The sequence below is a fragment of the Ctenopharyngodon idella genome, chromosome 23 (assembly GCF_019924925.1).
Source record: "Ctenopharyngodon idella isolate HZGC_01 chromosome 23, HZGC01, whole genome shotgun sequence".
NCBI classification, from domain to species: Eukaryota; Metazoa; Chordata; class Actinopteri; order Cypriniformes; family Xenocyprididae; genus Ctenopharyngodon; species Ctenopharyngodon idella.
Genome location: NC_067242.1, coordinates 15,216,781 through 15,288,869, shown reverse-complemented (window position 1 = coordinate 15,288,869; position 72,089 = coordinate 15,216,781). Strand labels below are relative to the sequence as shown.

The 72,089-nt window shown below is 36.5% G+C and overlaps 1 long non-coding RNA gene across 2 annotated transcripts; it reads right to left on the bottom strand.

Moving 5' to 3' along the window:
• Positions 1-22,382: 22,382 nt before the first annotated feature.
• LOC127506457 (uncharacterized) lies at positions 22,383-68,821 on the bottom strand. 2 transcript variants are annotated; one of them, XR_007928001.1, is made up of 7 exons: positions 68,690-68,821; positions 56,656-56,762; positions 54,627-54,678; positions 39,331-39,424; positions 31,217-31,391; positions 24,096-24,159; positions 22,383-23,391 (listed from the first exon to the last, which is right to left on the bottom strand). It is a non-coding gene; the product is annotated as an uncharacterized LOC127506457 (long non-coding RNA). The 2 variants fall into 2 exon arrangements; XR_007928000.1 differs by lacking the exons at positions 22,383-23,391; positions 24,096-24,159 and having other exon boundaries at positions 30,581-31,391.
• Between the last annotated feature and the right edge of the window lie 3,268 nt (positions 68,822-72,089).

Here is a 72,089-nt window from a genome sequence, read left to right as displayed (position 1 = left end):
GGCAGTTGCTGTTGTCTGGCAGTGACTTTGCTGTGAGTGTGTATAATGACTGTGCTGATAATGTCAATGGCCATTACGGTGAGGGACTGTAGTTTTATGATGGCCATAAGCCTGCTGCATTCGGCTCAGTAATAGAAGCCTGAAGGACGCGGAAACACGGCACTGCGACCTGTGACACCGCCGCACCAACCGGGAACATGCCAATCATGTTTGCATTTAGCCGGTGCCTCTCTATCCCCCCCTGCGCCCGCTTTCACCCATCATCTCTCAGCCGACTGTGCGTTTCCAAAGGATTTTTAATCGGTACCATTCCAGCGAGTGGGACCAATCAGGGTAAATGAAGATCAATAATGAGCCAATGGGTACGCTTTATTTGGTAGATGAGGTGAATCATTAAAACGCAGCGTGCTAATTTGACAGCTGATGCGGCAGGGTGGGCACTTAGGAGTAATGATGCCATCAGAGCAACAGACAGAGAGAGAGACAGAGAGAGAGACGGCTACACAAACTGCTTCATTTCACACAGGAGCGAAAGAGGGCGAGAAATGGACTCTTTAAAATTCTTTTGACATTTTAATGTTATGAATCCATACACACATCTCATCAAGCTATTACATGTAATGAGGCGACTCACGTGAACCGCAACACGAATGGAGATGATTGTATTTAAAATGATGTGCATTATCCCAGCGGCCGCTTGCATGACGGATGAACGGGACAAAAAAAAAGAAAAAATGCACACGTACTCGCACAATGAGAGTGAGAGAGGGCACTCGACACTGTCTGGTGAACCACCTGCCCATCTCGCCCTTCTGTGTGTTTAAAGTATTCCCACCAAACGTGTGTGTGTTGAAGAATGAGAGCTGGAGAGCGTTCCGGGTCTGTATTGATCCTGCTAGCGGATCAGTATCCTTTTCCCACTGTGGTCACTGAATAGGACAAAAGTTCAATACAAAAAAATCGGCTGCTCATCCAGTTCTCACAAAAGCAATTTGTAATATAGATTTATCCGGGCTGCCGACAAAGCCAGCTGCTGTTTTTACTATTTAAAAGCTTTGATCGGATAACTGGAGATGCTTCATCTTTTTTAAGGGTTGGTTGACGTGATTCATTTGCAATGTAGGTGGCAATTTTACCTAAAATAAACACAGCTATGGATTGCTTGAAATAAAAGAGGAAGCAAATGGATTGAATAAATTCAACGAGCCTGTCTGCGGTGGGCATCACTAGTGCTGCTAAATCTACAAGCACTTAATCCAGAGCTGCTTTAGCATTAATGATGAATATTTAAAACCGTACTTTTGACAGCAATTGGGCCTGTTTCACACCACACACACAAGAAGCGTGTAAGCATCAATGCCATGTAACCACAACATCATAAGTATTTGCTTAAAATCAGCCATGAATTAAAAAGTGGCAGTGCGCCTTTGAGAATTATTACTTGATTGTGAAATCAAATTTGCATCACATTTTCATCAAAGTGGTAATTAATCTACATGGAACTGAACCAAAAAGCACAATATGAACCTATAAACACACTCATTTCATATGTTTGTACAATCTCATATATATGTTTCTATGCAATCTGCTTATGCTCCACTGATAGTTAGGTTATTACTTTACACTTCCTTTAAAAAATAAAATAAAATAGTTTCCATACAAATCACATTGTACATATTCATATGATATCGCCACCTCATTACATTCATGAGATCGGGTTGTATAAATTAGTTAAATCAGATCAGATTAACTGAATAGAAAGTGTTTGTGTGCCTGTTGCAGCAAGTGGAATTAGAGTGTTTTAAATAATGTGTGTTCATTCATTTAGTTACTTCATTATAGCCTATTTTGTGAAAGATCATGTTGATAAATAGATTTACAGAGCACTTTCTCTCACTTTCTCTATATTCTTCTCAAAAAGAAGTTTAGCGCTGAAACTAGGGCTGAAACTAGCACTGAAACTTAGCTGTTGAATCCAGGCTAATGCTACATCCCTGCTATAAATCCTGTTAATATGGTTAAGTAATTGGCTCCATTTTTAACATTATTTCAAATATGGTTAAAGATCATGTTGATAAATAGACTACCAGTGCATTTTCTCTGTATTTTACTCAAAAATAGGGTCAATGCTGCAATTGTAGCTAGGCTAATGCTACATGCATGCTATGAATCCTGTTAAAGTGACAGTTCACCCAAAAAATGAAGGGGAAAAAAAAGAAGCTGTTTTTGTTCATATAACGACAGTCATTGGAGTCCAAAAAAACATTGGAACTCTTTCGACTTTCATGGACCAAAAGAAAGAAAAAAAAAACTTTTTAGAAAAATCTTGTTCCACTGAAGAAAGAAATACAAGTTTTGGAATGACATAACTATCCCTTTTATATTGGCAAATAGTTTGCTACAGGTTTTTTTATATGATTCCATGTCATTTCTAGAACTATTTCTTTTTCTTTTCTTTTTTTCTGTTCTTTTCAAAATATCTTTTCACTGAAGAACATTTTTGGAATCAAGAAAATGACAGTCATTTTATGGGTGAACTAACTCTATATGGGCAAGTAGTTTGCCCTATTATTTAATTTACTCCTACTGTATTGTGAGAGATGATACTACGTAGCATTGTGAATTGTTACCTGTTAATATGGGTGCCAAAATAAAAGTGCATTGCTTATGTTGCTTATACATATGGTGTGAAACAGGCTTTAGTGTGCTTGAGTATAGAGGCACAGAATGGTTTCAAACAAAGGCAATGAGGTAAATAAATATCAGTTTTTTTTCCCAAACGAGAGAGTGTTGCTGTGTGAGATGTGTGAAGTGAAGGTGTGAGGTAGCTGATTATAACTCTATCTCTCTCTCTTGGTTCTCGCTCACTCTCTGTCTCTCTTACAGAGGTGATGAGAGCGCTGGGTGGTCGATATGACACTGTCTCAGCCCGCCGTAATTAGCGAGCGTATGCAGGGTCCATCACAGATCAAACGACACATAAAAATGATCCCGATCTCTCCCAGTCATGGTTAAGCTACCACAAGCTTTACCTTTGTGAACTCACTGGTGTATTTAGCTTACCTCACACCTCAAAGAAAAGAAAGAGAGGGAGAAAAAGAAAGAGAGGAGCATTAATTATTTATCACTGGAAGTTTCTAACCACGAAAAAGACAGAAGGAGTTGAAGGGAATTTAAATGATTTCAAAGGAACTTGCAGAGACCTGGATTAATGAAGTCTCAGGCTTTGTGAAGCGCCTACCTGACAACAGTTATCCAATCTGAGACCCACATGTACGACATTATGAAATATTACATGTTGGAATTAAGGCTCTAAAGTACCTTTCCACATTTAGTCCTCTCATACCAGAACAAGATAATCCTTGTGCTGTCACATGACATTCCCTGCTAATCAGAGCCGAGAACATTGCAAATCCTCTAGTTCACCTCCTGCCGAGGAGAACCGGCCTGCTGACAGGGCCTTCAAGTGCATGAATAAATAAACAAACAAGCCACGGTCACGGCCCCATGGCGAACGTGCTTGTGTGTGTATGTTGGTAGGTGTGTGTGTCTGATTCATAAATGCTGGGACTTGGACATAGCTGACCTTTAAGGCTGTGAGTGAGAAGTGTAGGAACAGACTCCGCTGGCCTTTATGGATGTTTGGGGTGTCACACTTGGAGAGTGTAAGAGGACAGAAGCTGTGTGTGTGTGTCGTTCTCACCTGCTCTTTGGCTTCATCTCTTTCTGCTAGAGTTTTCTAGAAGCGGGGAGTTGGATGGTTTTACCTGGAGCATCTGCATTTTTCTTGTTCCATCGGCATCATAGCACATTATCAGCCCCTGCAAATGCAATACCAACACATGTTAAACAGTTTTAATGAACTATTTACAACAGAATGATAAAAGATGAAAGGGGACCTTTATGGTGGCTTGAAATGATTTAAAATAAGACAAAACAAGCAAGTTAAAACATTTTTAAAAATCAAGATATTTTAACACCCTTTGCCCTCCTTTTTTTCTTTGAAGAATCAGGGTTTCCATTGTCTTACTGTAGAAACAATTTTTACTCAGAAATTGCTTGTAAATTTCATAATTACAAAGAAACAGCAAGTAACACATTGAATTAAATATGAAATGGTGAAGTAGAAAGACTGAAATAGTACTCCAATAATCTTTGTTTTATTTAAAACTAAACAAAAAAAAATATTTTTACAGTGTGTATGAAAGAGGTAGGCTAATTAAAAAGTGTTATTTCAAGACCTGGAAAAGCCATGCAATTGAATAAAATTGTAAAACTCCATGGGCATTTTAATAAATAATATACCTTTCCTTTAGAGGAAGTACCTTTCCTCTTAAATATCGGGTGGAAGTTGTAAGTTAAAAAAAATCCTTAACCTTATTTCTTATCCAGTAAATTACAAACAACTGGAAAAGTTGGCACTTTGTTTGTTGTGGACAGTGTGGAGTCAAAAAATGTCCTACTAGGATAAGGTGAAGAAATGTTAAAGGCAACCAAAAAACAACAATAATAATTAGGTATTTGTATATATGATGCCTTTAAGGCATAGTGCAGTGGAAATGATTTACATCTGGGAAATGGGATAAGGAAATGGCACAAGCCAGATTCAAACATCCATCCCCATGAGAGCACCAAGGCTCAACATGAACCACTGCTCCACATCTCCTACACATTATATCTTCTTTTTTAAGTTTTGAAACCTTATACCAACACATGGTCAAAGCATCAGCACATCCGAATGCGCAGAATGACTCATAAATCTTTTCCCAGAAAGTTCTTGTGCTCTAAGGTCTGTTATTCTGATCCAGATCAAATCTCCATTCTCACAGTAACACATAATGACTCTCATTCAACAACATTAGCATGAAACTTGAGAGCGGTTTCAAATACTGTCATTCGCACAAAGCTTTCTGACATCCATCTTCGGTCCCACTGTAACCGTGGCATCTTAAATCAGCTGTAATGACACCCCTTGCAAGCCCACCAGGTAGCGGGCACTAATCTTAAATCAGAGAACGCGGCAGCGGCCTGGCGTGGCTGAGAAGTTGGATTAAGGCAGAGCTTTCCTTCGCACCGAGGGGGCTGGTGTAAAGATAGTTTTATCAGAGGTCATTCAAATTTCTCTGCATGGGAGACAATGGGACCCTCGGCAGCAGGGAGCCTCGTTCCCAAGCCTGGAAGTCTGGCTATAAAGAGGGAATCGATGAAGTGTCTATTTCTGCTCGGCCACAATGGGAACTGGCTGCCGTGGCAAAAAGGGATCAATACAACAAATTATTACAATTTCCACAACCTCCACTGGACATTCCGTGGGGCGAGAATGCGCGTGCTGTCACCCCTTTTCTGCATTAGTGCAGTCAAATGGCAGGGGGTAAGAGATAAAATAGACTTAAACACACACCTCACAAATGCCTATTCAGCCACAATCAGTCAGCTTATATGATGGAGCTCAAATGATTGCTGGCGGTTTGAATGATGGTTTATGAATAATTGCAGTGCATGTAGGTTGTTGTGCAGAAATGGCTTTAATAAAGGGTTTGGACCGCGAGTCCACTCGCTCTGGAGACCACGGAGAGGAAAGTAGTGATTCAAAACAATATGTCAGGATGGATTTGAGTTTGGTCGAGGGAGAGAGTGACACGCAGGTTCAAACATGACTACAGCACGCTGCATGAGAGTATGCGGTGCATTTCAACACAGAACTTTTAGTAATGTTATAGATTGGGCCATGTTAAACCACTTTCACACTTAGACCTGTGATTGTGGTAAAAGGGAAATGGGAGGGTGAAGAATTGGAAAAAGAGGGGCTGCTTTGCTGCGCTCAACATAACAAGGCAGCACCTTTGTGTTAAGGTATTTCAAGGAAACTGGTGTCATATAGGCTTCCAATGCACCAAAACATCATGTCAAGTGATCTAAAGCAAATTAAAGTGAGCTAGTATATACACACACTTACATTCAACAGTTTGGGGTCAGTAAGATTTATCTTTTTTGAAAGAAATTAATACTTTTATTCAGCAAGAATGTTTCAAATTGATCAAAAACGACAGTAAAGACATTTATAAATTCACTACTATTTCTGGTTTGAAACAATATGTATTGTGAAAAGCGCTATACAAATAAATGTGAATGTGACTTTTTAATCAAAAAATATTAAGAAAATGTAGTATGGTTTCCACAAATATACTAAGCAGCAGCACAACTGTTTTCAACTCTGATAATAAACAGAAATGTTTCTTAAGCACCAAATCAGCATATTAGAATGATTTCTGAAGGATCATGTGACACTGAAGACTGGAGCAATGACGCTGAAAATTCAGCCATTCCAGATTTGTTATTATAATATATGAAAACAGTTATTTTACATTGTTATATTATTTCCCACTATTACTCTTTTACTGTATTTTAGAGCAAATAAAACATTAAAACATTCTCAAAAACATTTAAAAATTGTACTGACCCCAAACTATTGCACAGTTGTGTATATGTGTGTAAATTTATTTACTGATATTCAAGTGAGCTTGGCAAATATTTAATGATTACAATGCTTATTTCTGGAGTAAAACAATTTCAAGAGCTCAATCACAGCTCAATTTATTTTCCTTCCACTAACCACCAAATTGCAAACACAGAAACTTCATAGACAGTAAAGGATGCGTTTGCTGCTTTCAAAATCTGACCAGATGAAGGTATCTTAGTGGACAGGATGTGCACTGTATACTGTCTGCGAAGGCAGCATTTTTCATTTTTCGGGACCAAGCCAAAGAGAGCATGAGAATGAGTAGGAGGAACCAGGGAGTTCCCAGAAACAGCTGAAACACATTTGGCATCATTCTTTTGGCTTGATAATTAACATTTCGAGATCCAGTCTGCGAGCAGTGAGCGCGCATGTTAACAACTTGCAAAAAAAGGGGCTATGAAACCCTAAATTAGACTGATTAAGTCACCCTGCAAACATAGATCAAACTAAATACTGCAAAGGGCAAAGCATTTGTTACAGGAGCACATGCTGATCTGAAACTGACGTATGTGCAGATTACACCCAGATGCTTTAAACTTACACCGACTCAAGTTCAATACGCACACAACAGCAGAAAGCAAAAGTAGGGCTGCAACAGGAAAAGGGGCGGCTCAGCTGGAGGCAGGGGTGCGGTAAGATGGGATGTAACTGTAGGTAGTTCTGGTAAGATGAGATGGCTGGAATCACACAGGAAGAGTGAAGCGTGACCTTTAAAGAAATTGGTTCAAAGTTAGGCTTATTCTTTGTTGCATAATGTCTATTATCACAATAACTTGTTTCTAAAATAAATAAAAATTCAGTTACAGTAAATGGTGCCAATGTGTATTTGGCATATGGCACGAAAATATATATTTGTATATATATATTATTTATAAACACATACACTAACTTTTTTTTTAAAGATATTAATACTTCAAGAATGCATTAAATTGATCAAAAGTGACAGTAAAGTCATTGATAGTGTTACAAAAGGTGTCAACTTCAAATAAATGCTGTTTTGAACTTTCTATTCATCAAAGAATCCTGAAAAAAAAGGATCATGTGACACATTTAAATTGTAATATTTTACAATATTACTGTTTTTACTGTATTTCTGATCAAACAAATGCAGCCTTAAGCATTTGAAATTTCTTCGAAAAACATCACAAAATCTTACCGACCCCAAACTTTTGAAAGGTGGCATAATATGTCTGATTCACAACTTTTGTGGTTGTAATATTTGGACATTAATATGCATCTGCAGAGATCCAGTTTCTTGGTATCCTTGCATGGACATCATGCAAAAGTTACTGGGTTAGCAACACGTTATGTACATAATGCTGCATTAACAAAGACAAATTATTATGCAAACAAGATTATTACGTGATTGTACATAAAATATTTAAGTTCTGTGGCAATAAACAATGTGAATTGGCCCCATTTACTGTCACGATCATGTCTTGTTTAGTTTTAGTTTCCTTGTCATATTCTGGTTAGTTTAGTTTGCATGGTTTTCTCTGTCACTCTTTGGCCTGAGTTCGCGTTCATCATTTGTTCCCATGGTTTCTGATTGAGTTATGCACCTGTTTCTTGTTCCGTTAATCATTACCTCTGTGTATTTAATGCTGCCTTTTCACATGCTCTCACAATTATCATAAATATATGTGTAAAAATTTCACATGAACGCCCTCCCATTTCGAAAGTTGAATGAAATAAGCTCGTAATCACGACTTCAGAAGTGGGAATTATCAAATTTCCGATAGCACGTGAAGGCAGTATAAGCCCTTCAGTTCTTTCTGTTCATTGTTCTGTGTCATTAATGTTATTGTGTAGAGTGTTTCTTGTTCTTGGTATTTATAAATAAGACTCTTTCTTGATTCTGCGTCATGCATCTCTCTTTGTGGATATAAACTACACACAGCCCTGTGACATTTACTTCTACTGTAAATCCCTTACTCTTAGTGATTTTTTTTTTTAAAGGAATGAGTCAAAATTTCTTTCTGTGGAACTGAACATTGTCACAAAAGCTATTGATTGCTGAACCAGGAACATTCCTTTAAATGTACAGTAATTATAATAGTGAGCCGTATATTAACTGTGGTGGTGTGAGCATACACTTTAAAAAATTCTATGCAATTAGTGAACAGCAAGAAACTTTAAAGCTAAAGTGAACAAATGTTTCAATGTTAAAATACTTACTTATATTGCATTTAACATACCAGCTTAATGATTATCTATAAATAAGCCATTTTTAGGTTGACTCCACCTGAAAATTAGAAACACTGTGGATTTGTGGAGGTTTCAGAACCTCACAACTGAAGCAGCAACATTGATTCGACCATTGGTGTGAGTTTGGGGCAGCACTTATCCATTTGTCTGATCAAGGTGTGTTCGGGAAATCTGTGTGAAAACATTAATTACTTTTTCAGCTCCATTTTGTTATACTAGTGAGGCAAAAAATGCACTCTTTAGCTAATAAAAGCATCAGTTAAATGACAAGTATCTAATATATCTTACTGTAAAATGTGAGCTGGAGCTGGGTGGTGCAGAACTGCCTGAGGCTCTGGTTTGGTCTTCATAATGCTTTTATACACTGCCCAGTCCTCTGACACCACTACAAACACACACACTCTCTCTCTCTCATACACACACACACACACACACACACACAGAAGCACACACACCCACAGAGAGAGAGAGAGAGAGGGAACGGAAGAGAGGGAGAAAGAGAGGCTCACTTACTCGGTTTCATTTGATTACTGACAAATCAATATTCAAAATGTGTTACAAAAAAAAAAAACCTTGATCAAATTATATATTTTTAAGAGTATATGATATTTGACACAAAGATTTCAGATTTTTTTCTCAATTTGATTGTTTCATATCAATAATTTCCCTACAAAACACAGCAGACAGTGCAGAGAGCCAATCTTTTGTTCACCAAAAAAAATTCCTCTCTTCATCAATAGATGGCACTCTTTGCTTTATGCCTGACACAGATGCCCAGCAAGACAAGAAACAAAACACTGCTCTGCACTTAGTACATTTAATGTATTAATATCAAGTATGCATATAAAACATATCAATCTAGATGTATATTATAAAACAGTGTTAAATTTCCACATCTGTTTTAATGCTGGATACAATCTACATTATATCTTAGCACTATTGTGGTCAAATAAAAATACCGCATGCTCACATATACAGGTGCATTTATTTCAAGGGGGATGATTTTTGTCTGAGGCTTTCTGAGAGGCAATGAATATATAGTGTATCAGGGTTTTTTTGGATGTCTGCGGCATCATAAAGGACATCAGATGTGATGGTCTGGGGGAGGTTTCAAAGAGGGGCAGCTAAAAACTGAATACTAAAATCCATGGCCACAAATGATTCATTTATAGCTTTGCAGGGTCCAAACTGTTTAAACAAGAGCCATAGGAAATTGAAGAGCCAAATAAAACCACTAAATATTTACACAAAGCTTTGGCAACTAGATTTAAAAATCCTCAAGGTAAAATCTTGTTAAAAATCTGTGTAATCAATAAATGTACTTTAGGTAGAGGGAGATGTGGTGAAAAAGAAAAGATTGATTAAAAATTCAGATTTTGGTTTAAAAAAAAAAAAAAAAAAAAAAAACTGTAACGCTTCAAGCCTTCAGTACATCCTACAAGCGAACTAGGAAGAGCAAATGAATTGTGTATAGCCTGTTCTGCTCCTCTTACCAGCCAACACAGGTAGAGGTCAAGAGTGCTGGAAGTACATAAACGGGATACCGCTTTTCACCGAGCCCCACCTCTGAAATTTGTCTGTTAAGAGCGCTAGGGTTCTCCGACGGCACACTGAGGAGGAAAAATGTTTTTAATTCTGACTTGCTTAGCGAAGAAGAGGCCTTATAAATGAATATGAGCACTTTCGCTTTCGCCGTTTCCATGTTTTAATATCGGACACTTGCTTCCATTTCACATCTGTGCAGCTTTGAGCTGGAGGGGTCCAGGAGGGGTACTATAGGAAACGGCCCCTATAGGTGTCATCATCCTAACCTCCAAGGCAGCTTCAGTCATCTTGGGGGCTTTCAAATTCAATCTCGGATATGCGCCTGGACACAAACGGGTGAAGGTTAAAAAAACTGCATCAAATAAAGGTTTACCTTTGCTTTTGGTTTGGACTAGCGTTGATTCCAAGCCAGAGGTACTTAAAGCTTTTGCCTTATTTACAGTCCCTTTGGCAGACGTACAACGGCCCCGGGCTATAACACAGTGTACCTAATGTTCAAACTGGCAGGTAATCTTATGTCAAACATTCCCCTTTGATATAAAGTGATCAATAGATTCTTGTGAAGAAGTAATTTCTCTGATGTTTCAACTCAAGATATTCTTTTATTACAATACTTATATTATTCGTTTTTTTTTTTTTTTTTCCTGATCTCTGAGAGGTGCCTCTCAGAATACAGGGGCCATTGTAGGACAGAGCGCAATAAAGAGAGCAGAGAAATTGTGTGTTTAGATGTTTCCGGAGTACAACAATTTTTCAATCAATACTCTATGTAACACAATTATCTGCAGTAATCTGGTTGTATTGGAAAAGAGTTTTGCACCAGCCTACTCCGGGGATTCAGTCTGAACAGCTAACTGATAATTCCATCATATTTAAAATTTATAACTTGCAGTGAAATGGACAGATTCTCACTTCTTGCAATCCATGCAACATTAGAGGCTAAAGCAATGAAAATGTATATTACAGGAATAAGTAACATTACAAGTGTGCAAATTCTCTAATTTTTGCATATATATATATATATATATATATATATATATATATATATATGTGTGTGTGTGTGTAGTTTTATATATGTAATTTTTGCATATAGTGCCGTCAAACAATCCATCCAAAATCGCATATTTGGATCGCATCCAAAATAAAAGTTTGTGTTTACATAATATATGTGTGTAATGTGTGTATTTATTATGCATATATAAATACAGACAGAAACATGCATGTATATATTTAACAAAAATATATTTATATATAAAATATTTCTACTTATATATATATATATATATATATATATATATATATATATTTATATTATATATTAAATATGTAATATAAATATTTAAATATACATGTATACATGTAAATATTTCTTAAATAAATGTGTGTGTCTGTCTGTGTGTGTGTCTGTGTGTGTGTGTGTGTGTGTGTGTGTGTGTGTGTGTGTGTGTGTGTGTGTGTGTGTGTGTGTGTGTGTGTATGTGTGTGTGTGTGTAAAAAAATATTAAATAAATATTATACAACTTTACATTTTTGAAAAGTAGATTTCATTAAGTTATATATTTAAATTATAATACATTTATAATATATAATGAATAATAATATTATTAATACATATTCAAATATTATATTTTGAAAAATTGAAAAGATGGTTAATATGGCATATGGTCAACAGTAAAAGGCCAATGGTTTGAAAATGTTCTTAATGAAAGTAATTTACAGGAATTTAAAATGTAGTACTTGACAATTTTTTCACCTTATTTTTTCATGCTTCAAACCTAATGCAGCTTTCTAAATCTTGCAATTCAAAGAGAGGTCTGCCATGCATTGATACAGCTCAGAGAGGAAGTCCTGCTCTCCTTTAGTCATTTTTGTATATGCATCATGAACGCTGCCTACAGCAGGCTGCTCAACCTCCATCATTCACCCCATTAAGCGGCGATTTTTCACCTTTCCTGAATTAACAGCGTTCGCATTTAAACATTCCTACTGTAGAAAGGATGCGCTGAGGATTCTTCAATTAGAATGCCATGTATCATTTCCAGCAGGCCCTCGCCACGGCAACCCCTGTGCCGCTGATGCGCAAAACAGGATCATAAATCATGTCACTGCCAGCCAATCAGCAGCTGCCTTTTCTGCTGGATAGGCGCAGGCTGCGGCATAAAGTTATATTCCTGCATGTAATGTATTATTCCTCAGCTTATTTTAACGCCTAGGCGGCCTTAATGCTACAGAATAAACACCTCAAACCACCGAGGTCAGAAAACTCATGTAAAGCAGCGGCGAGCAAACGGCAATGACATATCTTCAGTGGTGCAAATCTCGAAATTCGAAATTTGTTAGCGCAACATACTGTATTTGTCTTGAAAAAAAAAACCTAAAAATGCAAGAACTATGTATTGTTAAAAAAATGCATTTAACAAGAATGTCCTCGATTGATCATCGGTACAATGGTGCACTCCTGAGTTGGAGTGCATGTACGGGTCACACAAAGCCGAAGAGCAGCCCATATTAGCCGGAGAATGCGATTCATCCATGCCAAGGGCTCATGGCATTCTTGTGAAGTGGGAAGGGGGCAGGGCCATTCTCTTCACCTATGCTGTTGAAGTCTGGAAGGGTTCCTCGATGGCGCTCTCTTCTTCTGGTTTGATTTGGTCCAGCTGCCTTCAAACAGTTCAATCACCCACTTGAACTCTCACGGTCATTGCCACTTCCTCCTTTCCCTCTGATTTTTCCCCTCGTTCAGCCACGAGAAGGAGATTTTCAAATGCAATCCATCACTTATGGCCGGTCAACACCGATTCCAGTCAAACCGCACCGATATCTTTACGTTTTACATTTTAAACACTAGGGAAATCGATACGGCGTGCCGCTCTCCGGGAGGCTTTGAAGTTATGGAGCATCTACGCTCATCTCATCAACTGAAACTGTTGCCTTGACACCCGGGAATGAACACAGACAAGGGGATAAAACGATGAACTGATCTTATGCATGGACTAGACACTGCCGTCCCCAGCAACCTGAGCAGGCTCAAAAGCACTCAAATAAGACATTACTGTCTGACACGAAATTATAGACTCCACTGTAGATCTAAGGAGAAAAGGACAAATCCAGACAGAATACATAACAATTATTTTACATGCCTCAAGGAGCCATCTGCATCAAAACGGCAGCATGGACACATTCGTTTGTGGTGGTGCAAAAATAAGCAACGGGGTGTTTATCGGTAGCGGCGGTGTAATGAGCGAGTGAGGACGATTTGGTGATGTTCTACTGAGAGAGATAGTCTGCCCTGCATGCTTCAGAATGAGATCATAACCAGCATGCTGTGGACAAATGGGGAGGTTTCAAATGACTCCTGATAATCAAGGAGCTCGGGCTGGAGGACCGGCTGGCTTTGGGGTGGGGATTGATCTATCTCTCGCTCTCTTCTGTCGCTACTGAGGATGCCCACGTTAATTCTTAATGAGACATTCCTGCATGCGTAACAACACTGTCTGCACAAAACAACAAAGGCCTCCCAGACTGCAAATGAGGAGTTCTCTACAGACAGCCCAGCCAGCATCGCATCATTACCACACACACACACACACACACACACACACACACACACACACAAACACACAGGCTGCCACCATCACATAGCCCATCATTAAGGTGAGTTGTACTTCCTGCTTGTGTGTATTGTATACGTATAGAAGGTTTGTCTGTCTGGCCAGTTTATAGCTAATTCTGTCTTTCTTTCTTTCTTTCTTTCTAAAATAAAATGTTTATTTTTATTTTATTTTTTTTATTATTAATTTAGCTTGAGATTAGCAATCAAAAACATTCTTTGTCTGATAGTATTAATAAAATCACCTTTTCAATGGACAAAGAACCCATTTTATTACATGGACTATAGAGAAAAGCCAAATCTTATGGGAAAAAGTTATAAGGTATGGTTCTATTCACAAAGAGCAAAGACTTCACATTAATTCTTAGAAAGTGACAAGGTTTTTTTAAAGGATTTAGACTAGGAAAGCATCAAGGCCGCTGCATTCAGAACAAGCAAACGTGAGTCATACCAGTGTCCGTGATAAGAGGGCTGATGTCCAGCATCTGTCTGGCTCAGGTGGGCTCCTCAAGGTCTATCTTTCTTAAACCATGTTTGAGGACTCTTTCTGCCTTTTGATAATTCTCACGCAAGTCATCCACAGACACCTCTTCCCTTCTGAGGGTCAACTTCATGTACACCTGCTCAACTTCAGTGTGGAGCCTCAGCTCCTCTTTCCTCTGCAGATAAAAAGACAAGAACATAGAGGAACCAAGTGAGATACACCAGGCTGATTCCAGAACTGAAGTTAAAACCAATGCTAATTCAGGTCTATAAGACAAAATGAGACATATTTTCCCCTCAGAACTGAATATATTTCCCTTAGGAATATGTATAATGACCATTTTCTGTCTTTAAATAGTATTTTATTTTATTTTTTAATTCTGCTGCGTCTTTAACAAATGCCTCTTTTCATGTTTTATCCAATATAGTTTTTAACTCTTTTAGCATTAACATTCTCTTCGCAAAACCTGGAACCAATTGTGACGAGATCATAAAACCGATCATGTGCAGAGACTAAGGGTACGTTTACATGACAAAGATGTGCTAAAAATGGAGGTTTTTCGATTGCGTTTTTCACATACAGATGACAACATTGTCAAAACGATCCCTGTTCACAAGTATTCACGAAAACGATTAAAAACGCTGTATTATGCATGCCAGGCCAGTAGTTGGCGAAGTCACTTTGTAAAGAAACACTACCCACCTATAGACTTAACACGTAATGCTCACAATGTCACCATTTTCACAAATTCGCATTTTAGTAGTTTACGAGGAGACAATAACGGTATCTTGCACTCTGAAACCTGTTTCCAAAAGTTTGTGTTTTCAGGCCCCCAAAACGGCATTGTCGTGTAAATGAACTGCCAAAACGCATAAAAAGTTTTACATTTTTAGTTGAAAATGGTGTCGTGTAAATGGCCCCTAAAATGATCCTGCTAAACTTCACCTGCTTGTTTTTAAGGTTGGGATTCTTCAGTAGAGTATACTGAACAGTAGTGCTAAACGCAACCAGAAACAACACAAGGTTTTGTGAACATCCTCACATATTATTAATTTTCTGATGTTTAAGGATAGCATTCAGCCTGCTTTCTCCACTAATTTTTATCATCATCCAACAGCCATCGTTGGACAGTCATATGTTGGTGTCTTCTAGCGTCAGAATGAGACATGTAAATAAACGCTTTTTTGGACTAGAAAAAACAAGTTGTGAAAGTTAAAATATGTTTTATAGTACATCAAGCTCTTGTATTTCACAAGAATCCCCTTTACGTACTCAATTTCCAAAATGAGTATTAAATCATTACTGTGCACTTGCTCTGTTTGCAGATGCCACCATCAGTTTAAAATTTGCATTCTGGGACATTATTATTTAATCACCTTAATTACGCTCATGTATGTGACAATGCTGCCTATTACAAAACGTGTCCCCGCATAAACTTGAACAACCACTTAGCATGTATAATACATAACCACTTAGGTGTCTTAATGTGGCCTTGATATTCAAATCAGCTCAAAACACTGAACGCATGTGAATAGCCGCTGATGTGACCCGACAACAACAACATGCCAGCAGGGGCATGTTCTGCAGCAGAAACACATGTCTATTGCCCCAGCTACTCTTTATTGAATGAGAGCCTGTTATTTTCCCTCAGGTGCCCATGAATGGCTGGTTTTCTCCCTTGGCACAATTCCACGCCATTCTTTATCGGCTCGCCATCACCGGCTCTGCTGATTTGAATATTTAGTGTCCTTTCATGCTTTAATTGGAGTCAATTGCATTCACTTGGCACATTTTGCTGGAAATTAATCCAGGGGCCTAATTTGTTTCTGTCAGGCAATCAAAGCCTGAGTGAATAATGGCAAATGTTATTATAGATCCCCTAGTCTCCAAATACCCCAACTATGTATTTAACTAAAGCCTTTAATTATTTGCGTAGCGTAGTTGTAGTAGGGCTCAGAGTCAGACGGGCCAAATGAATGAGGTTTTAAGGGGGCGACTGGGTGTGTTGGCGAGCACTGCTAACATAACAAACATTTGACTGGAGCGCTCTCCGAGAACGGCATCGATGAGCGGTGATTGGAGACAGAGAGGCTACGCGGATGCCGGAGAGAGAGGATAATTGACAGATACCGGGAAAGCTCAGCAGATGAGGAGACCAACTTGCTAAAGGATAAAATACACAGCAAGGCAATTTGCTGGAGCAAAAAGAGACGGTAAGTATATTATTGGTTACCTGACATGATCCATCCTTTCACTGTGATACTAAATTTCCTATCTGAACTAAACTTGTATACACTGAGCTCTCTACACTGTTGAGAGGAAACAGCTATTTCTGAAATAAGACTAAGAATAATATGAATAAGATGCTTTTGCCTCCCCATAGGTGTTTAAAATAAGCTGGAAATTATTAATGAATAAAAGGAGTTCACTTGATGCCAAGACAATAAACAATGTATTTCACAAGCAAAATGTGCCAAAAGGTACCATGGTAACGATAGGATGTTTTAGACATACACCATCATGCTTAAAAATAAAGGATGACTGAGTCTGCCAGCACCTATACTGAGAATCACATATGAATCAGTCACAAAATGATGGGTTAATAAACATGCTGAGTCTCGTAGCAAAGCTAAACACATGTTTTCTTTCTCAGAATTATATCTGTCTGATATCTGCTCACGTAAAAACATGTATTGAGAGCTGATAATCATGTTCTGAGAGCATGATTTGAGAGCATCTCGTGCTTCAATGGAAACAAGAACGTCTGACAAAGTACAAAGTTCACAAGGTCAATGTCATAAATCTGATCATTTGATTAGTAGCATAGAAATAGTGTCGATATTTCTTATTCATTCTGATTCATTTTTTCTTATTCATTCTGATTCATTCAATCAAGCATTTATTTGCTTACAATTTGACCAAAGTCTGTTTATTTCCAGGTTTAAATTAGATTTAGAATTTTCAATGCTTTCTCAGACTCTTAAACCTCATTGTATAATACATGTATAAAAAGACAGCAGAAGAACTTTTGAGAACAGTTATATATTAAATTCAGAAGTGACACCACTCGAGCATTTATATAGGCAAAAGAAAAGCCTTTTCAGAGGCAAAATAAAGTTCAACAAAGAAACAGTACATCAGGACTATTCTGTGAGCCACAGTACTTCACTGCTCACAGATATGTCCCTCAACAACAGACCAGTATCAGTCTTATTACTGAATGTAACAAAGTATAAAATACAGTCATTCTTCAAATCGGTAACTCTTTTATAAAGCACAAATTAAATTTGATTTGATTAAAATTATATTCCGCCAGTCTGACCTTGTAGGCTGCAGTTTAGCTCATACAAATTAAATTTTTCTGCAATAAAAATGATTCATTTGTTGCCAGGCATTGTAAATGTCTTCAAAAAGACGCAAAACCAAAGTGACATCAGGGGTGCTTGATTCATTTGTCACCCAAGGATGCCCCAAACAGGGCAACTGCAGCGGCTAACAAATATTAATGAATCCTGACGCAAGCACAAAATTGCTTGGCAAGGAGAATGCTGGGAGATTATTAGTACATTCTGTGTATGCTCTAAATAAACTGAGCTTTCTTTAAACAGTGAAATACGAGACCAAACAAATGGACATATCACCTTGAAAGAATAATAATGCATAGAAATGTTCGAATATCTAAAACCTGTTTGGCAGAGACTGCAAAAAAAAAAAAAAAACAGCGAGAAAAAGGTCACAGAATACACTGAAAAAAATCTATCTGTTAGTACAGTAGGTATTATTATAAGTTATATAAGTAATAATACATTTGTTTTCAGAGACTATATCCTAATAAATCTTATTCCAGTTTAATACATTTTGTAAAATTCATGCTTAAAACAAAACAGTTTGAAAAAAAGGATAATTTACCAAAAGAAGATTTAGATTTTTTTTTTTTTTTTTACTTATATATTTTTACTTGTATATTTTCTGAATAAAGAAAGAGTTTACCCAAAAATGAAAATTCTGTCATTATTCATCTTCATGTCATTTTAAATCCAAATGACTTCATTCCATGAAACATGAAAAGAAACATTTTCAATAATGTACTAGTCACATTTTTCCATGCACTTTCAATGAACTGGGATTGAGACTTTCAAGCTTCAATGCAAAAGCAAGACAGAATTTTCATTTTTGAATGAATTATTCCTTTAATATCTTCTTTTTGCAGTGCATTTTTATTCTTAGGAGCACAGATGACTACAAACCATTTTTGGTCGCTGTCCACTTTCTCTCTTAATCTCTAAATTTCTTCCTTGCACTGGTGTATTTTCTCTGTTCGGCTCTTCAGATTCGTCCAGAGCTCTTCGGTTAGCTGGTCCATTGCCTCTTCAGGGTGTTCCATACGGCTGACTTTCTGGACATAGTGAGTCTTCGGGCTGGAGATTTCTGCTCTTAAAATTCAGACTTCTGCCTTGGCCTTTAGGACAGCACAGAAAAACACTGTCCCAAAGTGTCTACAATGAGAACAAAAAGCAATAAACCTCAGTTTCTTGCATGATAGCTATTTTCTGCCAAACGGTCATAGTTACAAAGGTTATTTCACTAGTTAAACCATAGTAATTTTTCATAGCAAATTCCTTGAAACCATTTTTAATAGCTTCACTTTGAGATTTCTTCCCTGTAAGTCATTTTGTTTAATTTCCTCCTTCTGATGTATAGCCAGATCCCTAATGAAAATTTACTGGTTTTACTGTAGTATCAATAAGTGTAGTAACTATGGTATTTTGCTGGATACTGTGCATGCAAGAACAATGTTAATCTAGGCTTCATCTGAGACAGGAACCCTAAAAGTTGTAAAATATGACCATGCACTTTGATCGACCCCTGTAATGTAGTTAGCATAAGACGTTCAAGAGCCAACATGCCATCTGAACATTGCAATAATAATATGAGACTAATGCCACAAACCTTCATTCATCATTCAAAATTCCTTTCACATGGAGCTCCTTGACGCATCCAAAGATTTGATCCTGTACTGAACCTACAAGGCATATAAGAAAGATCAAGAGGTTTTTGTTCCAGAAATCATAGAACAACTGAATGACTAATCTCAATGTGTCAAGCTAAGAAAAGAGACATTACGATTTTAAAGGAATAGTTCACCCAAAAATGAAAATTCTGTCATAATTTACTCACCCTCAAGTTGTTCTAAACCTGTATGAGTTTCTTTCTTCTACTGAACACAAAAGAAGATATTTTGAAGAATGTTTATTAACAAACAGTTGTGGAGCACCATTGACTTCCATTATATGGAGAAAAAAAAGTGAAAAAAAAAAAAACTATGGCAGTCAATGGTGCCCATAAATGATGACAGAGGCCCCTATCATACACTCAGCACAATGCAATGCCATTTTGCAAAGTGTTTTTTGCTGGTTTCAGCCCAACGCAGTTATCATTTTCATGTCCAGTTCCCAAGTTTTTTAAATAGCAAATGCCCATCTGTTTGCCCATGGGCGCGCTGGTCTGAAAATGAGGTATGTTCAGGCGCATTGTTGGCGTGTTGCTATTTTGAGGTAACTGAAAACGACTCTTTAAATAACAAAAAAATACTGCGCCATTGACTGCGCCATTTTTTTGTTATTTAAAGGGCGTGTCAGTAATAAGCCAATGCTATCTCAAGACCAATTCGTACATATTTTAGGAGGTGGCTAATTCGCACGAATTCATACAATTTGTCTAAACCCCAGTGACGGGTAGGTTTAGAGGCGGGGTTAGAGGTAGGTCATTCGTACGAATTCATATGAATTTGGCAACTCATAAAATATGTGTGATTTAGCAAAAAATGTATGAATTCGTATGAGCGAGGTCGTTCAAATTTGTGCGAATTAGCCACCTCGTAAAATACTTTCGAATTGCCGTGAGATTGGGTTGAATATGCACCTATAAGAGGGTGCACAACACGCGTACACTCTGCTTATTACACACACAGGGATGCGCTGCAGCACACAAACATGCCAAATATTAAAAATAAAAGGATTACACTGTAAAAGATTATTATTGTCTGCATAAAGATAAAAATGCCTACATGTCATAATGGATAGTCTTTGCATGTATCTGAATGACCTATTTGCAGTAATGATGAAAGAAATTGGCTAATTATTTGACCAATCGTGGCAATACACACATGTATTTAAACTGACTTGTCAGGTTTAGGGTGTCTATATTCCACCATGTAAATAGCAATCCGCCATGGCGTGAGCGCAACTGGCTTTTAAAGGGAATGGGAGATGACACTCTGATTGTTTTTTTGCACGTTACGCCCAAAACACACCAATGACTCATTAAAAGACTAGGTAACCCTTTTGGACCATGCGCCTGCGCACCGACCATTTTTTTCCGTTGTTAAACTAGCAAAAGTGGATTCAGACATGCCCTAAGTGCACCTGTGCCATGTGCTTATATCGTTAAAATAGGGCCCAGAATTTAAATTTTTGGCTGAACTATCCCTTTAAGGAAAGTAAAAAAAAACACATTCAAAATATTATTATGAAAATTTGTGCAGTCTCGCTTAAAATTATGAGAGAACATTATACATCTGCAGATCTTTCTCTGAATTCTTATGGAATGTAAATGGAGCGAATAGAATGTATTATCACAGCAAATGGTGAAAGTTATTCTGGCTAAAGAACACCGAGAACTTTTTCTGGGTGAGGATGAGAGGGTCCGTGTAATATCGCACATAGTTATACACTATGTGGGGGGCTTTCAGATGACCCGAGCACTACTCTGATTTGCTCACTAGAGTGGTCAGATTCGAGTTTTTATGTGGAACGGCATGAAGTTTCCAAAGTGCTCTCAAATGAATCCTGAAAGCCCTCGGAGACGTGAGCACAATTAAAGCATATTTATGTCTAACTCAATCATCGTGATCAAATACTCCGCAACCTTATTTGCTTACTAATTTTGTTTTGATGAGTTCATGTTCCAAATAGTCTGTATGAATGTCTTGTTTTGTGACTTTAGATTTTGATGAGATTATGGTATTTTTATTGAAATAGTTTTGTGGCTTTAAAGAGCTTTTCTTTTGCTTGTCTTTCATTTTATTTGATAAATGACATTAACAGTGCATAATGACTTTGATATGCTGCTCTTGTGACTGTAATGAAAAACTTGTGGTCATAACGGCACTTTCTAAAGGCTTGTTAACGAAGGACCACATCCCAAGTGACCTTGAAGCCGCTACATTAAATTTGCTGGCTTATTTTATCTTTTGCTATTTGCGTCTATCACATGCTGTTGCGCGGTGCACATAAGTGAAAGTTCTTTAATACTAAGCGATGTTGTTTTCTTGCCCTGACTGATTTTAATCTATGATGAGGACAAGCCTTTAATCTTTAAAAATCAATTAAGCACTTCTCTCCGCTTTCAAACTCCTGTTTTACAAACTCTCCTAATGATGGGTTCAGGGCCAGTGCTTCACAAACAGCGCAGTGTGTGTGACCTTAAAACAAAGTAGGCTAAAACATTGCAGCTGTAAAAAATACTATTAAGCACCGAGTTTTAGTCCATCTGAAAATGTCACAAAGTCTCCAAACACTTCAAACAAAACACCTGCAGTGTAATATCAGCTGAGCAAATGCTAAATTTATTCAAAATACAAAGCAATAAATAAACAAATGAACAATAGAGGTCCTTTTCTGTACTATTTCACTCCAAGAGAAACCTAATTAATCTCGCAGCACACCTGTGCTGTAGTTTAGATCCAAGTACCATCACAAAACGGTGCTGTGTTGTTGAGGGGGGTTTATTTTATAAATTATTCTTTATATTTTTATATATTTAATTAAATACTGTTTAATAATATTTAAACAAGAAAAATAAACATTAAACCACCAACATATGAGGGAAAATCTTTTAGATTTTTTTATTTTAAATATGAGGGAAGAATTAAACAACACTAAACTTGGTTAAGGCAATTTATATATATATATATATATATATATATATTTACATATAGTTAGTAGAATGTCAAAGATGGATCATCGAAATAAAGTGTTATTGTTAAAATATTTGTAAATGTTCGCCAGATACAATAAAATAACACAGCATTTTGGCTCCTACTTCTGTCCATTCAGTTATCCCTTTACTTGGAATTGCATATGGTTATCTAATGTTTATTTGTATGTGTTTGATTGACAGCTGCTGCTAACCTGCTGCTGCATTATTTTCAGTTGGCTTTGGAGCTGCCGTCTTTCCCGCCCCGCCCGGTCCAGTCACATGTCCCCTATAGGCGACACATCTCACTCAGCACATGCGTGTGGACCCACTGCTTCCTCACCCCCTCATTAAGCCTGCTGACCTCAGCCTGCCATGATACCGGCTACACGCATACGCACCCAAACACCTTCACAAACGCCGCCGCAATACACCAAAGTTCAACATCATCTGTATTCATAGCCTGGCTAAATATTGAAAATTATTCCGCTGCTCCCAAACACACACTCATGAATTTTTCATGAGTCAGTAAACAGATGGGTGGCGGTAAAGATGCGGGAGGGGTCAGGGAGGACACACACCTTCTACTCTAAACACACACACAAAACAGAGACGCATACCACCTCTAAAGGAAAATATATACACAAATCTGAGCACCTTTTGTTTAAAAAAAAAAAAAAACCTTTGCATCTACTAAGACAGATAATCTCTCATCTATGCCTCCCTATTTATCTTTAATACATCCTAACAACATCCGCTTTGGCTAAACACACACACTTCCTCTTTTAAACACCTACAAAACATGACTCACCTTTTCCAGTGAAGCCAAATTTCCTGAATTCCATTTAAAATAATTAGATTGGTCAAATCACTTAAAAATCAGTCTCAATTCTTTCTGTGTTTAAAGTAAATTATTGTCATTGTTTGAGAACTCCTTTGTAAGAGGTTTACTGTAATATTTTCCCCCCTCATCTCCTCTTGTGCTCCCTGGGAATTCTTCTCCTTCATTCTCATCCCCTCCTGCAGAATCACCCTATGGCTGCCCAACTGAAAAAAAAAAAAAACAGCCAACAAACAATGTAAAAATAAAAAATAAAAAACCCAACAACAACTTTATAGCAACTGCAATCTCTACTGTTAAATTGCGATAGCATTAGAAATAAGTTAACTCTTTCAAAATTACAATATTGTGCTCTGTACAGGTTAGTTTTGAGTTTAATTGAAAAGGTTATCTTATTTATTTAAACATGGATGTTTGGTAAAATCAAATTCACTTTCCAGTATCTATCCCTATTCTCATGTTATCCCATTTTCCACAAACATTTAAAATTGATGCTCACATTGTCGACTGAAGTCGACTGAAGTTTATTTGAATGCATTTTTATACCATACCTGTCAAAATAAAAATTGATAAAATAAAAAAGAATAATAAAATATACATAAAATGCTAAAATAAATAAAATGAAATAATTAATATAATAAAAAAGTAAAAAAAAAAAAAGTAAATAAAATAAAATAAAATAAAATAAAATAAAATAAAATAAAATAAAATAAAATGTTCCCAGAGTGTTTTGTATACTATGGGGTTTAAACATTGTACAGGTAGTATGTCCTGTACCTTGAAGATCCTTTGTTTGGAACATATGGCTCCAGATGGCAGGAAATCTATTTTAAAAGTGTTTTTAAAGAAAAAGAATTTCTACAGGGTATGAAGAGAGACACTCCAAACCTCGTAGACTTCATAGCTTTACCCTGCAGCTGGTTCACCCTCCGCCTGTGGTTCCACCATGTCTGTCTCTCCACCTGCTGATGCCACTGAACATAGCACAGATATGAAACAAACACATGTGAAATACTCCCAAAACATCTTATTACAACTACAGACAATGTGGCGTAAAACACAAAAGGATGCTGTTAGACTGGAGGCTTTATTTTAGGGTTTTTTATTTTTTTATTTGATATCTATATCTACATCTGTAAACAAAGATGAAGAATTGTTCAAAGACCTGCCTCTTTTTCAAAATCCAATAGTTTTTCGTGGTCCTCTGTATTTCTATTGATGCAGCTACGTTTTTTTTTTTTTTTTTTTTGCCTCTAGTAAATCTGTAAATAACAAATCATGGACAACCACAAAGTTAATTGTTTCATCATAAAATTATTTGAAACAGATTTATGTGCTTTCTATCATTCACTGTTTTGAAGCATTGCACTATTACTATTACTAAATCTATCATTCTAATATAATATAATAATTGCTTAAGAGCTGTTGTCTTTGACAAAGACAATATGCTGCATTTTTAATGTATTCTCACTGATCGCATTTGCTTTTGTCTTTGCGTTCGGCTGCACGGACTAATAAGTCTCTCTATTTTCTGAGAGTCCATCTGTGCTTTCAACAACATCTTCAAACTCAGCCATTGTAACACCAGTCTGTTTCTTTAAATGAGATATTAGCTTCAATCACCATGTGGGAGTGAATGAACCATTTCCAGAGATCTCGCCACGCTCTGCGTGTCTCTTACGTCGCCTAAACACAGAAATATGTATCGCCCTCAATTCGGCATATAGAGGATCTTATGGGACGTGAAAGGTTGTTTGTAACTGTCCGCAGGATTGATGGAGTTAAGATAGCTCTTTGACCTTCACCCTGCACTCATGAAGAACAGTCTCAAATGACGGAGCATCGGACAAGTTTGGACCGAAATGCTTTCCACCACTTTTTCCCACAAGCCTTTCCAGTAGCTGGACAGCACAGAGCCACACAAATGCAGCCTGAGATTTAATTACCGCAGTTTCCCCTTCATTAAGGGCTAACCTGTCATCCAATACTACTCGCCAATGTCTCCAATTTGCACTAATTCCTGCATTTCTGTTTGCTTTTGGCTGTCCTTTCAAAGCTATATTCAGAGAATAATTGCTTTTGTGGCCTATGCAAACATAGTCAGGATCAATCGAAACAGAGCTTAAACAATTTTGTATTGGCCATCTGTCTGTGGCTGATGCCTTCAACTCTGAAACTAAGTAGCAAAGGCATTGTAGCTCAGAGCAAGGGCAAACACTCCGGCTCAGAGTGAAGCTGATATTTCACATGAAGGAAAGGTCTTGTCTGGGTTCAAGACCTCAAAATACACTCAAAACAGCAACCTCAAGTAAGACTTAAAACTAAACCACTAGAGAACGTAGGAACAAACAGTATTGAATAAAACGGGTTTGTGGGAACTTTTGGAAAATAAACTCTCTTAAAACATATTTTTCAATTGTATTTTTACTATTTGTCACTAACAATGTCCAACAGGGGATATACATACATCTCATGAGAACAGTCATTTTTTTTCTCAGAAAAAAAAAAATGGTAGCACTTTATTTTATAGTCCTGTTCCCATGTACATACAATGTACATTACAATAATTACAATAACTGGATAATAACTAGGTACTAACCTTGAACCTACCACTAAACCCAACAGTCGCCTGTAGATACCTTATATTACCCAGTATTTTTTTAGGTAATTACATTGTAAGTACACGTACTGTAAAATAAAATGCAACGAAATAATAATAATAAAACAGTAATAAAAAAATATATAATTTCCATCATCTCAAATTATGTATTGTATTTAATAACATTCTGTGATGGAAATTACATTTTAAAATTTATTGGAATGAAATGACCATCTATTTTGTCTTGCTAAGGCTAATTTCACAGCTAGGATATTGTGTAAATACACACAAAAAATAATAATGTTCTACTTTTTTGTGCACTTTTGTAATTTGACATAATTACAGCTTGACTGAAAATGAAGCATAAAAATATTCTGCTCTCGATTTTTTTTTTTTTTTTTTTTTTCATCATATCTCAAATTTCATCATATTTAACTGACATTTTTGGCTCCTTGGTAAATAATTACAATAACACACACACATATATATATAAAACAATTTTAAAATATTTATACAGAATATTACAATATTCAATACAATATTTATGCAAAAAAAATAAATAAATAAATCATGCCACAACCAAGCAACTGTGGTTATTTGTGTAATAACTGATAAATAATTTCCACACAAGAAACATTTAAATGGTTCACTATTTGTTTAAGCTATAGTTTTAAAAATGTAATAATTCATATTTTTATAATGGATTTTCAAGTACACATTGGTTAATGTATTAACTAACATAAACTAACAATGAGCAATACATTTATCATTTATTACAGTATTTATTCATCTTTGTTAATGTTAGTTATTAAAAGTCGTTCATTGTTCATGTTAGTTCACAGTGCATTAACTAATGTTAACAAATACAACTTTTGATGTTAATAATGTATTAGTAATGTATTAGTTCATGATAACTAAAGTAGTCAACTTTGAAACATTATTGTAAAGTGTTACCATTAAATCTATACATAAAAGACATTTGAGAAGTCAAAAAATTAAATGATGAAGTCACCATCATATCACAAAAAAATAACTAAAAAAATAAAAATCGGTAACCTAACTTGGCATGTCACATTAGTTAACGTATTAACTAACATGAACTAACCATGAGCAATACATTTGTTACTATATTTGTTAATCTTTGTTAATGTTACAAAATACAGCAGATCATTGTTTGTTCATGTTCACAGTGCATTAACTAATGTTAACAAATACAACTCCTGATTTTAATACTGTATTAGTAAATGTTGAAATTAACATTAACAAAGATTAATAAATACTGTAGAAATGCAGTTCATTATTAGTTCATGTTAACTAATGTTAACTAATGAATGTTATTGTAAAGTGTTACCTAAAAATCAATCCCTGGGACATTAAAAGGCCACAAACACTCAAATACTCAATTTAATATGAAACTAATAAATAATTCTAGGTATTCCAAAAGCTCACAGGTCATCTGAAGCATACACAACAAAATGAGTGTGTGCAAGTGAGTAAGTGTAAGCGAGTTCCTCAATGTCCATGAATGCACCATTAGACAGCAGCATCATTTTGCCGGTGGCCACAAAAAAAATTGCATTTAAAATGTATCACAGAGTGCCTCCGCAAGACTTGAGAGAACTGTATCATATCTGTAGTGCATAATTTCATTGTGTTTGTACATTTCATGCATGCATAATATATTAAGTTACACCCTTCCAAAGCACATTTAACAGGCTCATTGTAGCACAATTGCATAGGCCTGACATCTGATGTGCTCCAGTGCACAGCGACTGACATTAACCATATCTGAAAGCACAGGGAGAGAAAAAATGAAGACAAAAAGCAAAGTGTGAATGCATCACGACCTAAAAGAAGGATGTAACCTTCTCATGAAACATTAAAAGGGAAATCAGATTTTACAGAAATGCAGGTACGGAGGTAGCAAAACAAATTGTATTTGTTGTTTTTATACACTTTGTTTCTATTGTACCTTTACGATATTCCAAACTCAGATTAAATGTCAAACTACAGGAGCTCATTTAGACCATCAGATAAATAATTTTAAGACTAAACTGCTTTTTCTGCAAAGTAGAGCAGATGTTACAGAGCAAAAGTAATAAAATCGTAGCGCATCTTAGATGTACTACGCTGACCCCAATATAAAGGTCAACGATGTATGGAATTGCATTACAGTGCATTAGACGAGAAGCATAAGAAGTATTACAAAAATAATGTGAAGTACGACTATAAACTGCACTCTTGATAAGTTGCGCTGCTGCCACTTTGTGACAGCCGCAAGCCTTTGTTGATTATTTAGCAAAGCGAGGCATGTCACAAGCTAGCACGTACGTAGCACAACCCACCACCAACTGGGTCAATCACTCACAACTTTTAGACGAGAACTTTACTCTAAAAGACATGCATTATGGACAGGAAGCCCCTGAAATCAAGGAGGAGGAGGTATTTTTAAATCAATCACTACATCTCGTATCTCCACGGCCCCTCCCTGCACACACTCCCCGGCTTCAAATACTGACAAAAAGAGAATCCCATCTGACGTTTAGACATCCTATACTGAGAACAGAGAGAGATCTGGGAATAAGTGTGATATATCCAATGAACAAACAAGCAAATAAACAAATAGAGTGAGTGACACTCACATCCAATATTTATGGAGAAGCGGGTTTATTAAGACTTTGTGAACAGAAAGAGTTGACATGAGTTCTTGAGTTAGGTCTGACATTTGAGGCAAACTGCAGTCATTCTGAAATTTGATCAAAATTCATCTGACAAAATGTTTGTTAATGAAGGCAAAAACGAGATGAAAAATGTATAATAAATATATACTATTGACAAAAATAGGATAAAATAAAAATAATTCCTCAAGGTATTAACAATGTTTGTGAAGTAAAAGTATAGAAAGAATTTGACTGTTCCAAATAATCCAATCATAATCAAGGATTGTCTTAATTAAGCTTATTAATGTATATGAAATATTAGCATATTATAATTAGCAAATACATCTATTTATTTATACACAATATATAAATGTTTGATATGTATGACAGTTTCCACAAAAATATTAAGCAGCACAATTGCTTTCAACATTGATAATCATAAGAAATATTTTTTGAGCACCAAATCAGCATATTAAAATGATTTCTGAAGGATCATGTGACACTGAAGACTGGAGTAATGATGCTGAAAATTCAGCTTTGCATCACAGGAATAAACTACATTTTATCATATATGAAATAGAAAACAGTTATTTTAAATTGTAATAATATTTCACAATATTACTGTTTTAATGTATTTTTAATTTTAAACAATGCAGTCGTTTTGAGCATAAAAAAAATCGCCCCAAACTTTTGAACATTAGTATATGTGCATATATGGGTCATTGATTAATAAGGTTTTTAAAAGTGTAAAAAAAAAAAAAAACATAATGGAGATATAATTAATTTTGAAGTTTTATTAAGTGTTAACAATGAGATTATGTGATTTTTATAATCAATTAACACTGCTTTTATAATTTTTTACAAGATGGACAAAATCTGTCACAAAAAAAAGTCATTCGGTTTAACTAAAAATTTCGGTTTTACCAAATGACGCTTTTGGTTATACCGAATGACGATATTTTCAAACAATGCTAACAGGCTGATATCTTGCTAGCTAGCTAGTTAGATTGCTAGCTAGCTAGCAAAAGGACAATCAAACATTTTATATTTAGTACAAATATTACAACATTTTCCATGTTTTATAGCGGTTGTACCAAATGACTTAATGTTTCGGGACATGCGTATGAACAAGTGAAAACATGAATTTTTCAAATAGTTAAGAAAGAGGTAGTTACTTTGCGTCATGACCATGTGGTCCTTTGCAGGCGTCTGAATGATGTCACCTCCTGTCACATGACTGAATTGTCAAAAGCAAAAAAGTATGACACAAACACACAAAAAAAAAAAAAAAAGTATAAAAATGAACACTACCGACACCCTAATGGACCCTTTTAACATTTCCATGTTTGGAACATGGACGTAAACTATAACTTTTGTAAACTTCTAGTTACATGGCAGACCATAGCAATTGGTAATATTTTTCAACAGAGAATACATTAAAAACTTTGCTATATTTACTACATTAACTTTCATGGAAATACATTATCAAAGTCTGTGTAAAGGGTCCACGCATGTTACTCTGGCCAGTCGGCAGCAGGGGCTGATGGGTAACATGAGGAGGAACGGAATGTATCATGGCCCCCGCTGCGGAGGCCTTTGTTATTGTCTCTCTCCTCTAATGTGCACTAACTTCAGAGGGACAAATTATCTTCCCTCATGTCTCCTCGCTAATGGAGGCCAGGGTCGAGCAAGTAAAACACTGGGTTTTGTTGTCTTTGACGTCTTATTAATTTTGTAGCATTCAAAAAGAGGGAGAAGAAACAAGCCCCTCGGTGTACCTCGTTCCTCTGTGTGGAAAGGATGAGCTGTTCAAACAAATCCAGAGAAACGTAGCCTGAGAAATGAAAACGAAGGGCTTGGTCCAGCGCCGTTGAAAGCACAAATATCAGACACCGGCGATGGGAGGAGTTCTTTCAAACCAAACTATTAAGGCTATTTGTTCAGCTGCGCTAACGGAGGAACTTCTCTGGAACAAAAGCTATTATTGTTCAGCGCATTTTTCCTCCTCCTCTCCCTTTTTTCCAACAGGAAACAGACAGTGGCAAAGTTACAGTAGTTCAACATATGAGATCAGAGAGAAGGTTTTTGCAGCGAAACAGAACCAGATGTGGAAACAGTAACGGGACCCATGCAGAACTTAACGTCTGTTTTGTTTGCCTAAGAAATCTGAAGACAAAAGTCCCAGAGATTAATTGAAACCCATCGCCAGGCTCTTATGTTTGCCTACACATATATTTATTCGCAAGGGTCGGGAGGTTAAACGGACGGTTGTTTGTGCAGCAGAGGAATTAAACGTATATCGGCAAACATCTACATCTTCTCAGTGAAAATTAGGTTAACCCATCCAAAGCTTCACACTTGGACATTTCCACCCCTCTTCATCTGATATTCATTTAAAGCAAAAATAAGAAGACAGCTTCGCTCTGTTGAGAAAACACTTAAAATACCGAATCCTTTGCCAGTTTGGATTTGACAGAGCCGTGCTGTTTTCTTTCTACACAAAGTTAGTCCTCTGTGATTACAAAAATACGTTTCAGTGAACGCCAACACAAATACAAGCTGTCTCTGAATTGTGAAATTTAGATAAGACACTGTAAAATTTGTGTAATAGACTCCGTATTCTTCTAAACAACACATCTTGGGAATTCAGCATCACAGGGGAGGAGAGAAGTTCAGAGACACTTTTTTTCCTTTTTTTTTTTTTTTTTTTTTTTTTTTTTAGAAGGAGGGACGAGAGAGTGAGCGAGAAAAAGAGAGAGACGCTCTTTTTACCTTATTGCCAGCTGCTTTCCTGGTGTCTTTGAGAGTTTGGCTTGCCCTACTTAAAGCCTCCTGCTGCTTGAGAATTTGATCTTGCAGCTGTTGAGATTGTTCTGTCTTTTCCTGTAATTTGGACTTGAGCGGGCTGACTTCTAAGCCCGGGCTATTAACTTTCTCCTCGCTGCAACTAAGAGAGAGAGAGAATGGGAGAGAAATTAAATGCCCTTAAAATCAACATGACAATCTTTTTAAGTTTCCTACAGGGATAGAGGGGTAGTGAGGTTAATAAAAATGAAGAAGAAGAAAAAAGATTAAGAAGGTCACATAATGTAAAATCCTCTAACCCCACACTCTACGTTTCTGTATAGAACCTTAAAGGGTTCCTCCAGGCACTTCATATATACAGTAGAACCTTTTAGGAGTTAAACAGCTCGTCAACATACTTTCACTTAACATGAAAGTATTATGCAGTCATTTAAAGGATTAAATCACTTCAGAATTAAAATTTCCTGATAATTTACTCACCCCCATGTCATCCAAGATGTTTATGTCTTTCTTTCTGCAGTCAAAAAGAAATTAAGGTTTTTGAGGAAAACATTCCAGGATTTTTCTCCATATAGTGGACTTCACTGGGGTTCAACGGGTTGAAGGTCCAAATTGGAGTTTTAGTGCAGCTTCAAAGGGCTTTACATGATCCCAGCTGAAGAATAAGTGTCTTATCTAACTAAATGATTGGTCATTTTCTAAAAAAAAAAAAAAAAAAAAAATTATATACTTTTTACTCACAAATGCTCGTCTTGCACTGCTCTGTGATGCACCACGCATTACATAATCACTTTGGAAAGGTCACGCGTCAAAATCGTCCGACATTGTTGTTTTACCTTTTTTTTTTGTAAAGGGCGTTTGACTTAGTCTTTGCATGTTCGCTTTGTAGACACTTGCTCGGTACTTTCGCTTACGTCACACATGACCTTTCCAATGTGATTACGTAATGCGTGGTGCATCGCAGAGCTAGTGCAAGACGAGCATTTGTGGTTTAAAAGTAGATTATTTTTTAATTTTTTTTTAGAAAATGACAGATCGTTTCTCTAGATAAGACCCTTATTCCTCGGCTGGGATCATGTAGAGCCCTTTGAAGCTGCACTGAAACTGCAATTTGGACCTTCAACCCGTTGAACCCTGTTGAAGTCTACTATATGGAGAAAAATCCTGGAATGTTTTCCTCAAAAACCTCAAAAACCAATTTCTTTTCGACTGAAGAAAGAAAGACATAAACAACTTGGATGACATCGGGGTGAGTAAATTGTCAGAAAATTTTAATTCTGAAGTGAACTAATCCTTTAAGACATTTATCCTCATATAGAACCTTTTTGGTATAAAATTTAAAATTGAATCAAGAACCCTAGGGATTTCTACTTTAGACCAAGACTCTTTTACAATAAACAGCATGTCCACAAAGACTGGGTAAATAAAGATCACACATGCTGTGAGTTTTACACAAAAAGCAGAAAAGCTGAATTCAATAAGAGAGAGAAAATACACTCATATTGATCTGATAATACTTCATTGTAAATTACTCATTGTCCATCCTGATATTTATCCATTCTGACAGCGATTAACTATTAAAGATCATCATTATTTATTAACTGGACCTGGCGATTGTGATTGCTTTCTGATCTTACATTAGTGATTAATATTAAAACAAAGACCCCACCGAGAAGTTGAATAGATAATGAGTGAAATATTAAATTTGATCAGGTGTGTTCAGGAACTTTAATGGTCGGTCGGATAGTGCCTGCAAAAATTCAGTGACTTTTGTTTTCTCAAGGGCAAAATGTTTGGCCACTCTAAATGAGTTATCCCATCATGCACCGGTGGAGGAAAAATCTGCAAAAAGTGCTTAAGGAAAAACCCAAAGCCAATTATATTCATCATTAGTATGCTTCCTTAATGTTCTCATTTATTATTCAATGGAAGTCATAAAACGTTAAATTCACTATTTCACATCTCAGCTCTAAATGACATTCAAATGAAGCAAAAGTCCTTCATTTACTCTGCACAAACCCTCTGCGGATGCAGGCAGTTCTTGGTATTGGCTGTGATAATCTTTATAGGAAAATAAATGGCACTGCTAGGTTTTGGAGCGTGTGCTGCATGTTGGCACAACCCTGGGTGAGTGTATAACATGTATAACAACACACTGCAAGCTGAGCAATAAAGGCCTAGTATGTGTATTGAGTGACAAAAACTGGAATTTTAATTGATATACTAGGTTAATTTTTACCTTAAAGGAATAATTCACCTAAAAATGATGAATCTGCAATCATGTTTGATCAATTCTGTAATTCTATATTGAGCATTTTAAAATTAAAACTTGTCCCTCGGTTTGTATACTGTGAGTAAGGTTTTGTAATGTGACTGAAAAATGTCCTTTAAGTGGAAATTTCTAAATTAACTGGTTTTGTTAGGACAAAAATGATTTAATATGACTGAATCAACCTAACTCTCAGTCAAATCAGACAGAAATAGCTCTTTACGTTAACATTAAAGACATTTGGACATTTTACAGTGAAAAACGAATGGAAAATGTATTTATAGTAATACTTTCCCAATTGAAACCAGTGGGATGAAGTATTTAAAAGCAGAAATGTCTGGGTTTTTTTTTTTTTTTTTTTACAAACTTAGTCTTAGCGAGACCTTTTTTTCATTTTTCAAGTGGTAACATTTAAATTAACTGGGTTTAATAGGACAAAAAGTGATTTAATATGACTGAATCAACCTAAGAGAGTCCAATTAAAAAGAAATAGTTCTTTAAGTTAACATAAAAGACATTTGAACGTTTTCGTGTAAAACAAATGGAAAATGTATTTATATTAATACTTTCCCAATTCCCAACAAGTGTATTTAAAAGCAGAAATGCCAAGATTTTTTTTTTTTTTTTTTTTTGACAACATTTTGAAAAATTAAAATCATGTTGGTCATCTACAGTTGTTTTTAGATGTGCTTTACAAATAAATCTCAGATTATATTGTAAAAATACCAATTTTATAAAGTAGGAATTTTCTTAACCATTACAAACAGTATTAGACCAGTGCTAGAATTGTATTTATTTAGGGTTAGAGGTTCAGAATCACAACTGTCATTTTTTTAAAGAGGAAGCATATCATAAAATGTAATGAATATGAAAATTATAAGGTAGTAAATCATTTCCAGAATAGACAGGGAAAAAGTTTTGAGAAGCTCTATGACTCAGATTAAGGAAACCTCATTCTATTTTACACATGTAGAACATGTTGACAAATAACCCATGAGTAAATTCCACATCACTGTCAGGTCTGTATTCGCACGGAGAAAACACAAAGGCAGAATGTTTTTTAAAGATAGCAGGTAGACTGGGAATTCTGGGGAAAGAGAGTTTACAGAGAAATTTCAGCTTTCAAACGCCTTCAACGGCTTCTTCCGATAGCTAAAGCCCCAAACCGACTTTGACAACAATGAATGATTTTGAACACCTGGCTCTTTTAAGTTGGTGAGTGCTCGCTTGAGCTGACTTAAGAGTCTGCTCCAATGACAACCGCATCTGTGTTGAATGTGAGATTAAAGCTCCGCGGCTCACTCTGTCCATTAGAAACAACACTTGTGGGAACGTGTTAGAAAAAGTCTATTACTAATACATGGTTCAGGATTTGTATTTACAACAAAAGCTGCCTTTCAAATCGCTGTCAAAAAACATGCAGCCATCACTCTGTCACAACTGAGAGAGGGCAAAATGGCCGCCGTTTCATTATGGTGAAGAGCGGCGATTGAATGTGATGGTTATCAAAGAGAAACCGGGTCCTTCTCAAACTCTTTATAGTGTGTGTTTGATTGTGCATCTTTAACAGAACGTAACATAAATACCAAATAACCTGAACACAGCTGGGTCATTCCTGTCAGGTAGTGCCAATTTATGTAATTTTATCAAACATTGTGGAATGATTCAGAGTAAGACAAAGTAATACCAACAAAACATCACAGAATAATTACGGATGTTTGTGCTGTAGTTTTCCCACAAAAAAACGATGTAATTTCCTGAAGGAAAAATGTCATGGAACTGACTTTAAGGAATATTAGAAAAGACTGGATGGAAAAAAATAATCAGGGGAAAAAAAAAATGATATTTTTTTCTCCATCCAGTGTTTTGGAATATTCCTGAAAGTCAGTTCCTTAAAGGGATAGTTCTCCCAAAAATGAAAGTTCTGTCATCATTTACTCACCACCATGTTGTTCCAAAACCGTAAGACTTTCGTTAATCACAAATGAAGATATTTTTAATGAAAATAGAGATTTCTGTTCATCTATTGACAGTCCACGCAACTACCACTTTGATGCTTCAATATTCAATATTCTGAAGAAAATGTTTTGTCTGAAACATCTCGATTAGAGAAAAGAAAATTGGTAATTTATTGAGAGTTTCTTCATTTTAAGTTAGAATTTTGAAAAACACAATATAATGATCAGGAAAAAAGCATAAACTAGTGAATTTGAATTCCCAATTTAAAAAATTTTCCCAAGAAAACATGTTTTGTTTGAAACATTTTGATTAGAAAAAAGGGAAAAGTGAAGAAACTATGAATATTTCTTAATTTAAAAAGTTAGAAGCTGAAAAAAATGCACTATTTTTATTTTAATTTAATTGTTACACTGTGAAAACTAATATAATTTCAAGTTTTAAAGTTATTTTACCCAACATATTAAGACATATACAGTATAACGAGGACATGAAAATGTACTGCTTAGGAATGACCCAGTTTAGCTAAATTTTATATTTCAAAATGTTGTTGATCCACAAAACGATGAAATTTCAGCTTTGTCGGCTAACAGATCTTCCTCACATCTTTGTGTTTCAGCGGAGGGTGCATTAAAACTGTCATTTTGCCCTGTCATGACGGAGGCAAGAGGTTTTGTGCAAATGCTCCCACAACAGAGAGGAAGATCTGGCAGACAAAGCAGATGCGCGTGGTGACTGGAGCGTTTATGGCCTCAGGAGGTTCCACGGCAGACAGAGGAGTTACTCCGTGACTGCAAGGACTCCAGAGAACATTCTGAGGCATTGTGGGATGTGTGAAGGAGTTTTTAATGTTCGCTCCAAACACACACACACAGACATAAATGCTGAATGGATCTAGTCAGCGCATATGGCAGAGTATGCCGGGTTCACTAGCACTGTGAGAATAGAGGACAGTTGAGGTAAGAAAAATCCCCTCACTGAGACGTACATGACAACTGACTGCCACACTGTAAAAAAAACAAGTCTTGTTTTCCCTGCAAAAAATATGTAAACATCCCTAAAAGAAGACAAATTTACTTTATGCTAAATCAATAATACCTGTTTTTAGTATATCACAAATTCAGTTGATTTAGCTTTTTTTTTTTGTCTTGTTTAACTAAATTTTGTTAGATTTATGCTTTTTAGATTATTATTATTATTATTAATTTTAATATCTTTCTGTACTCATTTTTAAACATCTTACATAATTTTGCTTTGCATGTAAATGTATCTCATGCAAAAGTATTTTGTTTTTGGATAATTCTATGGCAAAACAAAACAAAAATACATATTAAAAACAAACAAAAAAGTATTATACAAAATGAATAATAAATATTAAGAAATATTCTGCACTACTTCTTTATATAATACAATAATATAATATAATACAATGAAAAAATAAAATTATATATAAATATATTATATACACTAACATAACATAACATAACATAACGTAACATAATAGCCTATAATATAATCATCTTCTGCAACATAAATACTTAATAAATGAAAATAAAATAAAAGTATATATTAGACTAATATAATATAATATAATAAAATATAATATAATATAATATATAATATAGAAAACATATATATTAAATTTAAAAAAAAAAAACACCTTGTACCGATACCGATTTGTGTATAATTGTTTCCAAATTAAAACAATATTCCCAAGAAAAGGTTTTGTTTGAAACATTTTGATTAGAGAAAAGGAGAAAAAATAGTAATTTATTGAGTTTCTTCATTTTAAGTTAGAAGCTGGAAAGTTAAGTTAGAACTTTGCTATTATTAGTCTTCACTGGGCTTAGTGTGCGGTCAGCTACTTTTTCTGTTTTTGCTCAAATCTGGATATTACAAAATACCAACAGGATGGAAAATTTATTAGGGAAAAAAAAATCCATAAATTTGTTTTGTTGGAGACATTTTATAAAAGAACAAAAAAGGAAGAAACTCTCCTTAATAAATTGCCATTAAAGTTAAAAACTAGAAAAAAAAGTACCATTTTATATTAATATTACTTTATATTATTAAATACATTATATATTTTAAAAATGGTGCATAAAAAATATGGATTTTTGAAACAACTTTGTTACATAAACATTTAAAAGTACATACAGCAAACACATGAGCTTACCAGCACAGCACACAGTCTTTCAAGCTAAAACACTAGAACAAGCCAATTACACATCTCAATCTACCACAAGGCAATTAGAGATTATTCTTGAAAGAGCTTCAAACGAAAGGCCCCTGAACCTTGTAATTTTTACCCTGGGTTTCATCAACAGGTCTCATGACTGGATGGATAAAAAGTGCTAATGTCACTTTCGAAACTGCTTCTTTTTTCAGCGTTGGCTCTCTCACTTTCTGAATCTCCAAACTCTTGAGTAGCAAAGACCAAGGGTGTAGAATTTAGTAGGGACGCTAGGGACGTATCCCTACATAATAATACTGAATTGTCCCTAGCAATAATTTTGATCAAACAATTCAAATATATTTATATGCAACCACTGTTGTTGTAATTTTGGCCACATCTGAAAAGGGTCATACCACCAAGAAGTCGCGATAGAAAACTGCATGCACTCTTTCAAGGATGTGCATTTAATGCAAGAACATAAGGTAAGTGTTTAAACATATGTGTACAGTTCAGCTGAATGATAAAGTATACCTTCTTTAACTTGAACTTAATGTTATTAAACTGAATGTACAAAGCAAACTGTTAGCTGAAATATCCACAAAATTAAAAACACACTGAAATAAAAGCGTGAGGTTTATCTGTCAAACAAATGCGCGCGAAATTTGTGTTCGTTAAGTGATGAGTCGGAGCCGACAGCCTCATGGGCATATAGCCTCCGACATATAGCATGGTTACGCTTAAGGCAATCCGAGTTTGAGTCCCGGCTCGGGGACCTTTTTCAATCCTGTCCCCCTCTCTCTCCCACTTTACTTCCCGTTGATTGCCTGTAATGTCCTATATTAATAATGGCAAAAACGTCAAAAATAAATCTTAAAAATTAAATAAAAGTTAAAGTGATTTACAGTGTCATTAAGAGTACTCTGACTCCCAAAAAACTGTGTAATTGGCACCCTGCCTGTAAGTTTTTCTACATACATTATGTATATACTCTGATGTACAAGGTAAGTCTCTGTTAAACTGCCCCCTTGTCCTCATTACTTACCTTTAAGTCAATATAAGCTAAAAACCTTAATGTCAACCCCTGAATAACGTTTTTTTTTTCAGTTATGAATGCATGCTTGTTTAGATATTTTATCATAAAATACATAAAGCTAAATCGTAATGCTGTTGGTTGCATAGTCAAGACTGTGTGAAGTGAAGTAAAGTGAAGTGACAATGTTATGTTATGAGTTATGAGTACGTTCCTCCCTATATCTATAAATAAAGGCTTTAGATGACATGGAATCGCAATTAAAACTATCATAAATGCTGCTTGCCCCAACCAATGTCAAAATCAAACCTACACCCTTGACAGAAACTATGTGTTTCTGTGACAAAGATGAGGTGTTTGACACTGCTTTCTTCATGGCTTGCTCTGCTCTCAGCTCATTCTCTCATAGTTGCGCTCTGAAGCTCTGCACTCTGAGTTTGTTCTCTGTGTGTCTTATTTGTGTAGAGGAAGGTCTCAGTGCATTGTACAAAGTTGAGAGTGCCAGTGAATGGGGGTCAGAAAGAGTTGCAGTAAAAAGAGTGTGGGAGTGTTGCCGGGGAGAATAAAAGGGAAGGTGTGGAGAAACAAACCTAAGTGGTTAAAATGATTTGTTCACATTGTGAGCTGATGGTTTGGGCTTGGACGGGCACCTGTAATCATCCACTGTACACTTGCAGTGAGCTGTCAAGGCCAGTAAAAGTTCCTGAATGCAGAATCTCTCCCTCTGCCTTCCAGTATCATCTTCTGCAAAATAAATTAAGTACAAGGAAATTAATACTTTTATTCAGCAAGGACACATTAAATTGATCAACAACAAAAAGAGACAGCAGAAAATATTTATTTTCAATTTATTTATTTTCGTTTGCACAAAATTATTAGGTATCACAACTGTTTTCAACATTTTGAGCACCGATTCAGGATATTAGAATGATTTCTGAAGGATAATGTGACACTGAAGACTGGAGTAATGATGCTGAAAATGTGTTTCCATCACAGAAACAAATGAGATTTTAAAATATATTAAAATAGAAAAACAGTTAATGCAAATTCTAATAATATTTCCCAACAATACTGTTTTCAATGAATAAATTAAATGAATGAAGCCTTGGTGAGCATAACAAAAACATTTAAAAAAATCTTACCTAGCTCAAACTTTTGAACTGTACTATATATACACAAACAAACAAATAAATAAACAAACAATCAATAAACAAATACAATGTGAATAGTTCAATACAGGTGAACTATTTATTTAATATTAAAGGTGCCACACTGTAAATACTGTTTATTTTTTTTACAGAGCACCATGTTTATTTATTTTTAAATTGTTTCATTCAATCTCAATTTCCAAAAAATAAATAGATAAATAAAATAAAAAATTCTAAGACAGAAGTCTGCTAAAATTGTCTTTTGGAGAGAACAGTAAATGTCATGCTTTTTCTGACTCAATGTGCGAAATTGATAACCATTTAGGATCCTACTTCTGCGTGAGGCATGGCTGCGAGAGCCCTAGTCTTCAGACAGACAAATCAGATGATGAAAACTTCATTTTATAATTTCTGAGGTCTCAATTGACCCCCGCTGAACGGAAGCGCTCCAAATAGAATATCAAATTGCTAAATGTGAAATGAGGGCTTAAACCTAAATATTATTTCAGAGGGCTTTGGCTAGAGAAAAGGACCTATCTGGAAAGGACATAATAAGCTAATTATTTTGCCAATCAAAGTCCCCCAGGAGATTTTTGCTGGGCCTGTATGTCCCATTCAGTCCAGTATTGAATCTCCTGACTGCGAAACCCGCCCGCATTAATCCCTGATTGGCCAAAGCTCTTCCTACACTCCAGATTTTAACGAGATAGAAAAGGGACAATGTGCTAGTTATACTTTGTTCAAAACCATCTGGACTTTATGAAATAAAACGATTTACCAAGGACATTTTCAACAGCAAAAGGAGTTTTAAAGTGACACAAAAAGGTGTGTAATTTTGAATTTCTGTAACGGAAATTAAAAACTTGAAAAGAGACTTTCGGAGGAACAACCTTTGCATGGTTTATTGTCCACATGGTTTCTCCGTTGTGCAGCATATGGACACAATTCACAGATTCAGTGTAGAGGTAAATATAATTCATCTTTGACACAGCTTATTGTTAATAATAACCTTCCTGCATCACGATAGCATAAAGGTTCAGCCTTCAAAATAATTAAACCATTGACGATTCCATGTTGTTCCTTTGAGTAAATACTAAGTTAACAATGGCACCTTCTATAAAGCCCATCATGCACCTGGGCTTACGGAGGCCAAGAGGTCGTCAAGGTTGAAATTTCATTTTGCATCTATGTGCAAAGGGACAGCCTACTAAAGACACACACAATGCTCCTGCAAGATGACCAGAAAGCATCTCTCTAGATTTTTAACCCAGAAAAGTTTCATTGTGTTGAGTGGAGTGTATTTATTATAAGATTCTGTCAAGGGAGAGTAATCAATCTCTCCTTACTCTAGCTCAGGTGAGCCATGCATACTGTACATGGAGAGTGCATGATTTGTCATTCATTATGAAGTGGACTCCATGGACACACTCGGATGATTTATTGTGTATGAAGAAGAAGAAACAAGAAAAGGAAAAAAGTTGCTTCATTCACAACACGCATTTCTTTGTTAAACTTCCTCACAGAGTGATAAAAGGTCCCTTTGCGCATCTGATGCAACATTTTCCATGTTTTTTCCACATGTGTGGGTCTGTCTATCAATAGACACAATTCAATTGATCACATTGGCGATCCATTAGCTCCGTACGTGCGGGAGGATAAAATGAGGATTATTCAAGGCACATCTATAGAGTCTATAAATGACGAACATAATGCTTTCCCAGAAACCACAGCCAATGGTGTTAGAACAGGGGGGAAAAGCTTTTTAGCTTTCAGCACAAACACTAGGTATCACTTGAATATATAATATAATCTAAGCTGACACTGGAACCAAAGTCTCGGTTATTAAGCCCTATATCTAGCTTTTCCCGAACCAGGCCTTCTCCGGACAAATGCTCTCAATCAATTTCTATCCAATTGCTTAAGTCACCACAGCAGCGTAAAACATCCCTCGCCACTCCCGTTTTCACCCGAGAACCCAACACAGGGGTCGTAAAAGTGCAGTTAGCCAAATGTTCTCGGGATAATAATATACCCAATTCAATATTGTATGCTAACGTCCTAAATGAGAGTGCGGTGGGGATATTTGCTGCTGAGGCACGGTGAAAAATTATCCTTAAACTGGAGAACAATGCAAACAGATTAAATGCATAGGATAGGCATATCCTCCCCATGTATAAAGTGACATTATGCTATTTTCTTGCCATGTAGAAAATAGCTAAATGGAAATATATCATTCCACTGTCAATTTTAACATTTAGACAAACAAGGAAAGCTGGATGTGTGTAATTTTCTGGATTTTCCCCAAAATTAACATGCAGAAGAAGCTATAAATAAGATATTTGCATGTAAATTCCCCTAAAAAGTTAAACACTGTGGCTTGGTGGTAAAACAATGTTTTTTGTATAAATTTTACAATTCTGGCCGATAAGCTGATAAATTACCAATATTAAAAATCTATACTATTTAGTCTAAATAAATTAAAATTAAAACACACAAAATCGACCATTTTAAATACTACAAGTGATTTTAAGCATAAAGTTTATCCAAAACAGATGAACATTCATCTGGCAATGTTTGATGTTGTTTGTTGTGTGTGTCCTGGCAGTTCTGAAATGAAATGTTCAGTGAATGGCGTTAAATGGTATTGCTCTATCATGTTTGAAAATAGCGTACCACCTACACTAAACCCTACCCAAAACCTAACCAATAGCGTTAACAAAAGCAAAAGTGACATACAAACACATATGCTGAGGCAACCATGCAATTTTAGCTTGCTTCTACAAGTCTCTGAACTCTTTTATTGTGACTCATGTTTCACGAGACTCATACAGCGCTCTGCATCGTAAATGCAATGCTGTACCAGGTGAGCTACTGAGCAAGTTTACTACATCAAAAAATACATATGGAGCTAGTCATTTGATGCAAATGTCAAAGTGTATTAGTTAACAAATCATGCGCTATACGGCAGGGATGGGCAATGTCGGTCCTGGAGTGCCGCTGACCTGCAGAGTTTAGCTCCAACCCTAATCAAACACACCTGAACAAGCTAATCAATGTCTTCAGGATTACTAAGGCCTGAGACACAACCTTAACCGATTTTAAAACTGTGGGAGACCACAGACATAATGACAGTTTCAACCGATTTGTTGTATAATCCTCTGAATGCACACACTAGATGATTCGACCGGACTGTGAGACCGGTCGAATCATTGATTGCAGGAACGATTTCACATTGACATGAGATCTCATGGAGACTCGCGAGATCAAACATGACTTGAAAAAAAAAACAAATGGAGGACAATCGGCGTTGTCAGCAGGCTCTCCTGCCACGCATTCTGCTTTACAGTGAAAAACAAAATAGAAGAAAAAAGGAATATGGGTGATCTTCTTTCTCCATACTCCACTTTTGTGGCATGTTTGTGGCTGCCAAGTTTCAGCTAAAGAAGCATGCAACATCCGGTAGGTGAAGCTTGCTTGCTCTCATTGGCTATCGCCGGTATCACGTCAGAGGCAGCCTGATCAGGAGATCGGGAGCAGTTAAATAATCGTAATGATACCACACAATAGAGGATTTTTTAGACAATCTTTCTTTGCCTTCTCTTATAAAATAACTTTTATCATAGTAAAATCTACATATCGTTCCCAACAAATGTATTGTTTACCATAAAACATGTTGAAGATTAGTGGGCAGGCAGTTAATTCATTAAATAATAAGCTATTTCCTCACAAAAGTGTTTTTTTAAGTGTAGTGAAGCATCTTCTCCATTGGCATCCATTGAAAAAAATGGCATCTGGTCTCCTTCCCTGCGTACCGCCAAAGCCGCAGCGTTAGCATTAGCCGTTACGCTTTTTTGGCTGCAGGCTGCAGGCTTGCCTTCCAGTGGCTTTCCTAAGGCTACAGGAAGGTGAGTTTTTTTAATCAGGCTTGGAGCTAAACTCTGCAGGACAGCGGCCCTCCAGGACCGAAGTTACCCATCCCTGCACTATGGTACAAGCGTTTTAAGGACATAACATAGTATTGTGCAACAAACCTCATGAAAATAAGTCTTTAATAATCAATATTCTGCCCCGTAATTATACTATGTGTAAAAAAAGATTAAAAGTTGTTGGCATTTTACTGCCTCTAGTGTTCATTTCAGCAGGAAACTGCAGTTAATTGTCTGTACGTTTTTGTAAAAAAATGTAGGTAGAGGCACGTATTTCCAGTGAGTATAAGTTGGAAAAAACACAGACACTATGGGGAAAGAAGTCACAGCTCACTGACAAACACACACACACCATATATAACAGAAGTCAAAATTATACCTCAGGAACCCTCTTGCAACACACACAAACACTCTCTCAAGCTGGGTGATTTAGTATCAGCAAGTGACATTCTCAACGGGTACTGGAGCGCAAACACCACCATATGGAGCTACCACACCTCTCATTACGAGAGCGTGACGGGGAGAAATTATCGCCGGGACCAGATTTCATCAAACATACTAAACTGGTGCCAAGGCCAAACATCAGATAATGAAGACGCAGCTCAAATGGGACGACGCCACAGACAATTAATTAAGTAATTAGGCTAATGACTTCTTTACTCAAGTCCTTTTCCTTTGGCTGTAGATATGAATTAATTAGCACGGGTAATTAAATTAAGCAGGTTGTAATTTCACAGCTGCTCATGTCGGCCTCCTCCCCTCTCTGCTCTGGGGCTAATCAACGCTAGCTCCAGGTGGGAAAAAAACACTCGGTTTCATCTCTGATGTCTTCTTCAGCGAAGCCCTGGCATGCCACCAAAAACCCCACTCATATGCAAATGAAAATGCATGCGTGCGTTTACACGTGTGCGCGGGGAGCACTTTGACATTTGGAGATGAGAGGCTTCCTCAAAGGCCTCTCTTGCCTTGAAAGTACAACCTCCACATGCAACTACAGAAAATGAGCAAATAAAATAAATCACACATTATTGAATGATGTCAATAAGGGGCTTGATACAAGCACGGCATCGATGAGCCTATTATAACGAACTAGAGCTCCTCTCATTCCTGGCCTGTACTACCGACGCTGGCAAAATCATTACATATAACAACAGCCACTGATCAAAGGCCCCGTGTAAGGGGAGGAGAGGCATTTGCCTCCTTTAGAGAAGGTATGGGATGAGTCTACCGCCTGTGTGTCTGCAAGAGCAGCTCCATTAAAACAGTTTTGGCTCCCTTTCATTCAAGTCTGGCTACTTAGAACGCAAGGACGTGGAACAAAACACAGATGTCTGACAACTGAATGATAACAAAATTATACAGGTGTGCATACGGTTGGGTTGAAAATCTGAATCAAAAAATTATTTTCTAATATATTTATATTACTTAAAATGTTGTCAGTTTCACAACTTGATTGAAAAATTAAAGTGAATAATAATAATAATAATATATTAAAAAATCAGTACTATTTAGTCTGTATTTTAGCTTTTAATTTAATGTTATTAATTTTTACTAATTCTTAATTGACAGATAGATCAATTATCAAAATAATTTGTTGTAGCCACAGATTCCAGTTTTAAATCCCAATTATTTTTTAAAAGTAGTCTCAGGCTGTGGTCATACTAAATTGGCTCTTTTCCACTAAGCGGTACAGTACAATACAGTACGATTCGGGACGGTAAACCCTGATCCGGCTTGCGTTTCCACAGCCAACAGTACCCTTACCCTTAGGTGTGGTGTATGCTGGAAAGTAGCGATTGACGTCATTCTCGCGCAAAGAAGAAAGCAACACAGTACACAACAATGGAGGACATACAGCAGATCTTGTCCTTGCTTCTCGGAATGTGGCTGTTTGTCACAAGAAGAAGACAAGTTTGTTTGAGCAAAGGCTCTTGTGTTGTCATTCCCCTTGTAGCATGCGCAAGTGACGATTCTCTGTCAACCAATCAACGTTCTGCAGTGAGTCTAGCTCCACTCTTTAGGTACCGGACTACTGTGCTAGGTACCCCAACGAAAGGGTCCCAAAAAAGTGGTACGGTTCGATATTTTGGTACTATTCACAACTTCTGAGTTGGCAATCGTAAAGGAAATAATTGAGATGAAAAGTGCCCAAAACCTCTCTAAAGCCTGCCAACAGAGCAGCCTGACCAGGCTGGTAGACCAGCTTTTTTTCAGCATACATTATTAAAGTAAGACTAAAAGTTTGGACTATGCACTTGTGCTAGTTCAAACATGTCTACTAGTGCGTTTTATCTCACAAACAATATAAAACACTAAAACAGTAGCTGCAGCTGTACAGAATCTTTAAGTGTTCGCATCAACCTTGGGTAAAAATATCAAACACTATATGCTATAACTATAGAGGATGGAAAGAGCGAGAGGGACAATACTGAAAGATTATAGCGGCTGGATGGGAAACGGAAGCATATTACCCATGCAACAACCATTCGCTATGATCTGTACACCATCTGCGATTTATTTATCTAGGAATGGGCGGCTCGGTATCACATACAATGTTCACAGACACATGAATTGTGATGCATGAAATTTAATGGCTGATGATTCTTCGGATTCTCTTTCCTGTTGCCTCCCCTTGAGAATGAATGCACATCTGGACTTATGGCCACAGCTCAGTGCTACAAACACACACACTGGAATCTGACTTTTCCGGTCTGTTCTGACTGAGTTGTGAAAAAAAAAAAATCATGCAAAGGGTGTTCAAACACACCTCTTTGCCATCTCCTTCATCCCAGCATGCACTGGGGCACGGCAGGGTCCTGAGTGGGGGAACAATTGGGCTAAATGTGGTGAAAATGAGCAGGATGAGTGGAGTGGGGCAAAGGGAGGGGTGTCTGTCTCTTGGCAGTGATGCAGCTAGTAAATCTAAGTTAAAAAGAAGCAGTATTTTTCATCACATTTGCAGATGGAGACGGGTTTTAACTTTCATGTAGTCGCATGTGAAGGGGAACCAATGGCCAAAAGGGAAGGGCAGAAAAAAACACACCTTTGAATCTGTTGCAGACAGAATGCAGACCTTGAGTGATAAAAAAAAAAAAGAAAAGAAAGATTTTCCTCAGCATAGTCAGGAGTAGACCCAACACACTAAGGTCACACACACAGCAGAAGAATTAGTGCTGGGTACTGATACAGATTTCATAAATCGATGTTTCGATTAGAAATTCAATTCAAGCTTTTTTTTCTTTCTTTTTTTTAAAATATATATATATAATAATCAACACACAAACAAATAGTATAGGCCTACTGAGTTTTATAAAACACTTAAATTGCACATAAGGCAGTTTTTATATCAACTTTTTAATGATATAATTATGTTTCTACTGAAATACAAACATTTAAACAGTGGCTGTCATGCTCTTCATGGTAGATTTATTCAAACATACAATAAATGAGATGTCAGAACAACAGAAATCAGCACTGACTAAAATAAAAGACTAATCTTGGATTTAAAGAAATTAAAAATCAATATTGGTTCATCAAAATGAAGACTGATTCAAAACAATTAATCAATATTATCAACCCAGCCCTACTAAGTATGGTAACATTCACACACAGCATCGCAACACTTTATATGACTCTTGTGCATGATTCCTGACGCAACATGAGAGATATTTTTAGTAATTTAGTCTGCTTTTCTCTGTTTGTCAATGTTGTCCATTTATTTTATTTATGTATTTATATATTTTTTTAATTAATGGATTTTTTTTAAATTCATGCCACTTTATAATTTGATTTATTTTATTTTTAATTTAATCATTAATTTATTTATTTCGCTTATGTATCAGTATTTTTCCTCTTGTTTGTGTAGATGCTCTTTAATGTTTTTAAGTGTTTGTACAGCTTCGTTTTTCTTACAAAATGAGTTTTGATCTTACTCTCGACAGTACACCTGTGTCGTTCGATTATAGAGTAAGAATAAAAAAACAAATTAATTTGTAATAGGTGATTTGTGATAATTCAATCTGGACAGATACATTTTTAATTTTTAATGGTAATGATAAAATACCATTTCAATAATTTATCCATATTATATTAATTTTCATTTTCAAGTATTGAGGTACCACTTCTATAATTATTATTATTAGATTAATATAATAATAAAAAGAGGGAGTAGTGGTGGTAGTAGTGTGGTCATGTGGGAGATATCCCTGCGCATAATTAAAATGAGCCAGTGATAAGAAGAGTTAATTCTCCTTAAACAAGCTGAATTAGGTATTTTCCTGGAACAAAGCACCATGAGCAAAGATGGCATCCTTCAGTTCATGTACTTCCAGGGAACACAACGCTAGCTGAAATGATAACACTAAAATGAACATGGATGCTAACAAAAAGTCTCTCTCCAGGTCTCTCATTTAGAGCTCCTTGGCTTGAATACTCTATATACTGAAAGCAATTCAAAAATCACCTGTTATTAAATACGGTAATCACTGACTATGTGAACATAGCCTAGTTGAATAAAAAACTAGATATTTAGAGCCATAAGACAAGGCCCTGACACAATACATGTAATATTTATGATTTTTCCCCTTTCATTTGCATCACATTCTCTCTCTCTCTCTACACACAGCCTTGACTAAAAATGTTGTTAATCAAGGTTCCGTTTCAAATGACAAAATGTGAGAAGCATGGGGTGGAGGAGGAAGTTTTCCTGATATGGTAATTTGAAGCAGATATATCATTTTGTTAATAAAATGCTGAGGCCTGTGATTAACTGGCGCTCACTAGAGATAGCATGCTGATTAATTTCACCCTCTTCAGCCAATGCCAAGGTCCTTACACTTTCCCTCGTTGTGCTAAGGGTGAAAATTAAATCAGTTCCTCTTCTAAATTTTTCAATAACCTTGTGCCATTTTTCCCCATGTGACATGTGTTCCCAAAGAACCGAAAGCCTTCTTAAGCTCTCCAAAAAAGAAAACAAAAGCTACATAAAATGCTTTTCGTGGCCCTAATGGTTAGTACACTTGTTTTTAAGGTTGAGTACAGTGCAGGGAATTTTATTTAAACATATTTTCCAACTGTCTTGACAGAAATAAAACCTAAACAAAGAATCAAAGCCTGTTTTCCACAGCCTGAAACCTGTAATGATGAACACAGGTAATTGGGCCTTTCAATGTTGTATCTCCCTGGGTATACCTTTGTCAATAAACACGCCAGTTACACTATCGCTGCGAATAATAAAGATATAAATAAAGCTCAAACAAACCGCCCGCATTAAACAGGAACACATATCAACATTGCTGCATTTTTGAGAACGAGTCTAGATATGTATAGGCAACACAGTGAAAGCAAAAACCGGGATGATTCCCTGGTGGAACATAAGCAGTCGACTGTGCTGGCAGAGTGAGATACACACACGTACGCTTGCACAAACACCATTTACTCTTCAACTGCCATGCTAAATTCCATATATTCAGGTTCTAATCAGCAAACATGTTATCGCCCCTGGATTCCAGGCTCAGAAAATTGAATTTTTGCATGCACTTTTATCTAGAAAAATGACGGCAATAATGAGAAATGGGAAATAATAAGCAGAATACAATAAGCAAACGGCAGATCATTAAGGTGGCATTTGCTTGTTGATGCAAGCGGGGAATAATCAAGATCGTGCCTTAATGACATTACAGTGTCATAAGAATCACAGAATGATCAAATTACAGGATTTAGTTAATGAAAAATGGTCAGACCAACACAAGTCTCCTTTCATTGCAGGAACACTGTGGTGAATGTTCCCAAACCCAACCGGAAAAGTCAACGGGATATTAGAGGGCTGAAAGCTGCACGTCCTTATGCAAAACCTTCAGCGCCCTTATTGCTGGACAACGTTGTAAAGCCATCATCCTGTTTATAGAGGTTTAATTGAAGGCAGCATAAAACGATAAACTAAGAAACATGCATGGTTGACTTCTCCAATTCAAGCCATAAATCATTGTGATGTTCAGACAAGTCAGCCAGACACAAATTCAGATGATAGATGACCCATTTAACTTTGATTTTTGAGAGCAATGAGCTCTCCTGCAATAGCTCACACTGAGTAATGCCGCAGATGCGCGGGCAGGAGGCGATGAGAAATCCCTTTTCCTCCGTGCCACGGATGCTTTGGAATAATCGCACAAATGACCATTATTAAAATGCTGTGGTCCTGCTCCGGCACACCGCTGGTAAGAGAGAGCAAGAGAGAGAGAGAGGATTTGCATTAGCAGGCTGTAATGTTCTGATGATTTGTGATATAAAACAGTCATCAGCAAACTAATTTATCAGCCCCTGTATCTATAATGATACATGCATATACGCAGCTATAAATATTAGTATAGCAGTACAGACAGGCAAAGGGACATAAATCAGAGTAGCGTGTGGTTATACGAGGAGCCGTGATGCTCGCGATAACACTTTTACTATAAAAACAACCTTAAATGGTAGAAAACAGAGCAAAAAAAAGAATCAAACCCCATTCAGCCGGCACACAATTACAGAAATTAGATGCCGCCGGTAAGTTTAAAAGTCATTACTATTTCATATCTCCTCTGGATGTGCTTTTAAATGAGTGAGTGTCCTGTGCCTATTGAAGCAGGTCAATTATTCATTCTAGACATGCAAAAGCAGTTAGTAAAGTAGATAAAACTGTCAGTGTGCCACCGAAAGCAGGAAATTCCAGCTGGTGGCTCTCTCTGCCCATGTGCACTGCTGTGTGTGTGTGTGTGTGAGAGAGAGAGAGAGAGGAGAGAAGAGGAGCGATTCACTGAGCAGGTATTCTAATACAAGGCCAGAGGAGGGAGAAAAAAGGGAAGAGAAGGACTGAGAGAGAGAGAGAGAGAGAGAGAGGGAAGGAGAGAAAAGCTGCTCTCCCTGGGGGACCTGTTTAGCCACACGCCGTAATGCCAGACTTTCAGTCTTGTTAGTAAGCAGTCTGCCAGGATATGAGGCAGGAGAGCTTCAAGAACAGTAAACATTAAATTGAATTCATTAACAAAGGCCACCATTTGCTGCTGGATGAAAGGTCCCAATGCCCAGCTCAACCCCTCCCGTCCTCCTAAACCCTCTATGTGTCACCTGTTTTATTCATCAGTCTTTTGTTTGTGTACGCAGCTTTGTTTGCTGGCCGGTGGAGAGCTGGTTGGTTAATTTGGCTTCTGTTGATGAAGGTTTTCCAGGTCTTTGTGGGGGCCGCCGCCTGGCACATGTTTAATTGTCTGCAGACAACTGCTCTGTTCCAAAACCTAGAGAGTTGCCTTCTGAGGCAGCATCCTAACTGAAATGGAACCTCACAAGTGACTGATTTGAAATGCCCTACATAGTCAGCGGCACGAGGACACAACATAATAGCAGGCAAAGCTCATGGAACACTTGACTCACAATTGATATATGTTGTGTCCCACATGACACACTATAACGTATACTATGCACTATTTACCCCACAGTGTATGAATTTTATACAGGTTATTTTGTTATCAATCGTGTCTTCAACATTCCGAATTCTTTTCAATCAATTAAGTGCATCATCCAGGTATTTGAAGTGTATTTTTTGGGGAATTTTTAGTGTCTCACACTACTTCAAAATGGCATACTATAGCGCATAACTATACATATATATATCACCAGAAATCGTGTTCCCCTCGATTGAAATCGCGCTCGAGTTCCATAGGTAAGATCATTGGCTTGAGATCATCATGCCACCCCCAAAAGATCATTTGAAGTCATTATTGTGTAAAGCATTAAAAAAAAGTAGCTTTAGAAAGAAATATTTTATTCGATTCAACATAAAAATTTTTACACATTAACTTTTGGACTATGATGACTTAATTTTCATTTTGGGCTAAACTATACCTTTATTATTATTTTTTTAATTAATATGGAAATAAGAAATCTTTTTTTTTTTCTTTTTTTTTTTTTAAATAAAATTAGACTCTAAATAAGAAACTAAAACTGCCAGTATGTGGCGGTAACTGGCTTAATGATTAAGTCGTTAATTCATTCGACTCATTCAAACAGCTGATTCATTCAGGAGCGAAGTAAATGGTTCTCTTTAGGCTTGTTGGACTTGAAACAGTGCTGCACAGACCGATCGGTGTATGACATCAAAAGTATCACGAGAGCGATTAGAGAGCAGACAGCTCTGTTGCTTTTAAATCACTCTGGCTGTACTTTGATGTCATACACAAGTCTTTTATGAATGGTCCGCTGAATCATTGGTTTCACTCGATTCGTTCAAAACACGGATTCAGCAATGAAGCACTGCTGTGTATTGCACAGAGACGAACAGTTCTGCTTTGTCTTTATATTTTCTTTGGCAAAATTGAACTATATAGACAATATTGTGTCTAAAATAACACAAAATTAACTTCTTATTTACTGAACTGTTGTAAAAAATCAGTACTGCATTTGCACTCATTATATAGGCTATGGGACAAAAACAGCACTCGTTTAATATTGCACTCGATACGCGTGTGATATTGTTTAACTCATATGATCTAAATATGAGACGAAAAAGTCAAATAGGGGCATATCTTTAATTTTAAATTTAAATTTAATATCTTTCATATTCGTCATCAACCAACTGTATGTAATATCAGATGAACTACATAGGTCTGGGGCAGGACAAGTGCGTTAAATTTTTAAAACATTATTTTTTACCGTAATTAATTAATCTAATTAACGTGTTAAATCGACAGCCCTAATATCTAATATATATATATATATATGTGTGTGTGTGTGTGTGTGTGTGTGTATTTATAATTAACATTTTTCTTGTTTTATTTATTTAGTTTTATATATTTATTTATTTATTTATTTAGAAACAAACATTTACTGCTTCTCTTCACCACTTTGGATAAAATTTTTTACTGCTAATTTTGCTGGCATTTTATTTATTTATTTATTTTATTTTATTTTATTTCATTTCAGGAACAAACATTGAGTCAAAAATGTCCTTCACCCAAAAAAAATTAATTCTGTCAGTATTTACTCCCCATGAAACATGCATGAAACAAAAAAAATAAGCTATTTAAATGAAAGTCCAAGGAAAATAGTGACAACGGCTGCTTGGACATTCTGTTTGGAATGACACGAAGGCAAGTAAATGATGACAGAATTTTCATTTTGGGGTGAATTAACCCTTTAATGCACCTATGATGCCCAGAAATGCTGTCAAGGTAGGCCGCTCACTAGGATTTTGAACAGAGATCTAGACTTTGAAACATTGCGAAAGAGGACAAGGACAGAATAAGCAGTTCCCCAAAAAGGAAGTCAACAGAAATAGAGCTGAGACTGCATGGACATACAAAACCATTTTGAGCCAAACAGAGATTAAGTGAACATAAATCAAATCAAATTGATGACGGACAAAACAGAGCATCCAGAGAGAGGACTCTGTAGAAAAATGTGAAACGTGACCCTCACCCATTCCTCCTGCCCGTCCCTGACCCATCAGAGCACTTCTGCTCCTCCTCCACCACTCAGAAGAGAGCGAAAAACAGTGATATTTAGATGGATGAGTCCGGCATCGGGAGCAGAAAACTACCAAACAGCGACCTAAAGCGATCGCCTGTCTTCACATGCTTGATTTCATCCCTTAATTAGAGTCATTCATCAACGGTCTTGAGATACGAGGTTTCACCCTGGCTCCCCCCTCACCACACCTTGCCAGCTGTCAAAATTACAGCGTTCAGTTCATGCGCCATCCCTCAAATAGTTATTTTCTACAAGCTTGGCTGCATCTCACAATTCACTATTTACTGTATTGTCTTGCCCCTTGCCGCGTAGCCCACACACACACACGTGCACGCTCGCACATGCACGCTCACCCGGGGGAGTAGGCGTAATGTCAGCCGGTGCTAATAGTCATTAAGCCTCAGCTCAATTCCAATTAAAGGTCATTAGCCATGTTATTACAGAGATGATTATTGTTTTTAGACTTCAGCCAAACAACGGGCTGCTTGTCCTTGGTTGGCATGTGGGAAAACAGAGCAGAGGCTAATGAGCTAACGGCATATAGATTTGTTATGCATTATGAAAGGATGCCAGAGACCAAGGTGGATGTAAGAAAAGGAAAACATCATATTTCAAGGCTGACAGAGCAAACTTCGGATGCTGTGATCGTTTGAGAAAACGGTTTAATTCGGCGAGAGCTACATCAATTATTTAATTCGTGAAGTACTGCTTTTATTCCTCGTACATTACGCCTCGTTTGCAAACACAAAATGTGGCAGAACATCAATAATTTTGCTGAGATGAGTTTGTTAGCATCATTAGCTTCACCTTGGCTTTAGCGTCTCCCTCATTACAGCGCTGCAGGTTCTGAAGGAACCTCTGTTCCAGAAGAGTAAAATCCGATTTGAGGAAGAAGAAAGCGGCATGCCTGGTCTCCTCAGCCAGAGCTAAAATTACCTGACCTAGAGCACTCCTGCAGGGCCTCCACTAAAACAACAAAACATTCAGATACACAGACTCTTCTCTGCAACAATATTCCACCTGCAGAGCAGTGGATTGTGTTTAAAAAGAGACTGAAACTAGGCTGCCGAAAGGACAATAATGCCGTAAAGAAAGCAAAATCTTTCAGTTTCGGATCAATAAAGTAACACAAGTGAACATTTGAGTCAAAATAACAGACTACATCTGAGGATCATACTCTATGTTTTCACATATAAATTTATAAATATATATTTTCCAGACAAACAGGTTAATAAAACATACCATTGTTCCACTTCTAGCAACTAATGAAAATCATTTGTAAAGGCTTGTTTGAACAAATGTCTGATGCAATAATTTCACAGCATAAAATATTCATTACCATGTATAAAACTCACACTACTTTTTACTTACAATTTTGCTATTCTCTCAGAAGTTTTCGATATCTGAACTCATTTTTCAGCATCTGAAAAAAAAGAAAAAGAAATAAAGGATCACATCATTTATTTTATTTTCTTCTTTTAACTTGTATTTATGCGGTCAGTGCTATAATGACCATATACAACAATAACATATTATAAGCATGTTGAGATGGCCTTTGCACAGACTAATATTTTAAAGGGACAGTTCACTCAAAAATAAATATTCTGTCATAATTTTCCTCATGTTCTAAATTTAGCAGAATGTCCAAGCTGCTTTCTTCCATTTAATGAAAACAATCTTCATCCACTTTCATTGTATGGAAAAGAGCAGCTTGAACATTTTTGCATCCCATTTTGTATTCCACAGATGTCATCATGACATGAGGGTGAGTAAATGATGCCAGAATTTTCATTTTGGGGTGAACTGTCCCTTTAAGCGTGACAGTCCGCCTCATCAGTCAGGATGGTTCCTTCATTCATTCCATCATACACATACTCAAACACAATCTGTGCTCTCCCTACACATTTTATTCCCAAGTCTTTGTAGGCGTCAGCCATTTTTAAAGCACAAGGGGAATTCTAGATTAAACAAAAAGAAAAAAAAATTATATCTGTCATAATTACAACTGGGTATTAATAACACTGCAAATATTAATCTTAGAAGTAAACACTAAGCGGCTTAAAGAAAATTGCAAATAAATCAGATTATCCTATAGGAATATCCTTACAAAGGATCTGAAGGGTAATGAGAAAGCCAGCCATGCTTTTTTTTCATAAGTATTTGTAATAGGTAGACAGCAGCACCGAGCAATTCATGAGGTATTTGGCTCGGGCGCATACATATTTCAGCTTCAATTTCATTTTTTCATAAATCGCACAGCCACAAGGTAGATTCAATTAGGTTTTTCTGATTGGGTCACTGCCATTCTGTCAGGTCATTCAAAGGTTAAGGAATTCAGCGCTACAAACATGATTAGGCCACTGCGGCATCTGATCAGGCCTTCTGTTTATCATGCAGGCCCACTGGGTTTTTCAAGTCTGACAGTAATGACGGCGGGAAGCTTTGCTGCAGGTAACGGCTGGGGTATTTTACATCCTAAATTGCTTTATTACCACAGTTTTACGTTTAAACACTTCGGGGGAGAAAAAAACAGGGAGTCACCACAGGACTGACATCACTGCTACTCGATGCTGAAAGCGGAGTACATATTAAATCATTTTTATGTACTGAAGGTATGGGCAACATAATGTCATTTCCCCTCACTACAGGACTCTAAGGGAGAGAGAGAGGGAGAAAGAGGGAGAATGAAAGCAGAAAAGAAATAATTACACACATAATTCGATCTGTCTGGACTTCTGTGTCCATCTGCTCCCTGTCTATAGTTCCATCCATTTATGTCATGTTATAAATTCACGTTTTATTGTGGAAAATTTTTGTATAATTATCAGAGATGTACGACAGGAACATCCAGAGGAACAAGATGAAGTGCAGCATATGTGAATTACAGTCGAGTCCAATTATACAAATGTGCGTTTTCTCTAGCAATGCAGTATGTTGGTTTCAAACACCTAGTTAAAAATCTTTTTTTGATTTTTTTCAAAAAATTGTAATATCATCATATTTATAATATATATATATATTAAAAAAATGACAAATGTTTGACAACTAGCCGCTTGTGTGGATTTAATGAAAAGCCACATCCAAAAAAAATAAAGTAAAATTAATAATAAAATTAAAAAAAATAAAAATAAAATGAATTTATATATATATATATATATATATATATATATATATATATATATTATCATGTATATTATTACACACATATATGTATATGTGTGTGTATATACATATATGAGTGTGTAATAATATATAATATATTGTTAAATATTTTATTTATACTACTACTACTAATAATAGCCTACTAGTAAACAATAACAATGAGGGTGAATTGTATGTTATTGAAGTGTACATGAATTTGTACATATCCGTATATCAGTCTGTCTTTACACGCTCATACCTCTCATCAAGCCATCTTCCTTTTCATATCCTAGGAGTGCACAGCTGTCTCCCTCTCTGTCTTCCTGATACCACTGCTGGTCCCCAGATGCTGTATGTCTGCTCCGTCTACCTCAAACACACATACACACACAAAACACTCCAACAACAAGGGATAGCAGAGAATGTGAATAATGTATGAAGCATTTTATATTGGGATTGATGGTTGTCAATCACGTCTACCTAAATCAAGACAGCACAGATCATTTCTATTGCTGCTATTGGATATTTGAGTTGAAAGCACTTTTCCAGAACCACACATAACCAGTCAATCTAAGCATGAGCGTAGGGAAGAGATCCCTCGCCGTGCCTTAATTAACATTGGGAAGACCAAAGTCTCAGCCAGACCTCGCTTATTCAACCTATGCATTCAATATCTGTATTTACATGCCAGCATTACTGAGCAAACAAGCTCATTTAAAAGTTCATATGCTAATGTGTGACATTTAAAGCAAACTTTACACGAGAAAAGGACATACAACAATAGGCTTTGATTCTTTTCCGTGATGTGAACTTATGCCGTTTCCATATTTATGACTAAAACTGTGACACCTTTAGAGGAAGAGCTTGCAGAGGTATTTCTTCAGTCATTTTTCTGCATTAAAAAACCTGTGACTTTTTTTTTTTTAAATCAGGAAAGTAGGATTAAAAAAGCAACACTGTTAGCATTAAGCAAAATCAGTACAAGATATTGAAATAAAATGATAGAGATCATATTGTCATATCAATATCATATTGTCATATATCAATATCATATTGTTCACGCACGACTTACTGTAGCACTTGTAACTTCATTGTACAAATTTTCATGGTGACTTAACTAAAAAAAAAATGTAAGAACTATTTCCACAACATTTTTACACTAAAACTAACTGTCTTTAGTACCTTTCTGGACCTTAAAAGTGTTGATTATATTGCTGTCTATGGAGGAGTCAGATACCTCTCGGATTTCATCAAAAATATCTTAATTTGTGTTCTGAAGACGAACGAAGGTCTTACCGGTGTGGAACGACATGAGGGTGAGTAATTATTGACAGAATTTTCATTTTTGGGTGAACTAACCCTTTAGTTAGTTAGTTCAATATGTGTCATGTGACTATTCTATTTGTTTTTATATAATATATAAAAATTTTCAATAACTACTGTATGGTGCTGTTGGTAATGGTGTGGGTTAGCTATTCAGGACACTTTTCTTTCCAATATTATGCAACACAACAAAATCTATGTTTGTTCCATTGATGTTCATGACGGTTAAAAACAAACATTTTAATTAACTAGAGACCAAGATCTTTAACATATATTAATTGTAAACAGCAATTATATGAATAACCATTTAAAGGAAAACCCAAAAAATAAAAAGTGTGTCATAATTTACTCACCCTCATGTCGTTTCAAAAATAAATGACATTCTTTCTTCTGCAGAACACAACAAGATATAATAATTTGAAGATTGTTGCATTGGTAACCAAACAGTTTTGGTGAGCATTGACTTGAGGGAGGGGGGACATTTCTCAAAATATCTTGTTTTATGAGGGTGAGTAAATGATGACAGATTATTCTTTTTTGGGTGAACTGTCTCTTTAAGTCACCATGTTTTTTTGCCTAAAAAAAACACAGGCTGCGTCCGAAATCGCACCTATTCTCGAGTAGGTACTTATTTTAAATAAACATCTTGTCCAACAAAAGACAACATTTAATAACATGTTTTTACTCCAAACTCACTTCATAAGGACAGTTGAGCATGTTTAATCAATCAAAGCGTTTCAATCTTCTGTTTATCCAGCTACAGCGATAGTATGATGCCCATGGGGATTTCCTGGAATGACACGTGTTATCTACTTCTGCGGCAGGACATATTTAGAGTTTCTGCGCAAGAGCGCCCTATGGCTTTCAGATCGAGAAGCATTTACTACTGATCACAGAGCCGTACAGCTCTGACAAGCTGCACATAAAATAATCGCAGCCTTTGCCAAATCGCGTGCGATAAAATTGTAATAAATCGTGCAGCCTTAATTCGGACATACTACTCTTGTCAAATACTGTTTTTTGTCTACTACAATGTATGGAAATATGCTATTTCGGATGCAGCCCAAGTTTAATAAGTTCGATAATGACTTCTGGGTAATTTTGTTTTTGTTGGAAGAAAATTGTTAGGTAGAAAATTCAAGTTTTTCTTTCTTTTCTTTTAAACAGTACACTGAACACATTTTTACCATCAAGAACAATTAAAACTGTGAGACTTGAGAACAGCAGGTGTTAAAACACAAACAGCAGGGGTTTGTTCTGTTCCAGCAGATGCTATAGGTGTTCTATAGGTCAATCTCACATCTCATTTACTCTCGTTTCCTTACTGATCCAAACCATCAGATACTTCAGCTCCCGCATATAGGCAACCAATACAAAACCAATGACAAAATACGCCATTACAATTCAAGACTCCAATATTCTCAGAAATACATTTAATCAAAACAATCCCTAATATATTTCACAGTCTGTGCACAAACAACACTCTTAAATCTCTGGCTTTTCATACCTCATCGAGCACGGCAGAGAAACCGGCAGGAAGGAAAAAAAAATCCTGTTGCGTCTTTGACTGCGCTTCACTTTCCGAAGGCTGTAAGTTTTGACGTGAAGGATAAACCACAATGTCAACCAATTGGGCCTCGCTTAAAGACCTTCATGATCGATCGCCCAGGCGGCAGATGAACGGGGGCCCATTTCAGCAGTTTGCTGTACAAACCGCTCGTTCATTAAAAGATGCTCTTCCTTATTGATTTTAGCTTAAGTAATGAGGAAGCTTATCCAAAAATCTTTAGCATTTGGTCTTAAGTTAAGGAAATCAATGGCACCATTCCCATATGAACAGCATATTTGAAGTTTATGTGCAAAAGACAAGGCAAATCCAAATTAGATAAATCAATCAATAGGCTTTGTCAATTTAATGTAAAGCTGACCTATGGCTTTTTAGCACTTAAAGTGAGCGGCACATATATGAAGACTAATCACTTCTGATGTATTTCTATTATCAAGGCTTTAATTATTAAAAGCAAGCTGGCTCCATATCTCCTAACGTCAAGAAAACATACAATTAAAATGACACACAACTCAAATTTGTGCTACTTTTCATACAAGTCAAAAGTTCTTAAAACAAGTCAGATGTTCAAGGTGAAAGCAGACTCGGGGAAATCTAATCCTTATATAAAGCTCATACTGGCATTAGCATTAAAGTGTGAATCTTGCTAAAGCTGGAGGAGGAGAAATGTGTAGGAATGTGTAGGTATAAGCTCAAAGTGTGAGGAGCTGTGTATTAAACTCCAGTCACCTTTTGAGTTCTTCTCTGCTCAGAGAGTTCTTTTAAAGTTCAATCAATGGATCTAAGCTAATCTCTACCACTGAATAGCATACAGTTTTTAGCAAAGGTCCAGCAGGCGGTGGAGCAGAAAGTTGACAGTAAGTTTGCAACGTCTTTCAAATAGGTAGAACTCATTAAAAAGGTTTGACGTGTAGCGAAATATCAGCATGGGGCCGAATAAAGCAAACAATCTGCAGTAGATATTGTTGTTCTGTCCACAGACATTTCCTGTAAATACTAAAAAACCTATTTGTTGTGTTAATATTGCTGTATGTATTACAAAATATCCCACCTGACATATAACACAGCTCTCAAATCCACAGATATTGCAGGCAGGAGATTTCCTTTCACATGTTTCACATATAAAAACAGTGTTGCGGGGAGGAGAAAGTGAGAGAGAGAAGGCAGAAACAGACTGATGGAGAGCGAGGGCAGAAATGACATCCAAATATAGCAGCAGCTGGAGCAGAGATGCCTGCTGGGGATTCCGTCTCTGATGCCACCGAGCCAAAGGTGAGGTGTATGTTAGTAAAGCTAAGCTGCAGACAACATTTCCCAGAGGTAATTGTTCCGCTCATTAATATTCATTTGAACCTGATTTCCTTTACATCAGTGACATGTTCAGGCTTTGATGTGCTGGATCGCTTGCCTCAGCGACACTTTTTTCCCTATGCCCAAATATGCAAAAAACGTTGTCACACATCTTTAAAAACAGCACCGAATTTGCTCCGTTTTTCTGCACCTCTGTGCTTCTCTTCACCCCATTTTGTTGTCTGGTCAGGCAGTGTTTTCCATTTAGCAGGGACAATTTAATCACGCGTTAAAAATTACAGGCTCCTCTGTTGGCCAAGCATGACATTTCAATTGTGCAGCCAATAAAAGTACTACATGAAGAGGGCTGAGATGATGGACTAACCGCAAAGCCTGGAGATCCAGGTTACCATGGTGAACTACCTTTTCCATGTGTGCAAGGTCAAGAGTGAGAAGCCTGATGCAGAAAGCTCCTTCTTACACACAATAATGGACAACTCGAATTTTATTTATTGTTCTGACAGATAACATAATTTTAATTTAATCATAATAATGAATTCTTATAATATTAATATTAATAATATCAATTGTTAAATTTAATATTATTACTAATATATATATATATATATATATATATATATAATTAACATGCATTTTTGAATGTGTATGAATTTAATCATAATAATGAATTTAATAATATTAATATTAATAATATTACTTGTTAAATTTAAATTAAAACCATAATTAATATTATATATAATTACCATGCATTTTTATAAATTATTATTATTTGTTAATTATTTAATATATAATTATTATATGTTAAATAATTAAAATGAATTTGACAATGTCTTAGTACTTTTAATGTATATATATATATATATATATATATATATATATATATATATATATATATATATATATATATATATTATATGGTAACACTTTACAATAAGGTCTCATTTGTTAACATTGGTTAATGTATTAACTAACATGAACTAACAATAAGCAGTACGTTTATTACAGGATTTATTCATCTTTGTTAATGTTAGTTTATAAAAATACAGTCCTTCATGTTAGTTCACAGTGCATTAACTAATGTCAACAAATACAAAAATGATTTTAATAATGTATTAGTAAATGTTGAAATTAACATGAACTAAAATTAATGAATGCTGTAGAATTATTGTTAATTCTTAGTTCATATTAACTAAAGTAGTTAACTAATATTAACTAATGAAACCTTAAAGTGTTAGCAATATTACAAATAATTATTATATATTAAATAATTAACATGAATTTGACAATGTCTTTTGCTTTGAATGCTAAAAGGAGTTCACATGGTTAATGTCACTTATTTGATAAGTGACCTAGAAAATATTTTAAAATATTTTTTATTCACTTTGTCACATACTATTTTAAATATACTCTTTTAAATTTGAAAAACCATAATCATCTCATCCTGACCATCAAAATATCATTCATCTTGAGAACTGAAAACCTACAACTTCTAAAATCCTAAACTAACTAAAAATTAGTCATTCAATTTCAGTTTAAAAAGTGTGTTTTGATATGCCCTAAGAAAAAAAAAGGGGGGGAAAAAGCTTTTCTGGTTTTGATTTTTCTGGGTTTGGAGATGTGGTTATAAAATATTCAGGACAGATATGCAGCAACAGATACCAGCTGTCATGTGTAAGCTAGCGAATGTTATGACAAGATTTTTAAAACATTTATGTGCAGAGTATAGTGTATAAAAGACTCATTAGGTCCAAGGGACCAGGCCATCTCTTTCTGCTAAGTATGGTAACCAAGCTAACAGAGAAAACTAAGATCCACAAAGAACATACAAGCCTGAAATGTTCACCCCAGGCTATTCAAAATGTGAGATTTAACTTTATCTGTCACGGCTAACTGTGACAAATTAAACTTAAAAGATGCATTTTTTCTACAACACTCTTAAATAGGTTGTTCATGTCTTTTGAGACTTTGTTTGCCAAACATTTACCAACCTGGTGCTTTAGAAACAATAAATCACCTTTTCCCTATTAGAACAGTACAATTTTGAAACCATTAAGTCTTAAAATTGGTCAAAAGCCGACATTAAAGGGATAGTTCATCCAAAAATTTAAATTCTGTCATCATTTACTCATCCTCAAGTTGTTCAAAACCTGTATGCATTTCTTTCTTCTGCTGAACACAAAGGAAGATACACTATATTGCCAAAAGTTCTGGGACGCCTGCCTTTACGTGCACATGAACTTTAATGACATCCCATTCTTAATCCATAGGGTTTAATATGGAGTTGGCCCACCCTTTGCAGCTATAACAGCCTCAACTCTTCTGGGAAGGCTTTCCACAAGGTTTAGGAGTGTTTTTATGGGAAGTTTTGACCATTCTTCTAGAATTTGTGAGGTCAGGCAGTGATGCTGGACGAGAAGGCCTGGCTCGCAGTCTCCGCTCTAATTCGTCCCAAAGGTGTTCTATCGGGTTGAGGTCAGGGCTCTGTGCAGGCCACTCAAGTTCCTCCACACCAAACTCATTCATCCATGTCTTTATGGACCTTGCTTTGTGCACTGGTGCGCAGTCATGTTGGAACAGGAAGGGGCCATCCCCAAACTGTTCCCACAAAGTTGGGAGCATGAAATTGTCCAAAATGTCTTGGTATGCTGAAGCATTAAGAGTTCCTTTCACTGGAACTAAGGGGCCAAGCCCAACCCCTGAATAACAACCCCTCACCATAATCCCCCCTCCACCAAACTTTACACTTGGCACAATGCAGTCAGGCAAGTATCATTCTCCTGGCAACCCCCAAACCCAGACTCGTCCATCGGATTGCCAGACAGAGAAGCGTGATTCGTCACTCCAGAGAACACGTCTCCACTGCTCTAGAGTCCAGTGGCGGCGTGCTTTACACCACTGCATCCCACGCTTTGCATTGCACTTGGTGATGTAAGGCTTGGATGCAGCTGCTCGGCCATGGAAACCCATTCCATGAAGCTCTCTAAGCACTGTTCTTGAGGTAATCTGAAGGCCACAAGAAGTTTGGAGGTCTGTAGCTATTGACTCTGCAGAAAGTTGGCGACTTCTGCTCACTGTGCGCCTCAGCATGCACTGTCCCCGCTCTGTGATTTTACGTGGCCTACCACTTCGTGGCTGAGTTGCTGTTGTTCCCAATTGCTTCCACTTTGTTATGATACCACTAACAGTTGACCGTGGAATATTTAGTAGTGAGGAAATTCCACGAATGAACTTATTGCACAGGCGGCAACCTATCACCTATCAGCCTACCATGATTGAATTCACTGAGCTCCTGAGAGCGACCCATTATTTCACAAATGTTTGTAGAAACAGTCTGCATGCCTAGGTGCTTGATTTTATACACCTGTGGCCATGGAAGTGATTGGAACACCTGAATTCAATGATTTGGAGGGGTATCCCAATACTTCTGGCAATATAGTGTATTTGGAAGAATGTTTGTAACCAAGCAGATCTCGCCCCCCATTGACTACCATAGTATTCTTTTTTTCCTACTATGGTAATCAATGGGGGGCGAGATCTGCTTGGTTACAAACATTCTTCCAAATATCTTCCTTTGTGTTCAGCAGAACAAAGAAATGTATACAGGTTCGGAACAACTTGAGGGCGAGTAAATGATAACAGAATTTTCATTTTGGGGTGAACTATCCATTTAAGAGCCACAATCGACTTTGGGATCAAAACGTTGCTTATTAACACACATGTAAGAGACAATATCTCACTTTGGATCTCAGCACAGAAAGCGGGTGTCAAGCATTCTGAAAGCATTCAAATGTAACCCACATGTTTTCAGAGGCAGCTTGAAATAAATCAAAGTCCAACCCGCATAATCCGATCAAAGGAAGACATTAGACTCGTTAGGAGAGTAAATCATTTAGACTAATGTACATCTCCTGAATGCTACTTCATCTTCTACCGAGATATGACGACATTTAAAGTGAATCTATTATCTCCCCTTTACCTTCGCTTCCCCCAAAACTGTCACCCACCCCAATCGGACACCGCTATTTGCAATTCTGATGGGATGGATTGTAATTAGAGGCTGGATCATTTTACACAATCAGACAAGGGCACAGGACTGGTGAATCAGCAAATCTGATAAATTATCTTTTCATGGCAATGTACTCCCATTAGGGCTGTGTGTTGGTGTGCTTTTTAGAGTCTGATGCAAAGACCCCCAGCTCAATTCAAAGCACACTTTCCCATTAGCGTGCGTAATGGACACTTCTTATGCAAAGTGGCCATGAGTGAAGACGCGGTGGCAGAAATGGGATTAAATCTTGCTAACTCCTCAAGATTTAACCGAGGAAGCGCAGCGGGACAAGCGGCATAACTCTCGCTCCATCTCTCCCTCTCTCTCTCTTATTTCCCATCCAAGGGAACAACAGTGTTTTGAAAGCCGTCACCTAATCACTCTGTGTCTTAAAGGCCCTCTGGGAACATGCTTACCTCAACTAATATGCTCTAATGACTTTGAACTAACTTTCATTTCTGCTGCTTTGCATTTTACTGTCCTGAGGATTTTCGAGGGAGGATTATCATGATGGAGAGAAAGACAGTACAGCAGCCACAGGTTTTCACATATGGGAGACTTATTTGTTTTAATAGAGAATTGTCATATCAGATAAGATACGCGGATATTTCATAGAAAATTGGAAAAACAAGCTAGACAAACACTGAAATTTCCATAAAAAGCATAGAAGAACACAAAAAAGAATTTCACTCATACTCACACTCATGTAGCCTGTGGTCAAAACACAAGACTATAGGGTACAACGGACCTACAGGCCACATGGGACAACAAAGTCTCTTTTGATTTTTTTTTCTCTTTAAGCACCAACAAAACCCACCACAGCACTTCACTAAACGTGTTTATATGCACTGAAAAATTTTATTTTTTCACAAGAAATCATGTACAATAACAAAAATCTGAGGTCATTTAATCTAAAATTCATTTGAGATTTTTAAAAATTCATAAAATTCAGATTTTTTTACACTAATTAAAATCCCTGAATTATCATTTTTTAATTACTATTATTAATAATATTAAAAAAATAATAATTTTCAGATTTGTTCAAGGTAATTAAAATTAAAAAGAGTTTTTTAGTACCTGTCGAATTAGTGCAAAAAAAAAGTAGCTGAAGAGACCAAATGTGGCCAAAGAAAAAAAAGAAAGAAAAAAGGAAGATTCAGAATACCTTACTGCACTTATTTTCTAGAATTAAAAGAGAACAGATTTGTTTTAAAGGAAATAGACACACATACTGATCAAATCCAATCACAATGGATATTAATTTGCAAATTAAACACAGCCTCAAGATTCAAAAGTTTAATAAAACAGGAGTTTATATTTGAGAGGTTATGAAATGCAGATGCTATAACATTAGATGTGCTATAACATTTGCTTATGTGCTTATTTTGTATATACTTAAATTACACTTTATACAATAGATAAAATATCTTGCTGTTTAATATATTCTCATATGGCATTCGTTTATCCCCTATATATACACTATATATCACTACTGTGATACGAGTACTGTTGCCCCAAACTGGGTGTGGGGGTTTAAAGGCAACTCTTTATCTTTACATGATTTTAAATGACACATTTTTTTTCTTTTAAATCATTTGTTATCAATTATGTTTGATAAATAAATAAATTAAATGAATAACATTATTAAAGTAAATGTTTCTCCAAAAATATTCAATAGAAATTTTCAATAGTCATATTTAAATCAAATCAAATCAAATAAAATAAAATACACTTTTTTTTAAAGGCAGGGTTTCTTTGGTCAGACCAAAAACCAACACTAAGACACAACACTGTGTACAAATAAAAATCAAAACCAATTTCCAAATGTGTTTAATTGGAAAACCCCAAAGCTGTAAACATGTCATGTGTTTTGTCTACTGTACTCAGTGTCACTGCAAATGAAACATTTGGCACGAGTCACGACGAGTTCCTGTTAAGCATAAATCTAAGTCTGGGTTCCCCTTAATACCACTGTCTCTTTAAGTAGATGCCTGCGGTTCTCACACCACATTTCATGTGTCATGCCAGGAACGTATAGAGGACTGTGATGCGTTTACCGCAACGGAAATTCATCCTCCATCTTATACGAACACGGACTGGGCTTTCTCCACCTCTGTAAGCAACAAAGGCATCTTGTCTCAATCCCACATTCATAATAAATGTCAAATGCTGCGGTTAGGTTCAAAAAAACAGCTCTACATTTTGCTGAGGAGCTTTCTGACCACCGCTCCAACTGGGAACACTGTCTCTTTCATATACTCAGATGCAATAACAATCACTCAGCAAAACTAAAGGAAATAAATCGCACAATTAGAGGCCATTTACCCTTAATCTTTACATAAACACAGGCCACTTCAGCCATATTAAATAACCTCATCCACGCACCACAGGCCGTTCATCCTCACCATATACACCTTACTCAACAGTTTTACAACGCTGTCAAAACAGTAACGTTGAAAGAAAAACACAAAAAGATGTAAACGTTCACATCTAAATGTGTGCTACATTGAAAATCCAGAGAAAGCGAAACAACACAGGACGCTTAAAGCTGCGGTGAGCATTATCCGAAACAAGAGGCTGGTCTAGCTCGCTTGAAAGAGCAAAAATAGAAATCTAAGCTGGCTGCTAGTTAATAGAATAAATATGGTCATGGTGCCACTGTAATCTGGAAGAAGAGGGGGCTTTGTCACAGAATCTTGCCCTTATAAAGACACATGGCGCTTCAGCCTCCATCTGCGCTTGATGAGAATTACAACTCCCATTTAGATGCAAATACAATTAGCTCTCCCTGCCGTGCACATTAGAGACCTTAGCAAACACAAGTGAGGTTTTTCTCTGCCTCTTAAGAGGGCATCTGTGTCGCCTGTGCAGCGCAGGTGGAGGAGGGGAGCGTGGCGATGCCAGCGAGCACTAGTTGGCACGGTGTCAAGATTCGGTGGGTAAACACCTCAGACGCCTGGTAGCTTATCACAATATGCCACATTATGAGGTAATTAGCAGAGGCGGCACCTCTCCACTTTAGCATCAGTGCCAGGCAAACAGATGCGGAAACGCGTTTCAGCAGATAAATATTTGTTCTGACAGCTTGACACTTGGATGGGAAAATATGTATCTGGAATTTGACGTCGCACTTTTGCTTTGATAATTCGCAGCGGTGAAGTGTGGATATCAGGCTTAGCACATAATACAGTCATTAGCGAAATCCCGAGTTCATTAAAATGCAGACGTTAATGCGGCGACAAATGCGAAACATCTTGTTGGCAAATTTCCAACGAGCACTCGTGGCCCCTTTGATCAGCACGTGCAGAATCAAGGAGAATATGAACGCGCGGCCCTAGTCCACGAGGTTAATGATATTATTGCACCTATCTGCATATTTAATTACGCTCCTTGTTAACGATAAGTGCTGTTCATTCAATTTGCTTCATTTTGTAGCTGGCACGTTTTCAATGGGAAACCGCCAGCCAGGCTGTCGGGGAGAAGAGACAATTAAAAATGCATTCATCGAATCTGTAAAACAGATGCTAACAATCAGGTGCTTTCTCTCAACAAGATCTCTTCAATCTTTCATTACCATTATGCCAGTTAGACATAATTATCCCGTTGCCAGCTCGCTTCTTATTCCAGAAGGTTGCAAGAGTGTTCGTCTGAAGTATCAACAGCAGTGGGGCTCTTAAAACACAGACACATTCAGTGAAATTAAGCATTTTCTCATTAGCCGGAGGCTATTGGGCTTATAAATTATTCATTCCTTCCTCACAAAAGAACATTAATCAATTATGAAGATATAAAGAAATTAAACATGGGGAGAAAGACAAGACTTTCATATTAATATGCAGACAGATAGTACCGCTACTGCTTGAAAATCAATACTTCTGTGAGTAATCTGCACGCTTCGGCGGCAATATGAATGCGTAATCAGATGTGATCTCGGTTCTGGATACAGAAAAAGAGCTTATTCCTTTATTGTTCGCTATATGGAGCATCTGCAAAAGAATTAACCCTGTAAGTAAATAAATAAACAAGAGAAACAAATAAAATCACCTTTGCAGAAAAGCGAAAAACGCTGCAAGTGGAAATTCTGGCAGACGCACCACGAGGGACCGTAGCAGAGCGAGCCATGCAATTGGTTTGAACCCCGTGCTGCACAAATTTGTTTTTAATGCATTTTTTAAGTTTTACTGGCATTCAAGGACACTCGGGGAATAAAACTCATCCATTCAAAGTGTTGACCTGATTGGTATTAACAGCTGAAACAAATCTGCTTGGCTCTATCAGCACTCCCTAAGCTAAAAGACACAACCCTGTCTCCTATGAAAGGGCAGGCATGGTGCGAATCACATACTCTGCTGAACAAATCATTTGCAGTAGCGATCAAATAACTGCACTATACGCATGATTACTGATTTAAAATGATTCAAACATTTAATGACTCTGTCTGTATGCAAATAATTGTTATTCTGAATGAAAGCATTGTTTTAGACTTTTGAACCTGTCAAAAGCTCAGACTTAGAAACTCAGTGGTTAGCTGTAGAAACATCATGTCCAAACTGAGGGACCACGTTTTGAGCCAAATGGATTTTCAAAAACAAAATAATATAAAAATTTATTTTAAAATTATTAGAATATAATATAGTATCATATAATATACACTGTACTTTGCACATAGGTTAAAAAGGGTTTATTAAATGTAAGATAGATAGATAGATAGATAGATAGATAGATAGATAGATCAGATTATAAACAGACAGACAGACAGACAGACAGACAGAAAGATAGACAGAAAGACAGACCGACAGACAGACAGACAGACCGACAGATAGATAGATAGATCAGATTATAGATAGATAGATAGATAGATCAGATTATAAACAGACAGACAGACAGACAGACAGAAAGATAGACAGAAAGACAGACCGACAGACAGACAGACAGATAGATAGATAGATAGATAGATCATATTATAGACAGACAGACAGACAGACAGACAGACAGACAGACAGATAGATAGATAGATAGATAGATAGATAGATAGATAGATAGATAGATAGATAGATAGATAGATCAGACTATAGACAGACAGACAGACAAATAGATAGATAGATAGATAGACAGAAAGATAGACAGAAAGACAGACCGACAGATAGATAGATAGATAGATCAGATTATAGACAGACAGACAGACAGACAGACAGACAGACAGACAGACAGACAGACAGACAGACAGACAGACAGACAGACAGACAGACAGACAGACAGATAGATAGATAGATAGATAGATAGATAGATAGATAGATAGATAGATAGATAATATTATATTAACAAATTTCTCAAGGGCACCGAGTGAGCTAAGACTCCTCAAAATAAAATAAGACTGACAAAAAAACAGATAGATAGATATACAGACAGACAAATTTTACATGTTGTAACAGCTTTTCCCTCATACTTATTTGTTACAGGAGGTGAGACGTTCTTTTATTCATTTTGGCTTCATCATGTCTCATAACACTTTTTGAAAACATTATCTGACACAACAGCGCTGTGAATCACTTTCCTAAAACCACATAAAAATCATTACCCCATGCTGCTCGATTCACACCATATATGAGAGAAAGACGTGAGACTCATTTAGATCTGTTTGTTCAAAGCGCATCATCTACGTCCGTGTTACTCAAAGATGTGTCCTGACTGATGAGGTCACAGGAAGTTGCATAACCATAATTCCTTCCATGCCCAATCCTGATGCCCTCATTACTGTCCAGAGGCCATATCAGAATGTTTATCTCAGTGCTTTTGGAAACATAGTGATAAATCCATCCTCAATTAAAGATTATATGTCAGAGGTGCTGTGCTGAAATTGAATTAAAGGGAAAAAGGCTCCTTAATATCCAGTTGATATATCCCTGCAGGTGACGGCTGTATCATAAAACCTTTTCTTCTTGCTTAGCAGACAACTGCTGAGCCGCACTGAGATTCATCTGTAAAAGCTACAGTACTTGCAACACCTTTACACACAGAAGTGACAATATCATTGTCCTGATAGGCTAATTCACTTCTCATCATACTGGTTTATTGAGTATAACACCATTTCAATTTCTGGCTCTGCGTCGGGAAAAAAAGGGATTTTTTTTTAAGTACTGGCCATAAAAATCGAGTGCATTGTGAGGAGCTCTATTCACTGCTTATGATCATAGCCAATCAGTGACCCTGCTGTGAGTTTCTCATTAAAAACCTCATTTTTTGGATGTGCGGCAAATTAATGTCACTCTGTGTAATACAGCTAAAGGTTATAAGGATGATGGCTGTATTTGCTTTTACACACTCACCTATTCCCAAAGTGTGTGTATCTTCTCTTGCAGGCCCTCTTGCAATGGTCAAATGCTTCACTCCCTGTTCTTTCTTATTCGTACCATCTCCTGCTGCCCCTGTCAAGTCTCACACACACACACACATACGTCACATCAAACAGAAATATTCAAATCAGCAGACATCCGTCAGTGCATCTTCACGCTCGGAACAGGGTGAGCTCATAGTGTCTGCCATTTGCTTGATTACAAAGGACCTCGTATGAGGAATCAGACTCTTCTGCTGGATTGGAGTAGACTTATAATGATGGAGAGGAGGAAGGTAAGAAGCAGACAGGGTTTAAGCAGCCGTGTTCCTCTGGGAGGAACACAAATTAACCCTCGCATCATCCTGCCCGCCTGCAGCAACTTCATGTCCAGTATCCAATGGTGACATCTCTACTGATGATCTGCATTATATTCTACATTTCCAAAATCTACAGAACATACAAATTTAGACAGTGGCAGCACCATCTAAATATCAACATTTTGGAATATTTTAGAGGGAGAATGATGTCCAGAATGATGTCAGAATGGTCATTTCCAGGAGAATGATGTCATTAAAGATATTACAAAAGACTAAAAAGATGAAAAGTGATGTTGACAATATTTTGATATTGAGTGATATTTTACAAAAATTAAATGGTCACTAGGTAAAAAATATTTCCAAGAAAACATGTTTGTTTGAAGAGTTTCTATAGAGAATATACAGTGTATATATATATATATATATATATATATATATATACACAGAAATTTAGTATGGGTACATCTCTAATATAGTATATATATATATATATATATATATACTATATTAGAGATGTACCCATACTAAATTTCTCTGCCAATACCGATAACATATTATTCAGAATGATATCGACTGATGCCAATATCGATAGTTTGATTTTTCTTAAGGAAAATCTCTCCCAAATAATGCTGCAAACTATACAGGGAGCTGTCTCATTTGGTACACTATAATATTAGAGGTTACAATAACAACATATGTATTATATTCAGCTATTTATTTTCAGATATAATAATTACACTCAAATAAAAACTGAAATGTTTGTATAAAACTCAGTTGCACATAAGGTATTTTA